The 60,948-nt window shown below is 34.4% G+C and overlaps 2 protein-coding genes across 3 annotated transcripts; one reads left to right on the top strand and one right to left on the bottom strand.

Annotated features, from left to right (window-relative positions):
* The first annotated feature begins 45,700 nt into the window (after nt 1–45,700).
* Nucleotides 45,701–48,605, top strand: LOC127073513 (probable galactinol--sucrose galactosyltransferase 6). The gene is made up of 3 exons (XM_051014675.1): nt 45,701–45,902; nt 45,988–46,040; nt 46,120–48,605. The coding sequence occupies exons 1-3, from the start codon at nt 45,722–45,724 to the stop codon at nt 48,352–48,354; spliced, it is 2,469 nt and encodes an 822-aa protein (XP_050870632.1). The 5' UTR covers nt 45,701–45,721; the 3' UTR covers nt 48,355–48,605.
* A 1,299-nt stretch (nt 48,606–49,904) lies between these two features.
* On the bottom strand, nt 49,905–56,234 carry LOC127073514 (uncharacterized). Of its 2 annotated transcripts, none has more exons than XM_051014677.1 (8): nt 56,069–56,234; nt 55,311–55,389; nt 52,472–52,598; nt 52,060–52,176; nt 51,590–51,788; nt 51,433–51,478; nt 50,891–50,966; nt 49,905–50,282 (listed from the first exon to the last, which is right to left on the bottom strand). In XM_051014677.1, exons 2-8 carry the CDS (start codon nt 55,365–55,367, stop codon nt 50,098–50,100), a joined length of 807 nt encoding a protein of 268 aa, XP_050870634.1. In that variant the 5' UTR covers nt 55,368–55,389; nt 56,069–56,234; the 3' UTR covers nt 49,905–50,097. The 2 variants fall into 2 exon arrangements, with proteins under 2 accessions (XP_050870634.1, XP_050870633.1); XM_051014676.1 differs by having other exon boundaries at nt 55,899–56,228.
* Nucleotides 56,235–60,948: the final 4,714 nt, after the last annotated feature.

Here is a 60,948-nt window from a genome sequence, read left to right on the forward strand (position 1 = left end):
AGTCATTTGGGCTTTGGCCGTTCCATAACAAAAAATCATTTTTTAAATTAGAGTTTGAAAATGTTTTATCAAAAGCATTTGAATAAGCTACATAATTTTAAGGTAAAGAAATTAAGTGGAAAATAAATGAGATCAGGGAAAGGAGAATGACACCAAAAATTATCGAGGTTCGGTCTTAAGGAAATGACCTACTCTTCTCTCTAAGAACTAATCTTGTGAGTATCCACTATTGTTTGAGAGATATTAGAAAGTCAAATACACGCCCCCTTATACAAGGAAATAAATTTCCCGACTAACTTCCAACCAAACAACAAACTGATTAAATCAGTTAGTTTCTAAACCCAACAACGAACAAAGCTTTAAGCGGTTAGCCTCTAAGCCAAATTGAGATTTTGCTCAGGCTGATCTCGAACCAAGATGGAGTTTTGAGTTAGATATTCTATGAACCAAACTTAGGTTTTACATAGGCTAACCATAAATCAAACCGAGATTTTTATCGGGCTAATCTCGAACCTACTGAGCATTTACACAGGCTGAACTCTGAAATCGTGTAAAATTATACTAAGTTAATTTCGAACCAATAGAGATTTTGTTCGGGCTAAGATCAAGAATCGTTGTATACATATTTTCACTGGTTATTCTTCATGAACCCAAAAAAGAGTTTTTCTTCAATGGCAGAGCTAATGAACCAAACAAAGACTTATTTCAATCCCCAAAAACCAAACAAAGAGATTTTATAATGGTATAGATTCCAACCAAAATAATCAATTCCTAAGGAAGAATTATTTACTCAAGATAAAACCACTCTTTGTAAATTTAAATTTAAGCCCTCATCCAGAATAAATTCCTCACTAAACTCAAGAACACTCTCAAAGCACTATGGCTAAAATATATGAGAAAAGTGGAAATGATTTAGAGAGATTATGAGAGAAGTGAAAAGTAAGGTTTTTCATGTTTTTTAGATGATTTTAAATTATAGATAGACTATCAATTTATAGGCCAAAAAATGGTGTATTTTTCGAAACAATCAATGGGTCAAGTAAATGACCTAATTGATTAGCTAATCAATTTTTGTGCCTAAATTGGAAGGTTTTGATAGATTTGTTATCAATCATTAAGAGACTATTATAATCGATTATGGATTTAATTAGGCATCATTTAATCAATGAGTAATAAAATCTAATAGATTAGATAATTCAAAATTTGTCTTAATCAAGGAGACAATCATTTGATCAACCGGCTAGGCTCCATAAACATTTTTGGTTGTTTTAATCCAAAAGTGAGAGGCTTCTCTATGTTTTACATGTGTGTGTGTGTATGTGTGTGTGTGATTTAGTCATACTACTTCTAGAAACTCCCTTGTGTCTTTACAATACACCGGTCACTCATACAAACACGATCAGGCGAGCTTTCATACTTCCTCTCTTTCATACTCTGAAGCTTTCAAGTTCCTTTTGATAGATATACCAACCAAATAAGCACTTCGTTAGAACCTTGAATCTTCTATTGGATGAGGCTTGAGATGTGTTCAAGATAATCACCATCATCATGGAGTTGTAAAGATATCACGAGTGATATAAACCCTAATTCTTCTTCTGGGCTAACTTTAGTTTGATTTGGAAGGATAACTTGATCTTGATCAACCATCTTATGCATCTTTTATTGCTTGAGATAGATTTAGTAATTTCTTGACTTCATGTGTGGTTATCATCAAAGTGTTGTTGCTTCTTTAGGTGTTGTCACTATTAAAACTATGTTATCATCAAACCTAATTGTTCTTGCTATCCATGAGCTTTATCACCTTGGATCAATTCTTGATTACACCTGCAAGCACATGAATCCACATTCCCTCTTTTTTTTTATGATGACCACTAATACAAATAATACATTTCATGACGATGATTTCACCTCACATATTGAAAAACCGAGGTATAATTCTTTTTAATATATATATATATATATATATATATATATATATATATATATATATATATATATATATATATATATATATATATATATATATATATATATATATATATATATATATATATATATATATATATATATATATATATATATATATATATATATATATAGTATTCCGTTGGTTTATTCAATGTACATGCTTTGAATCCCATCAGCCTCAGTTTATGTTTTTATCTTATTAAAAGTGGCGTCTTCTTGAATATTTGATTTTTAATCTAAAATTATGCTACTTTTCACCCCAGTTTTATTTCCAACGGAGGTGAATATGTTTCTCTGATATATATATATATATATATATATATATATATATATATATATATATATATATATATATATATATATATATATATATATATATATATATATATATAATATATATATATATATATATATATATATATATATATATATATATATATATATATATATATATATATATATATATCTTTACCTTGTGGCATCCAGATTCATTTATCTAAACAACACAAACAGAATCCTAACGAAGAGCCCTAAATAATGAGAGCCATAAACATATACAATCTTCAATACGAAGATGTTATGTGTTTAGTGCTCTCATTTCTTCTTTATATATCCAAATTATTGTCTTTTACTTCTTCTTCAGAGATCTAGTACATCAAATATCACTACTAATATTGTTGTCATATTATCGTTATTGTTGTTCCTGTTGTTTTGGTGGTGTTGTTGTTGTTGTTTTGGTGTGGTTGAAATCCAAAACTCTAAAGTTTTTCTTGTTGTTTTATTGTTGTTGTTATTGATGTTTTTTTGTCGATGTTGTTGTTTTTGTTGTTGAGACCCAAAACCCTAGAGGTTGTTTATTGACGTTGTTGTTATTAATTTTTTTTTGTTTATTGAAGCTGTTGTTCTTGATATTGTTATTGATGTTGTTGTTATTTTCTTGTTCTTTTTGTTATTGATATTGATATTGAGATTATATTTTTTTGTGATTCTTTGTACAACTCTCATCTTATTCAGTCGAGTTGAGTTTATTATATCTAATGTCGATTGTTTATTTCATTAACCTCTTTTGAACATATAACCTAGTAAACTGATTTTGGAAATAATCATATGAAAAATTATGTTCTGTCTGAAACTTATCTTACACTGATTAATGATTTTCTAGCATTCTGCAACTCATCATTCGTCTCATGTTGTTTTATCGTTAAAATCTCTCCAATACTTCTAGTTTCCGTTCAACTTTCTTCCATATTTGTTCATTTTTTAAAGCATCAAATTTTATTCTTTCAAGAATGAATTAGTAGAAAAGGGAGTGTTGAATGAAGAACTTGAAAATTGGAGAGATTTTAACCGTAAAATAACGTGAGATGAATGATGAGTTGGAGGATGCTTCAAAATCACTAATAAATGCAAGTTGTTCTTCAAATATAACACAATTGTTCATATAATTATTTTCCTAACCAATTTTGAGAAGTTCTATGTTCAGTATATGATTTAATGAAACAAGCAATCCACATTTGATTTAATAAACTCAAAATTGGTTTACCCCTCGGTTTTCCCTGAGGATCGAACCCATGACCTTTCACATACCCGTTGGTTATTTTAAAACCAAGAGATAAAGTGTGCATTTTTCATGACGCCCTTCGTTACCTCGTCTATATAGCCGAGTTGAAATCCATTTCGCGTCTAATATATTACATGTGTTATTTGTAGTAGTGGATAAATCATCTATATAAAAGGTGGTAAAATAAAAATCAAGTAGATGGAATTTAGAGTGGTTAAACTTCCCCTCACATGAGTAGAGAGTATACTCCACTCCCTCTTAGAGTATATTGTTCCCCCTTTGTTATAATAAAAAAGAAGGGTAAATGTGCCAGACAAAACTTGTAAACATGCAAGCATATTATTCACATAGTCAAACATATTACTAAGAAAAGGGAAATCATTATCTTATTAAATCAAAAGACTAGAATTTAAATTACATAAAACATGAAATTGTGGGAATTAAAAAATGCAGGAAAGACGGCAAATTAAAAACACTTAAAAGCTAAGAGACGCATAAGTGATACTACTCTTCACTATCCTCGTCATATGGTAAGCTTATTCATTTCATTTTTCTCCCCAAAATGTATTGGATCACTTTGCTTGCCTAGTTTATTTCAATTTTTTTGCAATCAACCACACAGTAGCAACATCAGACCTAGTTAAGTGACCGAAGTTATTTTTTTCTTGAAAAAGTATATGATTTTCCACATAATGAATCAGATGAATGTTCGGACACACATACCCTAAAGTGAATGGAGAAAGTACAAGATACTTTGGATTTATCAAAAACAAGGAGGCATTAGTCTTATGGTGGTTATGGTAGATATCTAGTTTTGGATCAAGAATAATTTGTTTGTGAAGTTTGATCATGGAATTTTACGGGAATTTAATGTTGATTCCCATATATGATGCCACTATTTCGTATTGGAACCAAATTTGGTGTTGATTTATGATGTAGGATTCTGAAATTGGTGATACTGATCTCTGGTACGGTGGCGCAGGATGAACCTGCAAGGTTAGCACTACACCCAAGTCAATTACATAGTCCTAGAGGAGTATAATGAAAAATGCATCTCAGAAAAATGTACTTTGGATCTTACATGTTCTTTCTATATTCCTTGGATCATCTCTATTGGGCTTGTGCATGTTTGAGCCTTCATACTGAGCCTTTGGCTGACGTTGAACAGTATCTAAAGAATATTACACAATACAACTACAAACTCTCACGAACATCAACATTATTGGAAGTTTTACACAAGGTTGAATCAAGGAGATAATGCGTTTGTGAATGAAGAAACTATAATATTTTTTCAAATTTTCTGAAAGTATGGGTATAAATCTCAAAAGATCTCACTCTAGAAGAATCTCATTATGAGACTTCTCTTTCTTGATGAATATATCCTGATGTCAATCGACAAGATTAATGAACTACGTGCCTTTTTTTGACTAACTATCTAACTATCTAGCAAGTTGACTGTTTTTTGTACAAAAAACATCCTAAAAAGGTCTTTAACTAAGTACTAGAGAAAAAGTAAAAGGAAAAAAGATAAAGAAATACAAGTTTTTTCGAGTAAAATCATGAGGTTATGATTTGAATCAAAGAAATAATGATTTGAATAAAAGGTAGTAAAGTTGGGAATTTGTCATTTGATTTGAATCATGATCTAAGTCTATGATGCAAGTCACGCTAAAGCATGACTCAAATCACAATTATTTTTGAAAATAATTGTTTATCACATGATTCGAATAAAAGGTTTTGTAATTTGAGTGAAGGAGTGTTGTGATTAGAATCACACACATCCATGGTTCAAATCAAGTTAACACAACCAAAATCCAAAATTCATGCTGATATTCGAATCATCAAAGATTTGGTTCAAATCAAGCTTCATAAAAACATTGATTTAAGTATTCTAACTTATGAGTCAAGCTACACTCAATATATTGACTTAGATCAAATTGCTTAGCCTAAAAACACATTTCCATGTGTCAACAACTACATCATTGAATGTACACGTATCTCAAAGGTACACAACTAATAAAAAAAAGAAAAAAAAATACAAACAAAATACAAATAAGTGACAAATCCAATTACACACACATATCAAATTTAAACAAAAATTAAAACAAAATAATATTGATTTCAATTTGACATTCCCCAAAGCTACTATAGATCCTTTTACAAGGTTCCGCATGAAAAATCAACCAATCATAAGGGCAACCCACTTTTATGTTAGCCTCTTCCACAACCAAGGAGTTACCTAAAAAGGAGGGATTCTCAAAAATCTCAGAATCTACCTAGCCAAACCTGCTCGTGTCGGCTGCACGACAAGACAGATACTTATTCAGGGTACCTCGTCATCCTAAACGACAAATGGTGTCTTGAGCCAATCGATATTAGCAGATTGAATCCTCAACTTGTGGTGGGCCTAAATCCTTGGCCCGCCCCGCACAAAAGTGCGGGCAAAACGGGCATGCCCCGCAGGCCGAGCCCGTTTTGCCACCCCTACTAATCTCCATGTTGCTTGGATCTCGACCAAAGGAAGACCGATAAGTTCTTATGAAAAGGCGAGCTTCTTCCCTATTCAAAGCAGTAACCTTAACCTTTAGTAGAGCAAAGATAAGAAGAGGAGAACTCTCGGCGGCTATGGAAGGAGCAGACATATAACTGAATACACAATCGCCTTTAGCGCCTCTTCCAGAAAGAAGCACATAGAAAGAAGATTCGTCGAGAGAAGTTTCCCTATCGAGAGAATCGTTATAAAACTTCTTTAACTTAGAGCTATCAGGCACATTTATATTATCTGAAGCAAAATGACTAGTAACTGAAAGGTTGAAGTTTTAACTAGCGGAGGTTTCTGATTAAACGAGGGAGAGGGACCAGTATCCCAGAATATCTAGATAGGCTTATAGGGTGATCATTTATATGAGGCATAGAGAAAATAAAGACAATAAATGAAAAAGTGATCTCAATGTAAGAATGGTACTTATAGAGGATGAGAGCAAGCAAAGAGAGAAGAGGTTAATTGTGTAACACCCTAAACCCCAACACATAATTTATAAAGCAAGCAGAATAAAATAATACTAAGGGTGTCACATTTATCAACACATCACCATAAATTGTCTCATAATTAGAAAATCAACTTTAATTAATCATAAAATAGTTAATTCAACATCTTGCATAAAAAACAAAATAAAGTGTTCCCAACCCAGTGCTACATTATCAGAGCGACCCACGTAAAACTAAACAACGCGAAAAGATAAACAACGAAGAAGGTCAACTAGGACATCCTCCAATACAAGCACCAGCTAAAGCTCCTTAGTCTATACCTGAGTATCTGCACCACAAGCGTAAATAGTAACACTGAAAAAAATAGAAAATAGGTCAGAAAAACATTCCATATATTAGCGGTGTATAAACAACAAGGGTAGTATATTATCACAGTTAAATCAATCATAAGAATCCAACAATAGAAAAATTAATCAACAAATGCAATTAGGTATGAAATGCATTCATCTCATATACTTCCATGCATGTGGTACCAATATTTCAGATATTTAGAGGTGTGTTATTGAAGCATCCAACTCGTCACTTGGACCGAAGTCCTACTCGTCATTGGACCGAAGTCTTACTCGTCACTAGACTGAAGTCCTACTCCACACTGGAACAAAGTCCTGCCTATCTTTGATATACATGATGCATGAATTCACTAAACAATACAAATCGTCATCCATAATCCTCCAACTCCAATCCTCATCACTGGACATAAGTCGTACATACCACTAGTTCCTTCGAACCTAAACACATCATCATCAATTATTGCAAGTGTAAGGCCACATCACTGGTTCTCCTGAACCTAAACATCTCAACATTGGTTCTTTCGAATATAAACGTACAACACACAAACTCTAACAATTGGTTCGTCTAAAAAACAATCCTCAACATTCAACAATACATATTCAATATTCATCAATAATTAAAAAACACTTAACAGAACTCATACTAACAGCTTGTTATTCATAAGCTTAAGGGTTACAAGCATATCCTTTAAGACTTTAAAACAACCCTAATTTAACTCAATTACTTACCGACTCAACTCTAAATATATTAATAAATAAAATTCAATTTATTTATAAATGTATTCAAACTCCTTAAATTGCTCCAAGGGTTTCCCAAAACCCTTGCCCCTTTAAGTTTAACCTTAGGGTTCGTAAACCCTTGATTTAACTCTAAAATAGAATTCTTAAATTTACAATTGCGCCAAATATTATATAATTATGATAAAATTATGAAACTCTACAATTTAAAAGTTCTTTAAACCCTCTTTCAAACTCAATTGATTGCATCTCGAGCAGAGTATTCTAACTCTAGTTCTATTCGTTTCAGTTCAACCATATCACAATATTTACTCCATAAAATCTAAACCAGAATATCTAACTTCACAATAGCACCAAATATTATAGACTTATGATAAAAAATTATTAAACTCACAAGTATAAAGTTTCTTTAAACCCTCTTTCAAACACAATTAATTACATCTCGACTGGAGTTACAAAACTCCAGTTACGCGTGAAATAAGATGACCAACGCATGACTGAAATTGACTCCGCTTATTGTATAAAAATCAGAGAACTTCTACTGTTATAGCGCTCTTCGACCCAATTTCCATACTTCAAATAAATATTATCACGTTAGCTTTCTAACACAACTGACCGCACCTGAAATGAACTTACGAAACTTAAGTTACGTATGAAACAAGACGATCAATCCCTTTCTATGTCTATCTGCGATTTTTCTCTCTGCAACAGTTTCAGACTTTTATATTTTCATTCTTATGGCCGTTCAAATTCATAAATCAACATTTTATCATTAACAACAACATTGCTCATTATAACTCAGAACTCATCAATCATAAAATTTCAACAAATATCATGTCAATTAATAACAGCCATATCAACAGAGAACTATATGGCATCAATTTAACATATATCATATCAATTAATAACATCCATATAAACATAGAAATCTATGGCATCAATCGTAACATTTTACCACATGTGATACAATTTTAGCAATGATTAGAGCACGAAAGTTATGATTAACAACAACAACCCAAAGAGGTTTTGCAAACCCCTTCAAGGTTCAATTTATTCACCAATAGGGGAAATATAAAATATAAAAATGAAAAGAGTATAAGGACTTCCCCACTTCTCCTCATTCTTAACACCCATATATTGAATAATTCTCCACCATACCCGACTTTGCAGAAAAGCTTTAAACTTGGCCTGTGGAGGTTCTCTTCTTCACTTGCTCTCTTAGGGTTGCCTACACTCTCTTCTAACTTCTTATTTCCCAAAACTTCTACGTACTTTAATTTTTATATTCTCCCTTCTACTTAAATAGAAAACCCTATTTATTTTTATTTCATTAATCACCTTAATTCCCTTGCTTCTTCATAATTTTGAAGGTGAGAAAAATACACAAGAGACCGGGGGGGGTGTTAATTGTGTATGCCAAAAATATTTTTTCACATAGGATTCTGGATCATGAGATTCTGAACCACGTTTAGATTCTGATACCAGAGTGCGTATTAGTAGTGAGAAGTTTACTTCCCTTTATTCAACTCTATTTCTCAACCTAAGGTTTCATGCTCAGATTCTGATACGAGTAAGAGGCTGAATCAGAACTGAGTATGACTTCCGAGATCGTTTGCATTGTGAAATATAAATGCAAAAATAAATAGACACACAATATATTCAAGTTCCTATCAAATCGAGAGTAGTCCAGTCCCCTGGAAACACAAGAGCTTTTAACTATAATCAGACTGATTACAATTGCTTAAGCCAACAACTCAAGATTTCCTGCTAAACCATACATGATTGAGACTTTCTTGCCTAAACACCTTGTTCATGACTTCCTTGCCTTAAGCTCATGTTAAGGACTTCATGCTCAGTCACCCCCGACCGATACTTCCTGGTCTTCCCGCAAGCATGATACTTCAAGGCCTAAGCACCCAGCTCGAGACTTTCTACTTTACCCGCAAGCACGAGACTTCAATGCCTAAACAACCCATTCATGACTTTCCTACCTTAACCTCATGTTTTGGAGTTTTTCTTAATCACATAGAAAGAGACTTCTTTGCCTAATTAATCAGATTAAGACTTTACCCTGAGCACAACGGCTAGAGTATTCAGAATCTCTTAATCAAAGAGTCAGGTATTAACCTTATGTTCATTTGAGTGCTACTTGGATAAGCAGATACACAAAGGTTTAAACTCTTGAGCATAATGTGAGTTTTTTTCTCCTGGGTGTAGAAGAATGAAGTGGTCATTCTTCTTCTCTCCTTGCACAAATTTTATGTTGTTGTGCCTTTATGTTCTGATGATCTTCCTTGATCGTTTTCGGTATGCTCTCACACACTTAACCTTTATGGTTATATTTTCTATTTAGTGTGTGTTTCTTAGATCTGTGTTTTCTGAATCAAACATAGTCTCTCTCTCAACCAATATTATGAACTGGTATCACATCTTTGTGAACACAACCACATATTCTTCAACTCACATTCATCTTGATCAGAACAACCATTTTAATGTTTTTAATCTTCATCTATAAATAGATCCATTGAAGATTGAAACTACCAAAGGTACAAGTAGCCATTGAAGGTCTTTAGCTGTTGTACAATAGAGTGAGCCAAAACTCAGCTAGCATAAAGACGTTGGGAGAAGAGAGTAAAGCTCAGAGCAATTGGAGAGATAAGATCCTGAAAACATAACTTAATGTTGATTAGACATAAAACATTATACCGCTGTCACGTGATCTTCTATGGATAACTTCATATTTGATATCTTCTTGTAGACGTTCCTTGAAGCTTGTTCAGAGTCACTGTTATCCTTAACTTCTTGATTTAGAGGCTTTTTATAGAATTATTTAAAGCTTGATAACAAGTTTAAGTATGTCTTCAGAACCTAGTTGGAGTGAGACTTCAGAGTCTAGAGTTCACAGGTTCTAAGCTTGTCTTCACCAGAGTCTTGAACATAACTAGTCTGGATAAATACTTGCAGAGTTGATGACTTAATATAGACAAATTCCGTTAAAGTAGATCCTTCAGAAGTGTTTATTAAGCATGTTCAGAAGTTGCAGGGTTATTCTTTATGACAGTGACTGCTTGCTTCAAATGTTTCCAGTCTTCAGAGCTTTGTTGATATTTGTATTCAACGTAAGCTTAGGTTCAACATCTGAAAGACTTGAGTTGACTCATCAAATTCTAGAAGCTTGGTTTTGATCCTTCATATTCATTACAATTTTGCTTCCTTTAATGGTTCTTCTGAGTGATTAACTTTATTTATATCAAGGTTAATGTCTTTTGATCATTCACATTAGAATAACCATTAGTAAACCATATTATTCTTTAAATACTTTGTTATCGTCAACCTTTTAGGAGCTTGAACACATCTTGTTCTAACAATCTCCCCCTTTTTATGATGACAAAAGTGTATTTAAGAACCATGGTTAATAATTTAATTAACACAATCTAACATCAGAGGTTAAGGTTTTTAAGCTCGCCCTAAGTTAGTCAGTCCATTAAGGTGAGGTTTGTAAGTTCCCCCTGAGTCTGATAGTCCATTAAGACAAGGTTTCTATGCATTTTTTAACTCCTTATTTGTGTTAAATTAATCATATAATTATAATTAACAAAGTCTAACATATGAATCTGAGGTTTGTAAGCTCCCCCTGAGTTTGACAGACCTTAGGTTGAGGTTCGTAAGCTTTTCCTTTAGTCTTGACATTTCATTAAGGTAAGGTTTGTAAGCTTTTCCATAAATGCTTGTCTTTGTTAGATTAAAATTAGTCTTTTAAGCTCAATATAATAAATTACAACAAAATAAAAATAACATAAAGCTTATAAGTCAGAAGTTGTTTTGGCAGAAACTACTTTGTTCAAGCTCTTATGCTTTATTTTCTTCTAAAATACTCTATGCATTTTCTCCCCCTTTATCATTAAAAAAGATGCATAGACTAATGTCAGGTAAGCATGCGAACCACATTTTTCAAGATGGTCAAACATAGATTCCAAGAAACAGGAGGTTCATAGGCACAATACTCAAAGATCAATTACAGTCTTCAAGATGTAGGAGATTGGAAACAAACCACTATAAAAGTAGAAGTAGAACCAACACCAAAGAACATAGAGCTAGACACTCGAAAATAATGGGAAGAGAAAATTACTCAATTAAGGAAACGGGATTCCAAGAAGGAAACCTGTAAGGAGATGAGGAAAGAGACAATAATTGAAAAGAAGAAGAAGGAGAAGACTAAGGAATTAGAAAAAGCTTAGAAGATAACTCCCGCATAAAGCACATCTGGTGGAGTTACTAAAAAAATCAAAGAGCTCCCATCAGATGAGGAATGTAATGAGGAGTATATGTCTTTTCTGGAAACTTACAAAGGAACAGAAGACCAGGAAGATTCAGCCTGAAGACTATTGTAATAGTGTTTAGGAACTGGTCTTTGTAAGGTCTTAATAATGAAATTTCCAATCCCCCCCCCCCTTTTTAAAAGAGAAAAATGAATCATGCTTAAGAGACAGTCAATAAAATAACACTTTATTAAAGATATTGAGATGTAAAAATTTAAACAGACAACAACAATTAAGCTGGAGAAGAAGATCCATCAACAAGGACCACTTTGACCTTAAATGGGCCAACAGTTTTCAAACCTTCTATAAGCTCCAGCTTATCTCCCCCAACCTTTGATTTAACCTTGGTCATAATTATGTTAGATTTTTGTTGAATAAAGAGCCCAAAAAGAATTCTTCCTTAAGGAATATAACATGACTTGTTCATTAATATCCAAAGAAGTCATATCCTTGTTCTTTGGCAGGAAGTCTGAGATTAGAAGTTGATACCAGACTAATGCCTTGGAATTGAGATTAGAAACTTTGGATAGGTCTGAGAGATCTTCAAAGATAAGATGAGGAGACAAAAACATCCCAAACAAGTATATCCATAACTACACCTTCTTCCTCATAATTTATTGCATTAACAATAGTTGTAGGAGTGATGGTGATAGGAACAACTAATATTGTAGAGAAAATAGCAGATTCTAAACTTAGATTCTGGATTTAAGTATTTACCCAAAAATCCTTAATTAAATTAGGGTAAATGGGTCCATAAAGTATATCAAATAAACTATCCTAACCATTTTGGGAGAAAGTGCTTCGAAGATCAAAGCCAAGAGCAATTATTTCTTCAAAAACAACTTGTCCTTCAATGATAACAATGAATTGATTATCCATTCCAGAGTTAGATCTAGATGTCATTTTAGAGAGGGAATAATGCAAGAAAGAGAAGAAGAATGCAAAACAAAAGAAATTTCTAAAGATACAGAAAACGATTTATCAGAAAGATTCAAGACATCAGTCTTTGCTTTAAGACTGTTCAAATTTTATCTTTAGAAAAGAAAAAGATAAACAAGTACGAAGAAAAATTAAGATATGACAAGGAAGAGAGGCCATAGAGAATCCAAGGAGTAAAGCATTAAAACTCTACATATTATGCCTAAATAGCTTCACAACTAGCATAGCAAATTTCAGACAAGTGGGTTTTTATAAAAAGTTATAAATAATCCTTATTCTTTTTCTGAGTTTTAGAGCCTGATGTTTTTCAGAGGCTACATATAATCAAAGTATGTTTAAGACTTTAATGAAGCTGCTTCTAATTAGCATTAGTCTTTGATACTCTATTCTTCATAATCAAGCCTTGTTAAATAAGATTAAAAACCCTTTCTTAAATAACAATTAAGCCTTTAAAAGACACGGGATAAAACAAGCAAAACAACTCATTAAAGAGTTTACTTGAATAACAACACTTTTCAGATCACAACTTTTGAGGTCGCAATACTTGGTTCTGAACAAAGAATATGAGCAAGGATACAAAAGGACATTTTCCACTTATTCTAAAAATTCTTATGCATGCATATTATCTAGGATAGTTATGCATCAAGAAGATAGATACATAGACTAAAGTAAATAATATCTCTTTCATAAAAGTTGTCTAAATAAAAAGAAGGAGTTTAGACAAACCTTGGATGTTGCTTCTAAACATATTTTGATTCCAAAAATATTCTTACTGGTGTGAATCGGTCTTAAACACTCTTATTGATGAACCGGGTCCTCGCTTAGCACAGTCTTAGAGTAGTACTCGTGACCATAGTACTTTTATAGCTTCCCTTCAGACTTCAACTATCCTTCCTCTTTCAGAGTTTGGATAAGAAACTATGTTTTCCTCTTAAATAGGTGTCATACCCTAATTTTTTAACCTTTAGATTCCACATACCATTGACATCCTTGCATACAAACAAAATCACTTCTTGGTCCCTCTCCCTCTCATCTTTGGGTTTTGCTTTTGCATAGATCATCAAGCACATCTTTGTTAATGCTTTACCTTTGTGTTTATATGTTTATTGCTTAACCACTAATCAAATATAAAAAATATGTTTTGTTTTCTTTAAGTTTATTGTGCAAGGTAGAGCTTGCATCAAGAGTATCAAACATGATTCCTCAACTAGGTTTTCTTTGATTCCTCAGCAAAGTGTGGACAACCATTGATTCTCAAGGGGGTTATATTTCAATGCATGATCTCAAAGGTTCTAAATCACCTTTGAATCTCATTTTGATCAAGAGTACATCAAAGTTTTGTGGTTTACTTCTCAAGAAAGTCAAAGGTTCACGTGTTTATTTCCATGCCTTCTTCACCAAGTTACCTCAAGCTTTGAGCAATCTAATTAAGAGACATTAAAGGAAACCTTATTTTGAGTTCATATGATCATCCATGTACCTTTAAAAATTAAATAAAAGTCCAAGTACACAAGTTTGTTCCAAGTGGTTTGACGAAAAAAGTAAACATTTGAAGTCAAAGTTCCAAGGATCACAACTCCTTCAATTCTCAACATTTTTGAATTATTCTTTTTGCATATGACTCTTTTTAACATTCTCTACAACTTATCTTTACATGAAAAGAGCCAATTATGCTTATAGGATCATCAAAAGTTTGGAGACATTATATGTCATTTATGGACTTGCTGAAATTTGACCTATTTCCAAGTGACTTTTTCTCAACTTTCAAAGATCATAACTTCCTCAATTTTCAATGTTTGAGTCTGATTCTTTTTTAAAATGTCATTTGTGATACCCTCTATGGGTTTTTTTCAATGATAAAGGTCAAATTATGCTTGGACATCCATGGAATTCATTGAGACATTACAAGTCATTTTCGGCCATTGGATACTTAAACTTTTCTAAGTTATATGACCAATTTTTTTTTGCCAACTTCAATATGCCATAACTTCGTGCTCAAGCATCCAAATGCAACCTTTCTTGGAACATTGTAATCTTTGTTATGCTTTCAACATATTGCAAAAAGAATGGAATCAAAAAGCCTTATAAGTAAGATGCCCCATTGAGTTGAACATGGTGACTTATAACTAAAGAAATCACCATTGCCCGAAATTTGAACTTCACTAATCTCAATTCCAATCCAAAATAGCATGTGTTTTGGACCTAAACATGTTTAACCAAGTCTCCAGAAGTTAATTGACCCTTGAAACACATCATTTGGTTGAGTTTTGATTAATTGCAAGTCACATTTTTCTCACATTTGGATCAATTTTGTTTTGCACGAATTAAACTTGATTTCACACGTATTTGGATTCAAACACATTCCCTATAAATATAGGAAGCTATTGTATCCATTTCCAAGCTTTTGAGAGTCAAGAAACCCCTGCTGCAATCTGATGTTTTCTAGAAAAATTCAACTATCGTGTTTTAAATTCCAGCTTATTTCAATCCAATTTCTTGATTCCATTAGCATCTTCAGCATCCTCTAAATCTTTTACAACAATTCCCAAGCTCTGAGACCTTCTGAAGTGTTCTAACCAGATTGATCTTCATCAACTTCCGATTACCATTTGGACAAGGTAGTTATGAGCACCATTTGAACTCAAACAAGTTACCACAATGTAGTCCTCCACTCTCTGATGTTTTCCCTTAACTTATCTGGTGTTGATTGATCGTGTTCATCATTTAATTTAATTTTTTGTGGCTTGCTTGCTTCTGAAACTTTTCTGAAATTCCCCGTGCTTAATTTAGATAAATGAATTTAGAGCATGAGGTTGAATTCGTGATGAGGAGGTGATCACATTGGTGGTGGTCTCGTGTTTTGAATTTACCAAATGATGAAACTCCGGTGGAGGACCATCGGAGAAGACGACCGAAGTTTATCTCAGGTCATCTGAGTTTGAGACACGCTGGACAAATAGAATATTCTGATTGGTTCAATTTAAATGCAATCTCGTGTTTCATTTCAGCTAAACTTCGTCGTGCGCCCTAGCCTTGTGAGTGCTGGATCTGTCACGTCAATTAATGAGGCTTGATCTAATGCTCCATGTTTTTTCTGATTTTAATTCTTTTTCTATTTTTAATTTTAATTTCATTTTCTTTTAAAATTCATAGAAAATTCATTTTACATCCAAAAAATCCCAAAATAATTTCTAAAACTCTCTTTTATTTCTCTCCTTTTGATTTTTATTTTTCCATATTTTATTTTATTGATTTTCTATTTTTTGTGGAATTTCTCTTTTCTCCTTTGTTTTAATTGGTTTAAAAATATTTTTCTGCATTTTAAAATTCTGAAAGTTTTATTATATGTTTCTTATTTATTTCCAACCTTCCATAATTTTCTCGACCATTTATTTGGTGTTTTGAAGGACCTTATGGACTTTTTAAATTTTATTTCCATTTAAAAATACTTTTGATGCATTTTTATTTTGTTTAATATTTATGTGACCTTTGTGAACTTCTGTTGGCCTTGGATCATGATGATTTTGACCATGAGTCTCATCAAACTCAATGGATCTTGGGTGTTGATGGGGTGAAAACCCTAATCCACCAAAATGGACGATTGATTTTGATGATGACCTGATCAAGCCTTTGATCCAATTTGGGTGTGATCTCTCATGTCTCCTTCTTTTTCATCTCTTTCTTTCCCCTTGATCAAATGGATGGCTTGTGTCTATCTTGTTCATGATGTATGGATTGGTACTTGATGAACTTTCATCATTTCAAACCTACCTCATAATTGATCATAGATCATTTAAGATAATTTAGATTGATACATAAGTTTGTCCTAAGCACTATGAAGTATGGATTGAAGTAATGATCCATCCTCTTAGCCTTTGTGTTTGATCATCTTTTTTTTTGTGGCATGGCTTTAGGAGAATGATTTACATATCATTTCTATAGCATATATTAACACAAAACATTATTATTGACCGGCCTCAGATAGTTGTGACTTCTACATAAGTCTAATTACGATTGCTTAACATAATGTTAAATTTGTCCTGAAAGTAAGGCATTTTTATAAGTGAGATAGTAAGTCTCCTACTCCTCATGGTATTGTGTGAAAATATTGCTCTTTTTTCACTTATGAGAGCTAGAGGCATACTTGTTGATTTTATCCAAGTTGGAGCCTTTCTCATGGTGATGTATAGGTTCATATTTTCATGCTTGTGAGTGAATAGTTGAGTTTTCTCCAAAAAAATGATCAAACCTGTTAGACGGTGTGGCTAGTGATCGAGAGGGGGGGGTGAATAGATCACCTCTTTGAAATTTAACGGATTTAAAGTTTTATCAGAGTTTTTAAAGTTGGCGGAAAAATTCAGTCCCGAATCGACTTCCGTCTATTCTGAACCGCTACTAGAAAACCGGACACACGAGTTTAATGCTGGATTTGAATAAGAATGACAGAAATAATCCACACCAGAATTTTAGCTAATTGAATGCACTTATCATTAAAGTCTATTTCCAATGAATAAAACCTAGCTAACAATTTTGTCAAACAGTTGGTGTGTATGTGATCAATGATGAACAGCAGTAGGGTTTAATTAAAAAGTTTTCTTGCCCCTGCTTTCTTGCAAAAAGAACAATCACTACACACTAACTGAAATTGCGAAAACTGTTTTAAACGTAAAGAGGAGTAAGGTAAGAATACGATACGCAGAGATTTGGTAAGGAAGTTCCCCACGTCGTCCTCGCGTGTGGGTACGTCTCCCTCTCAATTTCAAATGAAATTGAGAACTTTGATTATCAATTATTGCCGAATTCGTTGATACAAGGTTATGATACAAAGACAGAATTCTAACTTCCAAGAACTTCTTCTTGTATGAACCTTCACTTGATCTGAGCAAGATCAAGAATTTCCTGCACGAAAATGCAAACAATTCACCGGTTCCACGACCTGCTTGCGAAATCCCCCGATCTCCAAACGCAACGCTGCGGCTGAATCTGTTCTGCAAACGTGACTCACAAACCCTCAAGAACACTCCAGTTCTTGAAGGATAAACCAGTAGGTTTTTCTTCGAAACCCCCTTCAATCTTCCACTCAGCTAGATCCTTGATCGTTCCACTGAAAACCACAGCTAGATCCTTGATCGTACCACTGAATGTTATCTCGATAATCCTTTAATTCATAGAACAAGAATGGTTATTTGTTGATGTTCTTGAAGAAAAGTGATTGAGAAGATGAAGAAGATGAAGTCTCTTTCAGGTTTCTATTTACTCTCAAACAATTGCTACAACACTGCTTTTGATCTTGTGTTCAATTGTTTTTCCCTCAAAGAATTCGTTACTACCACTGCTGTCATAACATGTCTTTTATATGCAGCAAAAAACCAGAAACTGTTAGAGCACGAAACAGCTTTATGCATTGATACATAAGAGTATGCATCGATGCATACTGTAAGATAAGTGAGTTTATGGTGAAATGGATTAATCATGTATCGATGCATATTTCGTATGTATTGATGCATATGACCTTTCTACTAACATGTATCGATGCCTAAAGCGTATGCATTGATACACAGGCTGTTTCAATTGGTCATGTATCGATGCAGGGATCGTATGGATCGATCCATAGAGCCTTTTGCCTTTCATGTGTTGATGCAGGGATCGTATGCATCGATGCATACTGAACAAAAAGAGTTTTATGATATACCACATGCTGTATGTATCGATGCATAGGCTTATGTGTTGATGCATACTGACACAAAATGGATTTTATGTGTTATTTTAAGATATGTATCAATGTAGGTCTTTATGTACAGTTATGCAACAATAGAATGGGATAAAACCACAATAAAAACACAAATGTATCATGTAATGTAATGCACAGCTAACATTTGGATGATGATCACACAATTTGCTATCATTCCAAATTAATTCAAAGTAAAGAATTTTCTCACAAACTCCCCCTTTTTGATGATGGCAAATTCTTGGCAAGATGTGTGATACTCCCCCTGAGTTTGTGTATATCTGCATTTTCTCCCCCTTTGTCAACATCAAAAAGAGGAAGAAACAGGTTTATCAGGGTAGCATGGCAAAAATATTGATGAAAAGACTATCATTCACAAAGTAAAGAATCATTCACAAAGAATGACGAATAAGGGCAATAACCATAGAGATAAACAGAAAGTGAAAAGCATTTAAGTATTCAAACGAGTTTAAGAATTACAAAAGCTAAACCATATATTGTGCAACAGAAATATAAACTTGAGCAATATGAGATGAAATGTAGTGATATGAAATGATGGTGGGTTAATTTGGATTGTTGCCACCACAGGACTCTTCATCATCTCTGGTAGGATCTCTGTAGCTTGGTGGAGGCGGAGGAGGAGGCATTGTGTCTGGATTTTGGCCCATGAAGGAGTATTGCCTAAATCGGTTCTGAACTTCAATGCTTCTAAAGCTGTCCATAATACCAGGATTTTCACGGCAGTCGTCCATAAAGCCAGACATTTCGTTGTAGAAAACTTGATGCCATTTAACCAAGTCTTGGTGCCAAGCGTGTTGATTCGGATACATCCGTGTATGCACGATGCTCCTTGTGCCACTCAGATTGTTGTACATTCCAACACCGTGCTTCTTCATGGCGTTCTTTGTTAGCAATTTCCATCTGTTGAAGCATATGAGTGATGTCCGCAGTAGGTATTGAGGATGAAGTACCACCTGAGAATGGAGGGGCTGTAGGTTCAGGTACGTAGTTGGTAGGAGACCACCTTCGTGGCACCCAATCGCCCCAACCAGCATTGGCCTCAGCTTGAGGCACATCTGTTTCAGGCGCATCCTGCATTTCTTCATCAGGCTGTTCTTCAGCAACCTGGATTCGTTCCGAAGGCACGTCAAAGTTGTAGATTCTGGTTTTGGATTTTCTTTCAAAGAAGTAGAAACATTTGCGGTCCTTGTCCCACCGATATCCCATATGCGATAGACTGGAAGAGTCAAACTCTTGAGCAGCAGATGGAGATAGGAGAGGGACAATAGGAATTGCAACTTTCCAAAACTTAAGAATTTTCATAATTTGAGAAGTATACCCTAGAGCCACATTCTTGGAGTTGTCTCGCACAAAAAATAGACGTTTTACAAAGTAGTTTGCCCAATTTAAGAGAACCTTATTTTGCAGAACGTAGAGAAGATGTATGCTTGGCCTATCCAACCGAGAATGTCCACTGTTTGTTGGACGCAGAATGTGTGTGATAATCCAGTGAAGAATACGCGGAGTTTGCTTGATCATACCTGACGTGACGTGTTCATCCTCACTCAGCGGTCTGTCTATCTTCAGGATAGATGGAGTAAAGTCCTTCATGTCAAATTCAGGATCAAAATTCAGGTCATGCCAGGACTTGACATTCATTGACGGAAGCGGAATTTGAAACACCGGTTCCCAATCAGAGGCTTCAAAGGTATATGTTCTGACACCGATAGAGCACCAGAACATATAGCCTCTACCGGTTTGTAAGCCAGCATAAAAGGCCCGGATGAAATCCTCATGGTAGTCATCCTTCGTAGACAGAAATGACCCGAGTCTTTGTGCATGTAGTAGTTCAACCACCTCATTTAGGTGCAGGTGAATAGCATCTGTTTTATCAAAGACATGGGGTTTCATGACTAACCTTGTCTTGAAGGATTTCTCAAATTCAGCAGCAATAGCAGGATGAAGTAAGTTTAAGGCATTTGAAGGAACATCTGGTGGTGGCTGAGAAGTACCGGCTGTTTCCTTTCCCTTTCCTTTTCCTTTTGCTCTGGCTGGAATAGTGCGTGGAGGCATGGTGATGTGAGATTTAGGGTTTTAGAGAGAGTGAAGATGAGGAGGATTAGGGTTAGCCACTGGTTTTGGGGTTTTGAGGACAGATGATATGAAGTCTTGAGATAGGAAGTGATAGGGTTGGCTGATGTGTCGATGCATGAGAGAGAAAAAGTGTATTTAAAGTAAATAGCATCAGTATGTGTCGATGCAAATGGCCATGAATCGATGCCTATCATTCACATTTGTCTATAACAGGCTTGTGTATCGATACATGCGATGGATGCATCGATGCATCCTGAACCAGTTTGTTAAAATAAATTGAAATCCAGAATATAGGGATCGATGCATACATGTTTTGTGTCGATGCATATTGATGCTAAACCAGATTTTAATGAATTTGATGCAGTATGGATATGCATTATGCACTATGTCATGATGGTTATGCCCAAGAAAGATGCATAAGTCAGATTTTTAATGTGCAAGCAATATAGGCAAACAATATATGCAATCAAATTTATATCAACAAGAGTAAGAACATTTGTTCTAACATACACAACCACTTAGCCGTAAGAGAATTGTAGAAAGGATTGATATTACCTCTGTTGTTGTAATCTTGTGATGGATAAGTGTCATCTAAAACGAATCTTATTAACCAAGGTGAGGCATAATATAATTAAGAAGCAACATGCTTAAGACATCAAATGAGAAAGATCTAAGATCCCTAATTCACGACGAATGTTGAAGAAAGGTTCCGTTGCCAAAGGTTTAGTGAAAATATCAGCAAGCTGATTTTTGGAGTCAACGTGCTCAAATACAACGTCTTCTTTTTCAACATGGTCGCGAAGAAAGTGATGTCTAATCTCTATGTGTTTAGTGCGTGAGTGTAAAACAGGGTTTTTAGTAAGGTTTATGGCACTAGTGTTGTCACATTTTATAGGAATACATTTGAGTTGAATGTTGAAGTCTTGTAGTTGCTGCTTCAGCCATAAAATATGTGCGCAACAACTACCGGCTGCAACGTATTCTGCCTCTGCAGTTGACAAAGCCACAGAAACTTGCTTTTTGCTATGCCAACTTACCAAGGAATTTGAAAACAGGTGACATGTACCACTTATGCTTTTCCTATCTGATTTGCAACCAGCAAAATCAGAATCGGAGTACCCTACTAAACTACAATCACTTCCTTTGGAATACCAAAGCCCATATTTAGGTGTTCCGTGAAGATACCTAAATATGCGCTTCACCGCTTTTAGGTGCGATTCCTTAGGATTTGATTGATAGCGTGCACACATACAAACACTAAACATGATGTCAGGTCTAGAAGCAGAAAGATACAAGAGAGATCCGATCATACCTCTGAACTTTTTGACATCTACACACTTACCATGCTCATCCTTATCTAGATTTCCGTTAGTAGGCATTGGGGTGTCAATTGATTTTGAGTCATTCATTCCAAAGCGCTTGAGTAGTTCTCTGCAGTATTTTGTTTGACATACTGTTGTGCCCTCATCAAGTTGCTTTATTTGCAGTCCTAGGAAGTAGTTCAGCTCCCCCATTAGACTCATCTCAAATTCACCCTGCATAACCTTAGAAAATTCTTCGACCAAGTGTATGTTAGTTGAACCAAATATTATATCGTCGACATAAACTTGAACTAAAAGAATGTACTTCCCTTTGTGTTTAATAAAGAGAGTATTGTCCACCTTACCTCTTGAATATCCATGATCAATTAGGAATTTGCTAAGCCTTTCATACCAAACCCGAGGGGCTTGTTTAAGACCATACAAAGCTCGTTTTAATTTGTAAACATGATCTGGATTTTCAGCATTTTCAAAACCAGGAGGTTGTGAAACATATACTTCTTCATTTATGACACCATTAAGAAAAGCACTCTTTACGTCCATTTGGTAAAGCTTAAAATCCTTAGAACACGCATAGGCAAGCAAAAGACGTATAGCTTCAAGGCGAGCAACTGGAGCATAAGTTTCCTCATAGTCTATACCCTCCTCTTGGTTATACCCTTGTGCTACTAAACGTGCCTTGTTCCTAGTAATCACTCCGTTTTCATCAAGCTTATTTCTAAAAACCCACTTAGTGCCTATGATATGATGATCTCGCGGACGAGGGACAAGTTCCCAAACGTCATTTCTTTTAAATTGATTAAGCTCTTCTTGCATGGCCATTAGCCAAAATTCATCAATCAAGGCCTCTTTGGCATTTTTAGGTTCTACTTGTGAAACAAACGCGAAGTGAGAACAAAATTTACTTATCTTAGACCGGGTCATTACTCCCTTTGAAATGTCTCCCAAGATGTTGTCAATGGAATGGTCTTTTGAGGATTTCCAAGCTGTTGGAAGATCCTTCACTTCAGCTGTCTTTTCTTCCTCATTTTCTTCATGACTAGTATCTTCCTCCTTCTCATGGGCAGCTGTTTTGGACTGATCAGTTTCCTCAACAGCTTCCTTGAGTATGTCTTCTGTAGATACACCTGCGTCATCAAAAGAAATACCTTTTCCGACATTTTTCGGATAAGACTCATCAAAAGAAACATGAACAGATTCTTCAACAGTAAGTAAACGCTTGTTATACACTCTATATGCTTTACTTGACAGTGAGTAACCAAGAAAGATACCTTCATCCGCTTTTGCATCAAACTTCCCAATATTTTCCTTACCGTTATTCAAAACAAAACATTTACAACCGAATACGTGAAGATGTGACAAGTTTGGTTTTCTTCCTTTCAAAAGTTCATAAGGAGTTTTATTTAAAATAGGGCGAATTAAGATTCTGTTTAAAACATAACAGGCTGTGCTTACAGCATCAGCCCAAAAGTATTTTGGTAATCCGCCCTCATTAAGCATTGTTCTTGCCAACTCCTCTAAAACATGATTTTTACGCTCCACAATGCCATTTTGTTGTGGAGTTCGAGGAGCTGAAAAATTATGCTCAATGCCATACTTGTCACAGAACTTCTCAAAGTGATAATTTTGAAACTCACCACCATGATCGCTACGAATTGTAACTATTTTCAAAGTTTTTAAAAGCAGAAAAAGTTTCATCTTTGCTATGAAGGAATATAGTCCAAGTAAATCTAGAGTAGTCATCAACTATTACAAAGCCATAGTAATTTCCACCTAGGCTCTTTGTCCTAGAAGGTCCAAAGAGATCCATATGGAGAAGCTCAAGGGGTCGTGAAGTTGAAATTACGTTTTTAGATTTAAAAGAGACCCTCGTTTGCTTTCCCATTTGGCACGCATCACATAGGTGGTCTTTTGAAAAATTTATTTTTGGTAGACCGACTACTAGATCCTTAGATACAACCTTATTAAGCAAATCGAAATTAACATGCGCTAAACGTCTATGCCAAAGCCAAGAATCATCATTCAAGGTGACTAGACATTTAGTACTTGTTAAAGGTACATCAAACAGGTCAAGCATATAGATATTGTTTACTCTTACACCCTTAAACACAATGTTCTGTTCAGCATGTTCAATTATGCAGCAAGTTTTTGTGAACGAAACTTTATAGCCCATGTCGCATAGTTGACTTATGCTTAACAAATTGTGTTTAAGTCCCTCTACTAGATGGACATTTGAAATAGTAGTGGTGGAGGGATTACCTACACTACCTTTGCCGAGTATAGCTCCTTTGTTATTGTCTCCGTAAGTAACATATCCCTTCTTCTTTGCCTTGAAGTCTATGAAAAGCGATATGTCACCGGTCATGTGCCTCGAGCAGCCGCTGTCAAGAAACCACCTTCTATCTGCGGAGGCAAGGCACTCATCCTACAATATCAAAAGAGAGAAGTTGGTACCCAATTTTCATTGGGTCCAAGTGGGTAAGTGCTAACATGGTTGCCTTTTGGCTTCCATTGATAAATACCTTTAGGGACAAGAAATCTCCTAAACTTGCATTTCTCAATGGTATGGCCAGCATGACAACAATAATGACATAAACCATGATGATGTGTTTGTTGTTTCTTGTTCATTGAATCCTTTAGAATAAAAGAGTATTTTGCATATGGAGGATTTAATGACTTCTTAAACAACCTAGAGTCAACGGCATAAGTAACTTTAGGTTGTAGCGCCTTCTTTAATTTGACCTTAAGAGTGTTTACCTCTTTTTGCCAAATATAACAAGCGTCACAATACTTAACTCTACTACATCCATCAATGTCAATAGTTTTTGAATTTTCTGCAATACTAGCTTTCAACGCTTCTAAATCAATTTCAGCTTTGTTTACTTTACCTTCCAAAAATGAGAAAATATGTTTGTCGGAAGATAGTCTTTTAAAAGCATCTACAGCTTCGTTATGCAGTTTTTCAAAAGCTATTTTTAGTTCCGAAAAAGACATAGATGAGAAATTATTGTAATAGGCTTGTTTTACCTTTTTGTCATTGTTTTTCTTCTTGTGGTAGGACAGATTTTTTGTGTGAGCCATAAGGCACAGATTTGCAGCTTCATCACCATCACTTGAGCTTTGTGTGCTTGATGAATCACTATCACTTTCCCATGCAATGTACGCTCTTCTTTGTTTGCTGTACCCTTTTGGTGAATCTTTTCTTTGATCCTTATACTTCATAGGGCAGTCCGTTTTATAATGTCCAGATTTACCACAGTTAAAACAGGATCCTCTTCCTCTACTCTTCTTGTTCTCTTCTTGTTTCGAATTTATAGATTGTCTTCGAAACTTCATGAGATTTTTGTCGGAATGCTTGACTCCATTCTTTCGAATGAATCTATTATATTTCCTTACAAACAATCCCATTTCCTCATCATCCGAGTCTTTGTCACTACTTGAATCATTGTCGCTTTGCTCTTTTCGTGAGGACTTAGAGCTAGAGGCCACAAGAGCTATTGGCTTCTTCTCTCCCTCTTTGTCTCTTTTCTTCTCCTTTTCCTTCTTACTTTTGTTCTCATATTTTTCAAGACTTTCCAATGCTTGCTGATGTTCTGCCAGCTTTCCAAACAGAGTTATAATCGTAAGTCTTGTGAGATCATTGGCTTCCTTAATTGCTGTTACTTTAGGTTGCCACTCCCTGCTAAGACACCTGAGAATTTTATTAGTAGCAATTTCATTGGAAATAGGTTTTCCAAGCGCATTCAATCGGTTAGTTAGATGAGTGAATCTCTTTTGCATGTCGGAGATAGATTCTCCTTGTTTCATGCGAAAGAGCTCGAACTCTTGATTGAGTGTGTTAATGCGGGACTGTTTTACTTCAGTAGTACCCTCATGGGCAACTTCTAAAGCATCCCACATTTCTTTAGCTGTCGTGCAATGAGATACTCGATAATACTCATCAACACCAAGTGCTGAAATTAGCATGTTTCGAGCTTTCCAATCACACGACCACTTTTTCTCATCTTTCTCATTCCAATCATCTTCTGGTTTAGGTACTATGGCGCCAGCCGCATTTGTCATAGTAATTTCAAACGGACCATTTTCAATGGCAGCCCATACTAGCCTATCCACAGAATTTATGTGAACTCGCATGCAGTCTTTCCAGTAGCCGTAATTTTCACCGTTGAAAATAGGCGCTCTATTATACGCCCCCTTTGGTTCAGAATCCATACTGTTACAGGCAGCCACAGAGCACCAGCGAATCGGCGCTCTGATACCACTTGTTAGACGGTGTGGCTAGTGATCGAGAGGGGGGGTGAATAGATCACCTCTTTGAAATTTAACGGATTTAAAGTTTTATCAGAGTTTTTAAAGTTGGCGGAAAAATTCAGTCCCGAATCGACTTCCGTCTATTCTGAACCGCTACTAGAAAACCGGACACACGAGTTTATGCTGGATTTGAATAAGAATGACAGAAATAATCCACACCAGAATTTTAGCTAATTGAATGCACTTATCATTAAAGTCTATTTCCAATGAATAAAACCTAGCTAACAATTTTGTCAAACAGTTGGTGTGTATGTGATCAATGATGAACAACAGTAGGGTTTAATTAAAAAGTTTTCTTGCCCCTGCTTTCTTGCAAAAAGAACAATCACTACACACTAACTGAAACTGCGAAAACTGTTTTAAACGTAAAGAGGAGTAAGGTAAGAATACGATACGCAGAGATTTGGTAAGGAAGTTCCCCACGTCGTCCTCGCGTGTGGGTACGTCTCCCTCTCAATTTCAAATGAAATTGAGAACTTTGATTATCAATTATTGCCGAATTCGTTGATACAAGGTTATGATACAAAGACAGAATTCTAACTTCCAAGAACTTCTTCTTGTATGAACCTTCACTTGATCTGAGCAAGATCAAGAATTTCCTGCATGAAAATGCAAACAATTCACCGGTTCCACGACCTGCTTGCGAAATCCCCCGATCTCCAAACGCAACGCTGCGGCTGAATCTGTTCTGCAAACGTGACTCACAAACCCTCAAGAACACTCCAGTTCTTGAAGGATAAACTAGTAGGTTTTTCTTCGAAACCCCCTTCAATCTTCCACTCAGCTAGATCCTTGATCGTTCCACTGAAAACCACAGCTAGATCCTTGATCGTACCACTGAACGTTATCTCGATAATCCTTTAATTCATAGAACAAGAATGGTTATTTGTTGATGTTCTTGAAGAAAAGTGATTGAGAAGATGAAGAAGATGAAGTCTCTTTCAGGTTTCTATTTGCTCTCAAACAATTGCTACAACACTGCTTTTGATCTTGTGTTCAATTGTTTTTCCCTCAAAGAATTTGTTACTACCACTGCTGTCATAACATGTCTTTTATATGCAGCAAAAAACCAGAAACTGTTAGAGCACAAAACAGCTTTATGCATTGATACATGAGAGTATGCATCGATGCATACTGTAAGATAAGTGAGTTTATGGTGAAATGGATTAATCATGTATCGATGCATATTTCGTATGTATTGATGCATATGACCTTTCTACTAACATGTATCGATGCCTAAAGCGTATGCATTGATACACAGGCTGTTTCAATTGGTCATGTATCGATGCAGGGATCGTATGGATCGATCCATAGAGCCTTTTGCCTTTCATGTGTTGATGCAGGGATCGTATGCATCGATGCATACTGAACAAAAAGAGTTTTATGATATACCACATGCTGTATGTATCGATGCATAGGCTTATGTGTTGATGCATACTGACACAAAATGGATTTTATGTGTTATTTTAAGATATGTATCAATGTAGGTCTTTATGTACAGTTATGCAACAATAGAATGGGATAAAACCACAATAAAAACACAAATGTATCATGTAATGTAATGCACAGCTAACATTTGGATGATGATCACATAATTTGCTATCATTCAAAATTAATTCAAAGTAAAGAATTTTCTCACAAAACCATCTTTCATTTTTGATCACTAACATTTACTAACATCTTATTATATTAATTGTATTTTAATGTTATTTATTTTATATTTTTATTTCTTGTTATTTACTTTATGCCTTTATTTTAGCATCTCATATCATATTTGCTTTTTGTCCACTTGGACATTTTTTTATGTTTATACTATTTTTTCCTTTGTCCATTTGGACTTATTTTTCTTTTAAAACATTAATAAAGGAGAAAACCCTAAAAAGTTTTTGTTCTCTTGATTTATGGACTTGAGGTTACTATCCTTAGCATTGTTATGGAGTTATGGACTTAGAACTAGGACATTGGCCCTTGCTTTGGGAGATTGTGATTTGAGACCTTGGGATGCATCTGATACCTTTGACTTTGGACTTCTTTTGGAGACTTGTTTGGGTTACTTTGGTTTAATTTGGTACATGGATTATTATTTGGTTATTTGGCTTGCTTGAGGCTTAATCCAAAGGAGAGAATTCTTACTTGACTTATGTCATAAAACTTGCTATCTCTTGGTTATATCTTTCCTCCCTAGCTTTTACTTTATGCTCTAGGATAGTCTCTTCTTCTCCTCTCCTTTAATTTTCAAAATCTCCTCTCTCTTTTTTAAAACATTCTTGTTTTCTAACTTGAACCAATTTCTCAATAAACTTTGACTTTTTATCAAGTGATTTTCAAAACCTTTTCCCAATAAATACTAATCCATCTTAAGCATATCAAACCAATTTCAAAATACTAAAAAATGTATAACTCACTCAAATCATTTTGTGCCCTTTGTGCACTTTTCCTTTTAAAACTTTTCTCAAAGTTAGACATGAGTCATTTCAATAGTTGAGATATAATTCTCCTATCTCCATAGTATTGATGAGAATTCTTTTCCATCTAAGAAATCTAGTGGCATACTTATAGATTTGTATCCAAGTTGGAGCTCTTCTCATGATGATGCAAAGTTCTCATACTTATGGGTGACTAGTTGAGTATTCTCCTTAAAATGACAAAATGTCTTTCATTAAAAATAAATCAAAACAAACATCTTTGATACTTTTACCACGAACTACGAGGTTTTGATCCTCCATTGCATTTTGTTGGTACGTAGGCATGAGACTCCAAAAGTCTAGGCAAACACAAAATTATAAAAAAAACATTTCTCTTCTCATCTCTCCAATCTTTTGCAAAAAACACCTTTTTCAAACTAAAATGTACATATTTTCAAAGAGGTTCTCATGGAGTACCAAAGTAATGCCTTAATCTAGACTTTCTTCTTAAAGAAATTTTTTCATGGATAAGTTTTGACATTAGCTTCTGATCATTTCAGAAGCTTGGATCCATAAGTCTTGGGTGTTGAATTCCTTTGAATTTTTGAATTTTGGATCACGGTGTCTGGTTTCATCAAAACCACTAACTTTGAGATCTTAGGTTCTAACAATTCTGTAAAACTTTTGACCTTGAGTTCTCTGGTTCTACCAGAACCTTTTACTTCTTTGTGTATTGACTCTGGTGAATTAATAACTTTGATTCCTCCAGTATCATACACCAATAAGTCATAAGCATGACTTAAAGAAGATGGTTCTTAAGGGTAATTTCATTTCAAGGTTCTGAAAACCACACATTTTATAAAACCCCATACCATTTATTTTTCTCTTACTTACTTCATAGATCATGGGTGCAAGTAGAGTTCTGTTGATATCTAATGTTAAGAAATATTTAAAAGCTATATCATGCTCAAGAAGCAGCTAGATTTCTTTCCAATGTCTCAATTGTTTCTTTAGAAGGTTCCAATTCTTCTTCTAAGAAACTCAAGTTATTTCTTAACATCCTTCACGCGCCTTGCATAATCTTGACAAAGGCTCATGAAATCATGAATAAGATCAGACTAAGATAGGTTAGAGGACACCATATATTTTTTAATTAGATTCAGAGCTAGAACCTGACTAAAACTCTAAATCAAAGAGTGTAAGAGCCATTAATGCAATATTGGCTTTTTTTAGCTTCTTTGTCTGAATTTTCTTCATCAACAAGTTCATCCCATGCTGCCATGAGACCTTTCTTGAACTTGCTCAGAAACTTTCCTTCATAAGGCTTTCCTTAAATGATTTGTCTTTTAGAGATTAGGACAATCATTTCAGAAGTGATCAAACTAATTGCAATTGTAAAAGATCTTCTAATCAACTTCTCTATTCTTGGAACAGAAGCCTTTAAAGTTAGAGCTTATACGAGAGAGTATCTTGTTACTCTTGGTTAGTTGTAGAAGTCTCTTGCAAAAGGAAGGTCGTTTCCTCACTATCAGAATCCTCATTAGAATCTTCTCAAACATAAGCTTCTTCTGGTTTGTCTGACTTTTGAGAATTTGGAAATTTGATCAGTAAGATTAAACCTGATTCCCACAACAAGCATATTTACCCCACGAGTCAGTCTTAAGGATTAAAAAATCCTTTCATATTCACAAGGAAAATGACTCAATGCAGAAAAAGTTTCTTTATTTCTTCAACAAGCACACTAGTCCCATGAGTTAGTCTTAAAGATTAAAAATCCTTTCATACTCACAAAACAAGTGACTTAGAGTAGAAACAAGTTTATTGATCTCCTTCAGCTCAACTTTTCTTTCCTTATATAGTTTCCATTTTGCAATTGGTGGAGGAAACTTCAAGGAAAGTTGAGTTGCCACTTGAGTAGATTTTTCTCACCGGATCTTTTATGTTTCACTACTAAGTGAAATAAGCATATTCAGACTCTGATGCCAATTGAAGGTAAGAAAAATATGCAAGAGAGGGGGGGGGGGGTTGAATCGTGTATGCCAAAAATCTCTTTTCACTTATGATTCTAGATTATCATATTTTGAACCATGTTCAGAGCCTGATACCAGAGTGTGTATCAGTAGTGAGAAGTTTACTTCCTTTTATTCAACTTTGTTTCAGAACCTAAGGTTTTACGCTCAGATTCTGATACGAGTAAGAGGCTGGATCAGAACTGAGTCTGACTTCAGAGATAGTTTTCACAACGGAATATAAATGCAGAAGTAAATAAATAGACACACAAGTTATCCTGGTTCCTCTTAAACCGAGAGTAGTTTAGTCCCCTTGCATCACACAAGTTTTTAACTATAATCAGACTGATTACAATTTCTTAAGCCAAGCTCAAGACTACCTTCTCAATAACACCTGATCAAGACTTCCTTGCCTAAACACCATGCTCAGGACTTCCTTGCCTTAAGCTCATGTTAAGTACTTCCTGCTTAATCACCCCCGACTGATACTTCCTGCTCTTCCTGCAAGCATGAGACTTCAATGCTCAAGCACCCAGTTAGAGACTTCCAGCTCTGCCCGCAAGCATGGGACTTCAATGCCTAAACAACCCTTTCATGGCTTTCCTACCTTAAGCTCATGTTAAGGATTTTTTTCTCAATCACATAGAAAGAGACTTCTTTTCCTAATTAATCAAATTATGACTTTACTCTAAGCACAGCGACTGAAGTCTTTAGAATCTCTTAATCAAAGAGTCCGGTATTAACCTTGTGTTCATATAAGTGCTACTTAGATAAGAAGATACACAATGCTTTACACTCTTGAGCATAATGTGAGTTGTTTGCTCCTGAGTGTGGAAGAATGAAGTGGTCATTCTTCTTCTCTCATTGCACAAAAGATTCTCTTGATGTGCCTGTAAGACCCTAATTTTGACCCTAAGATCCCTCATGATATCTCATCATATGCATTGGCATTGGGATCATACCTAGGCACCCTCCTTACCCCTTAATCATTGGGTTTGTTTTGGGAGAGATCACCAAGTACCATGTGATTGTATCATACTTCTTATTTTATCATTTACTAACCAAAATACCAAAAATATTTCTTTGCATTTGTCTACTTCTTTTGTAGATAAGGCACATGATCACCTTTGATCCATCAAGTTCACATCTAGGGTTTAAGACCCTCATTGCTAATAGCTCAACCAAGTAATGCTCCAAAACGTCTCTAGGCCTCATATATGAGTCCCCATGATCTTTACATGTTATTTTGATCAAGATTTCTTCAAGAGTTTGGAATTGGTCTGCCTTGGAAACCCTAGTTCATCTGGGTATCTTGTGTAACTTCTTCAACAAGCTTCTTCACCAATTGATCAAATATTTTAAGGGGCATCTCAAATTTCATCATCCTATGCATAAATGATATCCCAAGAATCCAAAAAGTCAAGATAATTGCAAGTTAGCAAGGTGGTTCATAGTAGTTGACCAGAGAAAGTTAACTGGTCAAAACTGGGTTCCCCTAGACCTTATCTCCTACAATTTTCATCATATGAAAATGATTCCAAGAGACACTTTGCTCTAAATTACATTCCAAACAACTTTCATGTTTAGGTCTAGATCTAGTTTTGCTTGGAAAGTCATTTTTATGTTGAAAGATTATAGGTCATTTTGTCTAAACCCTAATTTGAAAGTCAACTTCCCAAGGCCATAACTTGCTCAATTTTTATGATATAAAATATTTACAAGTTGCACAACCAAATTAAAGGTGTCTACTTCAACTTTTATCTTTGGAGTAAGAGCTAATTCAACTTTTATGAGCATGTTATATGAGGATACATTATAGGTCATTTTGGACCAATACCATTGAATAAGTGATTTTCCTCAACTTCAAAAATGCATAACTCATTCATCCCAAATCCAAATGAGGTCCAATTTGTAACCATTTTGAAGCTTTTTGAAAGAGCTACAACTTTAATGAAGACACTTTTCTCATTTGGAGCTCACATAAGAAGTTAACCAAGGTGGAATAATTGAACATATGGTTTAACACTTAGAAAAAAATTTGACATGTTAAAATTTCCAAGTTTCCACCTCAAAATTCATCATTATACAAGCTCCAAATGGAAAAGTGTTCAATATAAGAGTTGTTCCTCTTGATCTAACCTTTCCAAAGAGTCCAAATTCATTCATTTTGGACAAGGTTTGAGGGGTCTGCGCATGGTCTAAACATGTTTGAATCAATTGGCAAGGATCAATCTTCAAACATCAATACACTTTTGCCTTGCATCACAATCCACATTCAGACTCAATTACACTTGCATATGGACTGAATTGAGTAGCTTCATGGGCCTGTACACGCCCATGCAAGCATGCACTTCACTTTGCCAAATTTGGAAATATTTTGAAAAGTGAAAATAACACTTGCTTGAGCTATAAATAAGAGGCCTTTGGCATCAGAAATTGGACCCTTGCGCACCAGTTTTGCCTCCCACACTTGAAACCCTCACATTTGAAAGAAAAACCTGAGAAATTTCATTTGAAATTTGAGTTTGAATCTCACTGTTTGGAGATTTAAAAACTCCAGGATCCAAAGCCTTGTACCAATCCTAAGCTACTTCTACAAGCTTCTTGAGCAAGATCAAACACGAATTGAAGCAAAAGAGATCAAGTTCTGCACAACATTGAAGATATTTTTCCAGATTTTTCTTCTCTTCCATTCTCTCTCAATTCTCATAAATTCTCTTGGATCCTTGGTTGTCTGAAGTCCTACCAATGTAGGCAAGAAGATTGAGTTTCTTTGAGGTCAAATCGAAGCAACTCAGTTCATACACCTCAAAATTCAACTCCATGTATCTCTCAATATACTTGCAGTTAGTTTGAATTGAGGTCAGATTCGTGATCAGTGTCATTTTCTCTTTAAGATCATGTCCTTCTTTTTCATTTTTGTGATGGTAATGAAAGAACCAGTCCGGCCAGGGTCATCGGAGAAGATGACTGGTGGTTTGCTCCGGCGATGTGCTGGACGTGTTCTAAGCCACATGATCAAGCCTTGGCGTTTTAATCTTGAGTGTTGCTTTTGAATACCATTGATGTAGCGCTGACTCGTGTGTTTGGTGGAACGCGTGTTTCAGACCACTTGATTTGCCACCTCAATTAATGAGGGAGATCAAGTGGTCCGCATTTTTCTGATTAATTGAATTTTCATTTTATTTGTCTTATTTTCATTAATTCATATTAAATTTAATATTGATCCAAAAAATATGAGAGTTTCACCAAAAATTTTTTAAATAAAATCCTCTTTCATTTTCTGAATTAAAATTATTTTTGGATCATTATTAATATTTTTCACAATTTAATTGATTTTGTGAATATTTTTAATTGTTTAAAAATACTTTTAAGTTTCCAAAAATTCTGAATTTTTTTCTCCAAGGTCCTTTGACCTTGTTTGACCTATGATAAATCTCATGGCCATTTCTTTGGTGTTTTGATGAGGTTTTAGGAAATTGACCAATCATAATTTAATTTAATGCATATTTTTATTATTTTTAATTGTTTAAATGCCAAATTAACTGTATAGAGCCATTTTAATTGGCTTTGTGAGTTTGACTTGTGTTGTTAGGCCTTGGTCAAGGTTTATTTGACTTTGCTAGGTTAAGATAATTGGATTTAGGGGATTGATGGAATGTACATTCCATCTCCCAAAATGAATGAATGATCTTAATTTGGTAAAAGTCCTCCTTTGACCAATTTGTGTTTGATCCATTCACCCTCCATCTTCATCTCATTCCCCTTCTTTATCCATTCATGTCATGGACCTATGATATCTCTATATCCTAAGGTTAGTTGATTGCAAAATCAACATAAGTATGGATGAGGCTAGGTCCCCCACTTTGCATATCCTTTTTGCGTGTGGTATGTTTCATGAGCATAGTCCATTATACTATGTCTCTAACATGCATTAACACCAAAATTCTATTGCCCGACCTCAAATAGTTGTGACTTCTACATAATTCCAATTACGATTGCTTAACATAACGCTAAATTTTGACATAAAAGGCATAGCATTCTAGTTAGTGAGATTGTAAGTCTCCCCTCTTTCATGGTATTGTGTGGAAACTTGGACTTTTTTCCTTCCTTTGAAAGATGTCTTGGTTCAAGGATCCATGCTTGTGATAAGTGGGTTGAGTGTTCTCCAAAGAATGACTTAAACAAAAGCAAAGCAAAAATAATACTAACCTCTAATTCACTAACAACTAACATTTAATTTCAAGTCATTTATTTTTAATGCACTTTAATTTTTTAAGCCTTATCCATTTGCCATTATTCATATCATTCAAGTTGTTTACTTTTATGTCATTTTCACTTTGTCCACTTGGACCATATTTTGTGATATATTGTGTTTGTATATACTTGTTTGATTGTGTGGTGTTTTGACCTTAATGTACATAATAAGAACAAAAACCCTAAAAAACATCTTGTGTGGACTGTTGGTTTGATCTGAGACTATTGGACTTAGAATCTAGGCAACACTCCTTATGCAAAGGACTTGGCCAATGCCAACTTTCATGAAACCAAGTACTTGTGAAGTGAACATTCATCTGATACAATATGGAAGATCCATTTGAAATCATCTGCAACATGAAGTCATATGACACATGAGAAATTATGAAGAAGATCATGGAGTTGCTAAGCTTGGATGTGGCTATCTTTATTTGATGCCTTGCTCTTCAACTTGCTATTTGTGTATTGTTTGTTGCTTGATTCAAAAGTCCAAGGGAAATTTGGGTTTCAATATGACATTCTTGTCTATTGGATTGCAACCCATTGGTCAGATCTTTTCAACTCTCAACTTTTAAATTTATGCTTAGGATTAGCCTCTTCATCTCTTCTCCACTTCTTTAATTTTAAATCTCTCCCCCCTTTCAAAATCTTCTTTGATTGTATCTGTTTTCTAAACTTTGACCGTATTGCAAATTAGAAACTTTGGCCTTATGCCATTCCATTTTCACACTTTTTCTTAAATCAAACTTGTAAATAAATTTAACTATACTTGACTTAAAATTTCAAAATACAATAAGAACTAACACTCATTCAAATCATTTTAGGCATTTTCTGCCTTTGTTAAACTTAAAGTTTTGTTAAAAGCAATACACTCACTTTGAAATTGATACCACGAACTACGAGGTTTTGATCCCTCATTTTTATGTTGGTACGTAGGCACAAGTCCGAAGGTCTTGTCAAACACAAAAATATAATTAATGTATTATTTTCTCATCCCCACACTCTTTTTATTTGCAAACATCATTTGTACAAAAACACATATGCACACAAGAAAGGGCTCCCTAGAAGTACCTAAGACACTTTGGATGCTAACACCTTCCCTCTGTGTAACCAACCCCTTACTTGTAATCTCTGGCATTTTATTAGTTTTGATTTGAAAACTTCTTATCTTTGTGTTTTGTTCGTCCTTTTCCCTTTTCCCTTGGAAACAATAAAAGTGCGGTGACGATTCTGGTTTTATTGACGTCTAGCTTTTCTATAGCTTGATGGTCATGAATTTACCGCTACAGTGCCTTTCTGTTTTGATGATCTTCTTTGATCATTTTCACTCTGCTCTCACACACTTAACCATTTTGGTTATATTTTATATTTTGTGTGTGTTTCTTAGATCTTTGTTTTATGAATAAAAAATAATCTCTCTCAACCAATATTGTGAACTAGTATCACATCTTTGTGAACACAGTCACATATTCTTCAACTCACATTCATCTTGATCAGAATAACCATTTTAATGTTTTCAATCTTCATCTATAAATAGATTCCGATAATAGATCCTTTGAAGATTGAAACTACCAAAGGTACAAGTAGCTGTTGAAGGTCTTTAGTCGTTGTATAATAGAGTGAGCCAAAACTCAGCTAGCATAAAGACGTTAGGAGAAGAGAGTAGAGTTCAGAGAAGTTGGAGAGATAAGATCCTAACAACATAACTTAATGTTGATTATACATAAAGTATTGTATCGTTGTCACGTGATCTTCTATGGATAACTTCAGACTTGAAATCTTCTTGTAGACGTTTGTTGAAGCTTGTTCAGAGTCGCTACTATCCTTATACTTAACTTCTTGATTCAGAGGCTTATTATAGAATTAGTTAAAGCTTGATCACAAGTTGAAGTATGTCTTTAGAACCTGGTTAGAGTGAGACTTCAGAGTCTAGAGTCCATGGGTTCTGAGCTTATCTTCATCAGAGTCTAGAGTTCACAGGTTCTGAGCTTATTTTCATCAGAGTCTTGATCAGAACTAGTCTGGATAAATACTTATAAAGTTGATGACTTTATGTAGACAAATTTCGTTGAAGCAGATCCTTCAAAAGTATTGATTAAACACGCTCAGAAGTTGCAGGGTCATTCCTTGTGACAGTGACTGCTTGCTTCAAACATTTCCAGTCTTCAGAGCTTTGCTGATCTTTGCATTCAACGTAAGCTTATGTTCAACATCTGAAAGACTTGAATAGATTCATCAGTCTGGAAGCTTGGTTCTGATCCTTCAGAATCAGAACAATTTTGCTTCCTTTAATGGTTCTTCTGTGTTATTAACTTGATTTATATCAAGGTTAATGTCTTTTGATCATGCACACTAGAATAACCATTAGTAAACTCCATTGTTTTTTAAATATTTTGTTATCATCAAAATCTATTTAAATACTAAAATCAATATTCTCTACTACAGAATTTAATTATTAAAAATATAAGTAAATCCTTCCCAACAACTCCTTAATGCATATAATATTAATTAACCACTCAAACACATTGTAAAATTAAATATAAGTTATTATAATAATTAATAAAAATATTATAATAAAAATCAGGATGTTACAAAATGCAAAGTGAAAAACGCTATGTTCGAAAAGAAAGAAAACGCTCATGCAGAGGCTTCTGAAAAGGAAAGGAAAATTGCTCACAAGATGGAAAACTGACTCTCAAAAGTGACGAAAAAATTGACCAAAAGAACCAGTAAACCCTTATATAGAGAAAGCAAACATCGAGTCAGATAAAAAAGAAGATGTAAAGTTAAAAATCAACGGTTAGATTTTACCTTGAGAATACAAGTGAACTCAAGTGCACTTGAATCCCCTAGAGAAGAGTACCACAACCTAACATGCGTGCCTAAGGCAACATGCCTGAAAATCCTCGAAACATCGTGATGGGAAATGCATTTGATCCACTTGTTCCCACTACTTATGCAACTGCCTCACAACCTTCCCGCTTCTTCTTAGGAATGACTTTGATGATAGAAAACTGACCTCGACTTCAAAACACCTTCTGACTGACGAAACACTCGACAAGCCTTAGGGGCAACTGTTTTTGGACGACCAAAGACCGAATGCAGGCGAGACCTAAGTGTTAAGCACAACGATGCAAAACCCATTAAAATTATCCTTCATATATAATAGACAGACGTGAGACATAAAATACATTCTCTCATTTCAAATTCACACTTTTACAAACTTTAAACTTTTAATTGACTTATACGTTAGAGTGCTAACTTTGCATGTTCACCTCACGCCACTATTATGGAAGTCCGCACCACCGTAATAGGAGTCCATTATAATCAATTAATCACAATTCTGATTTCATTTCTAGAACAAATGATATGTTGAATTATAAATATCATTTTTAAACTAAACTTGTATCATTTAAAAATTATAAATATTTTCTATAATATTTATAAATAAATAATAATAAATAAAATTCTTTTGCTTGTCATATTATTGCTCAAAGTTGATTATTTAATTTTAAATTCAACAATTAAAAATCACACACTAAAAAACTTCCCTTAATTTTTCTACTATTTAAGTCCAACATTAAAAAAAATATTGTACTCTCATTTTCTCATATATATATATATATATATATATATATATATATATATATATATATATATATATATATATATATATATATATATATATATATATATATATATATATATATATATATATATATATATAATATATATATATATATATATATATATATATATATATATATATTTTACAGGTATCTAAAAATTATGAGATATTTTATTTTATTTTTAAAATTGAACATTTGTGCCGTAAAAGTATATGACATTAGTTTAACTTTTTTTTTTTTCCGTCTATATGATTTGAGTTATAGAAAGAGATTGAATTTGAACCAAACTGTTTCTAAACTTTAAAAGAAACAATTTCAAATAAATAAAAGTATCTGAAAAAAATTTGAATCAAATTTTCGGCCTTACATCTAAATTATCTGTTAAAATAATATTCATAAGTTGTTATGTTGTGACAAATTAACGATAAAGATGCGATGGGTATTATATTTGAATAAGTTATCTTGCTATTTTCAGCATGGCATTCTGACATCCATCGAATTGTTTTAATTTGAAACATCATCAGGTTGATTGAACCTATTTTGATCAACTTGGCTCAAAGTCTTATCCTCTCTCACATGCGTAAACCATTTTCCTCCAATAATTAAATTCCTTAAAATTTTAATGCAAAGAAACAAAAAATATATTATCCAATCCACTTGATACAAGTCTAAAACTAGTAGTATCAATCAATCTCGAACTTTATACCCAATTGGCCAACTAGATGGACCACGTTCATAGTCTCATCTCATGTCATTCCCAAGATTTTTCCTACTTGTCTCTGCAAAATATGTACAAGTCCCAACTCACTTCATAATACCATTTTTTATATCAGTTTCATAGAATAGGTTACAACTAGGGATGGCAAACGGGCATGCCCGCCCCGTTTAGGCCCGCCCCGCAAAAGTCCACAAAAAAACGGGGCGGGACGGTCATAGTTGAGGATGTGTGTCTAAAATTTAGATCTGGCCCGCAAAAAAGTGAGGGTGGGGCGGGGAAAGCTCGCGGGCACTGCACTATTTAAGCCTAAAAATGCAAAAATTTATGTAAATACACGTGCCCGCAAAAGCCCGCGAAAAAAACGGGGCGGGGCGGGGCGGACACATGTGAGGGTGGGGGCCTAAATCCTTGGCCCGTCCCGCACAAAAGTGTGGGCAAAACGGGCATGCTCCGCGGGCCGAGCCTGTTTTGCCACCCCTAGTTACAACTGAGGGTGAATAACTGAGTATGGAGAGTGAGAGTAAGATGAGGTATAATTATTAAACAAATAAAATTGAAAAAATTTAGGTGTAATTGATTAATATATTATGTCAATCGGTTGCATTTAACAATTGGCTCAATTTTTACCAAAAGTTTTGGTGAAACCGATTAGCATAAAAATGCAATCGGTTACATGCACATGAGTTAACTTTTATCTCTTAACACACCACCTTAATGCATCTGCTTCAAGTCTTTCATGTCAATTAGCTTCTTCAATCTCTTGAACACTTCAATTGTGACTCATTTGGTCAGTAAATCGACCGCTTCGTCTTCACTTCTACAATACTTCAATCTCAACATTCCTTCACTGATAAGTTCTCTTAAGTAGTGAAACCTCATTTCAATATACATGCTTCTCGTGCAATGGGATTCTTAGCAAGATTTATAGTGGAATCGTTATCAACCATGAGCGTTACATTGTCGCCATCTTCGATATCCAGCTCCTTCAATAGATTCTTCAACCACATGGCTTGGCACACACACAACGAAGCTGCAATGTACTTGGTCTCACAAGAAGAGATCGTCACTACCGGTTCCTTCTTCGAACACCAAGAGATTTATCCAACTATAGCTTTCTATTATATTTATCTCTGCACCAGTTGGAAACGGTATATTCGAGTAAATTGCATTTTTTTGCCCTTGTCCTTTGCGGGAAACAAAATTTTGCAGACAACAGAACCTTTAATGAATCTTAGAATCCTCTTGACAGCTGGAAGTGAGATACCTGCGGTTTCTTCATGAATCTGCTCATAATACTGACACTAAACGCCAAATTCGATCGCGTATTGCACATGTAACGCAAGGATCCAATCAACCTCTGATGCTGAGTTGGATTAACATCTTACTCATCCTCATTCTTCGACAACTGCAATCTCGGTTCATCCAGAGTAATTGCAGCATTACAATGCTCCATTTCAAACTTCTTCAAAATCTCAAGCGCATACCTTTTTTAGTGTATGAGCAGTCCCTTCTTAGACTTGCAAAACTCAATGGATTTCATCTTCTCCTTCATAGAACAAATCCATTTTGGATAGCTCAAAGCCTCCCCCATTTTAACGGGTTCAGATTCAGCCATAGGTGAAAAATGGACGAAATAACCATTGTCACTGATCTCGTTATCTCGGAACAACTCACAATCTTGGAGTCTTGCAGGCAAACCTCTTTTCCTTATTGATATTCTCACATTATCTTCCATTTAGGCTTCAATGGGGGCTGGTTTTGTATCTTCCAACATTGTAAGAATGAACTTTTCACTAGTGTAATTGGTTGACATATTATGACAATCAGTTGCACTCTGTTACAACTGCTTAATTTCGTCAAAAACGATGTCCCTAATGATAATGGTTCTTATATTTGATGCATTGTACATCTTGTAACCACCGGTAGAGTGATACCCGACAAGGATTATCTGCTCTCCTTTATTATCTAGCTTTTTTCTAATTTGATCGAGAACATGTTGATACACCACCAAGCCAAACACTCTCAAGTGACTCATGTTCAATTTCAATTCAGACCAATCTTCTTTCGCTGTGATCTTTTCTAGCTTCTTTGTTGGACACCTATTCAACAAATATGAAGTTGTGGACATCCATTATCTCCATATTTCTTTTGGCAAGTTCTTCCCTTTCAACATGCTTCTCGCCATGTTATCGATTCTTTCTTTCGGCAATATCGTTTTCCTGCGGTGTATAAGGCGGTAGTACCTCATGTATTATGCCCTATTGATCATAAAACCTCGAAAAGTCATTTGAGACATATGAGTTGTATAAGGCGGTACTACTGCATGATTGATTGTAACAAACCAATCTTTTCTCCCTGTCATATGCGTTGAACACTAGGAGTCTAAATACTTTTGATCGATGCACTGCACTACTTATTTTAAAGTCAACATTGCATTTTCTTTAACACGTAACTGGTTGGCTAAAGAAGAAGAAGAAGAAGAAGAAGAAGAAGAAGAAGAAGAAGAAGAAGAAGAAGAAGAAGAAGAAGAAGAAGAAGAGAAGAAGAAGAAGAAGAAGAAGAAGAAGAAGAAGAAGAAGAAGAAGAAGAAGAAGAAGAAGAAGAAGAAGAAGAAGAAGAAGAAGAAGAAGAAGAAGAAGAAGAAGAAGAAGAAGAAGAAGAAGAAGAAGAAGAAGAAGAAGAAGAAGAAGAAGAAGAAGAAGAAGAAGAAGAAGAAGAAGAAGAAGAAGAAGAAGAAAAGAAGAAGAAGAAGAAGAAGAAGAAGAAGAAGAAGAAGAAAGAAGAAGAAGAAGAAGAAGAAGAAGAAGAAGAAGAAGAAGAAGAAGAAGAAGAAGAAGAAGAAGAAGAAGAAGAAGAAGAAGAAGAAGAAGAAGAGAAGAAGAAGAAGAAGAAGAAGAAGAAGAAGAAGAGAAGAAGAAGAGAAGAAGAAGAAGAAGAAGAAGAAGAAGAAGAAGAAGAAGAAGAAGAAGAAGAAGAAGAAGAAGAAGAGAAGAAGAAGAAGAAGAAGAAGAAGAAGAAGAAGAGAAGAAGAAGAAGAAGAAGAAGAAAGAAGAAGAAGAAGAAGAAGAAGAAAGAAGAAGAAGAAGAAGAAGAAGAAGAAGAAGAAGAAGAAGAAGAAGAAGAAGAAGAAGAAAGATCCTTCTGAAGATGAGGTTCTGGAGGAACAAGATCTGCAAGTAAAAGATATTGTAGAAGCCATTATGAAGAGTGTAAATGAAAATGCTAAAGAGTCTCAGGCTCCAGAATCGAATCATGTGTTTTGGAAGAAATTATATATTGAAGAGCATGAGGTCACTCATGAAGATAATGGGACACAGTTGGATTAAGAAGAAGAGTGTGAAGAGTTAAAGAGGTATTTCAGTATACTGAATATTGTATGCCATAGGGTGATGAATAAAAAAGTTCAGAAACTAACACATCCATCTACGTCTTCCATGTGTCCACTACCGGTGAAATTCAAGCCAAAGAGGGAAAATAAGAAGAGTAAAAAGGTGAAGAGAGATGTGCATTATGATCCTTCATAGTGAGAGTATAATGATGGCTCGCAAGGAAGTCAGTCTACGAAGAGATTATTTACAAGACCAATTGAAAGTCAACTAGTTAGCCATTCTTCAAGACTTTTTTACTTGTCTCAGTTTCATGATTTCTTACATCAAGACATTAATGACATTGTTGATGTGGGTAAAGATGACAATTGTGGTTTATGTGCTATTGCATATTTATTTGGATGAGACGAAGAGTCTTGGCCTTTGGTTCGGACGCAGTTAGATGGTGAAGTTCATGAACACCATTAGTTGTATTCCAATGACATGGTACCAGAAGTTAGGAGTGCATTACAGGTAGCTAGCTTGGGAGTTCAGTGTCGTGAGAAGTGGATGAAGATTCCTGATATGGGTTATCTTATTGTTTCTAGATACAATACCATATTGTCTCGTTGTCCAGGAACCTTAATATCGCATTCTTCACATTAGTGACAACTCCATGCATAGCTTCAAGTTGATACAAAATTATTGCAATTGGTTTTGTTGACAACATACATTAGGTTCAGGTGAAGTTGAAACCCAATTATCATTTGCCTCCCGTCACAGACCAATAGAGACATAATTATAGTGAAGGTGCAAGAACATGGGAATCAGCATATGTGAGACGTATTAGACACTATGAAGAAATTAGGAAGTCGACATAATTTGTTTTTATTGAAATTGCATTTTTTACATTATATGTATATACTTGTCATAGTATAGTTTATTTAAAATGTCAAAAAATTATGTTTTTTCTCTAAATCTCACAACTGCCTAATATATTTTTCAAAACTTCCAGAAAAATTAGTTAACCGGATTTTTCACATATATTGTATAAATGCACCAATTTTTTTAAATATCTGAAATAAATGCATCATATTTTTCAAATATCAGACATAAATACATCAGATTTTTCAAATATCCAATATTTCTTCAACAATTTTGCAGAATCCAATAAATTTTTATCGTCAATTTAGAAAATATTAAGTAATTTTTTATAATTTTTCAAAATATTCAGTATTTTTTATCCGAACCAAAAAAAAGACAAAACATCTAATACTTCAACTAAAAATCCAGTAATTGCATATTCTTTTAAAAGATCCGATTTTTTTTATTAACGGCATAAATGTAATTGCATCTCGTATGAGAATGCTAGGCCAAGGTGGAGGATGAGACAACCATGAACGAACTCACATGTAACAAATTGTGGGCACTTGCCTCCACTAGTATATACTAATTTGTTATATTTATTTAATTAATTAATATTTATTTTTATTAAAAACTCATTATTGTCTCTATTAAAAATATTAATTTATTTCATTTGTGTAAAATTAAATATACAATAATATGATAAATAAATTATATATGATTATGTGAGGTATAAACATGAAAAGAAATATATTCGGTAGTTTGAAAATAAAAATAAACCATACAACTATAAAATGATATAAACAAATTTAAATAGCAAACATCAAAACATCTTCATAAATAATATGTTGTTTCTATTCTTCAACTATTAAATAAACTATTATTATTATTTATTTATTTTAGTTGTTGATTTATAAATATTATGCCGAAAAAAATGAACCTATCCAAATTACGCGTAGTCATGACAACGGGACGGGTCGGTGACGGTTTTTATCTCCCCAAAATCCAAATCTGAATCCTTAAACAGTTCTCGTTCTCCGTCCTAAATCCAGACCAAAATGGAAAATTAAAATTCAAATCCATTCCAAACGGATTGAGTTCGGATATTCCCGTCCTGCCACCGTAAAATCATTTTTTAATAAAACTATTTTTTTTTAAAATTGAATTACGTTACAAATGATAAAATAAAACAATCTAAAAAAATCTCATATATACATTTCAAATATTTTAAATAATTAACACAAATCAAAATATCAAAATATTGATCACTTATTTAATATTCTAAATTATCAAAAATAAATAATAAGGTAAATAATGAAATAAACGGAGCGGGTTCGGGGTGGGTACTAGTATCTTTATTATCCGACCCGTTCTCATATTTTATAATCAAGAAAAACACAAATTCAAATCCAGTCAAAATGGATTTTCTTCCTCAGTTTCGAGACAGATTCAGGTGGTTACCCGCGAATACGGGTTATGTTGACATACCTAATTACACATATTTAATTCAATTAACACTACAAGTAATTAGCACATATAAGCCGGCTCACCTTAATTTTTTTATTTTAATAATATTATTATTATTATTATTTCACTTATGTGTTAATATAATATTTTGCCCCAAAAGAAATTTTTGATCCGTCACTCGGCAGAACCGAATAAAATCTCCCACATTTGTGGCAAAAGGCATGGGCCCTATGTCGTCTTCAAACCCCAATTATTGTTCCAAAATTTCAACAAGCCACGGAATTATCGTCATTAACCATTAAATTAATTAAATATTTTAAATTAAGCCTCAATAGCTTATACGTAATAGTATTACACTACTTATTACTTAACCCTAACCATATAAGTAACAACTTGTATATTTAAGCTTCGCAAAGCAAGCAAGCAAGCTCGTAATATAAGACTATACGGTATTTCTTCAAAAGATACACGTATACAACGGACTATACGGTATTTCCTCTCCAGATACACGTATACAACAGTCAACAGGTCCATTACTGTAACATCTTCAACTACGACACATTTTCCTACGTGGCGACACATCTTCAACTACGACACATTTTCTTAAGTTAATCTAGTTGAATTTAATTTGCGTGGATCCAACGTGGCGATAGATCAACTTGGACCGGCGATAGATCAACTTGGACCAAAAGCAAAAAATTAAACATTTATTTATTTATTTATTTAATAACTTTCAATGATGGAATCAGAGTATGATAGTTCTTGTCACTAGTTTGACGAGAAAGATAACAAGAAGGAACATGTTAACAATGGTGTTTAATTCATCCTATATTTTTCCTTCCTCTCTTCCTATAAATACCAAACTTCCATTTCTTTCCCTACACCAACGCATTCACAATAATCTCAAGAACAATAATCAGTTCTCGATTTCTGGTTCATACTCTTCTCAATCTAAATCTTAACCTAATTTTTCTTTCATTTTGCATTTTATTCATCCATTTCTTCTTCCATGTTTCAGGATTTACAAAACACGGTTCAAATCCTGCATTTCCATTAATTTGTTTTTTTAAGGTACTGTAGATATATTTCATCACAATTTCAATCTCTATTTTTTTTTGTGACTAATTTGAAAATTTGTTATTGGTTACAGAGTAGAGAGGTTGAGTTTGAAGAAATGACGATCAAAGCAGCGGTTAGGGTTTCCGAGGGGAAACTGATGGTGAAGGATCGGACTATTCTTACCGGAGTGTCTGACAACGTGACGGAGACATCGGCGGAGAGAACTGGACCGGTGGACGGAGTTTTTTTAGGAGTGGAAATGGAGAAAGAAGAAAGCAGGCACGTGGTTTCTCTTGGAAAATTAACGGACGTTAGATTCATGGCGTGTTTCCGTTTCAAGTTATGGTGGATGGCGCAAAAAATGGGAGATAAAGGAAGTGAAATTCCGTTAGAGACTCAGTTTTTATTGGTTGAAACGAAAACTGGGTCCCACCTTGATTCTGATATCATCTACACTATTTTTCTTCCTCTGATCGAAGGATCATTCAGAGCGTGTCTTCAAGGAAACGCTTATAACGATAATCTTGAACTCTGTTTAGAAAGTGGTGACGTAGACACCAAAACGTCGTCGCTTTCTCATGCTTTGTTCATCAGCGCCGGTACTGATCCGTTTGCCACCATTCACAATGCTTTCGCAGCGGTGAGAAAGCATCTCAACACTTTCCGTCTCCGTCACGAGAAGAAACTCCCCGGAATCGTTGATTACTTCGGGTGGTGTACGTGGGATGCATTTTACCAGGACGTTACGCAAGAAGGTGTGGAGGATGGTTTACAGTCGCTCGTCGCCGGCGGAACGCCGCCTAAGTTTGTCATCATTGACGATGGATGGCAGTCGGTTGCCGGCGATGGTGATGATTCTTCATCGTTGCAGAGGCTTACGGGGATAAAAGAAAACGCTAAATTTCAAAACAAAGAGGATCCAGAATTAGGAATAAAGAGCATTGTAAACATCGCAAAAGAAAAACACGGTGTGAAATTCGTTTACGTTTGGCACGCTATAACAGGTTACTGGGGAGGGGTTCGACCGGGTTTGGAAATGGAAGAATACGGTTCAGTGATGAGTTACCCTGAGATTTCGAAGGGAGTTAAAGAGAACGAACCAACATGGAAAACCGATCCATTAGCGGTTCAGGGTTTGGGTTTAGTGAACCCAAAGAAGGTTTTCGGTTTCTATGATAATTTACATAAGTATCTCTCGTGGGCCGGTGTTGACGGTGTTAAAGTTGACGTGCAGTGTGTTTTGGAGACACTCGGTGCGGGCCTGGGTGGTAGAGTTGAAATTACCAAACAGTACCATCAGGCTTTAGATGCTTCTATTTCTAGAAACTTCTCTGATAACGGTTGCATTGCCTGCATGAGCCATAATACTGATGCGTTATACTATTCAAAACAAACGGCTGTTGTTAGAGCTTCCGACGATTTCTATCCGCGCGATCCAGTTTCGCATACTATCCACATTGCTTCTGTTGCGTACAATAGTGTTTTCCTTGGAGAGATTATGCAGCCAGATTGGGATATGTTTCACTCGCTGCATCCCAAGGCTGAGTATCACGCGTCGGCCCGGGCTATAAGTGGCGGGCCTGTCTATGTTAGTGATAAGCCTGGGAATCATGACTATGATTTGTTGAAAAAGATGGTGTTGCCTGATGGGTCCGTGTTACGGGCTCGTTTGCCCGGAAGACCTACTGCGGATTGTTTGTTTAGTGATCCGGCACGTGATGGGGTGAGTTTGCTTAAGATATGGAACATGAATACTTATGGCGGGGTGCTTGGAGTGTATAACTGCCAAGGTGCTGCTTGGAGTGATACTGAGAAGAAGAATGCTTTTCACCGACTGGATTCTGCTGCTGCTACTGGCTATGTTAGAGGCCGTGATGTTCACCTCCTATCGGAAGCTGTTGCTGGAGACGGTGATTGGAATGGCGACTGTGCCTTTTATGCTCACTATTCCGGTGAACTTGTGATTCTTCCTCATAATGTTGCTATGCCTTTGACCCTCAAGGTATTGGAACATGAGATATTTGCTGTTGCACCTATTAAGGTTTTGGGTGGTGATGGACACAGGTTTGCTCCTATTGGACTTGTGAACATGTTCAATGCTGGTGGAGCGGTTGAGAGGCTCGTGTACGATGATGGTGTTGTTCGTTTGGAGATTAAAGGGTGTGGCAAATTTGGCGCTTATTGCTCGATTAGACCAACAAGGTGTTTGTTGAAAGACAATGTTGTAGATTTTGAGTATGATAATGATTCTGCATTGCTGAGTTTCGCTATAGATTATTTACCACAAGAGGGACACAGTGTTCACCACGTTCAGATTGAGCTATGAGTTAGTTAATCGTCTTGTTAGTTATTATAAAATAGCTTTATTGCAAATAGTGCTTATGTTTTTTTTGTTGTATACGAAGAGATTGTGAGGGGGGATTTTCATTTGGTTAATTTCTTACTTATTTGTTTCACATCCATTGTTTGTACTGGCTTTGATTTATTATTGTCAATTGTGTATCATTATTGGTGAAGCCTCATTTTATGAAATTCCACAAGAGATTAGTACTTATTTGAAGTTAATAAGTGCTTTAACTCCAAGGGTGTTTATTCTTACAGTAACAAGATACTAAATTTGATTGATCCAAGTTTGCAACTCTATTATATATATTCATTCACAAAAGATATGAAGTATTTTCTTCCTCCAAATATCAAGACTTCAAAGGGACCACGTATATCATATGAAACTGCATGTAATACATGTTTAGCTCTCAGAAAAATTATGCACAAATTAATGGAAAGCCTATATTGTTTTCCAACTAATCAAATTGCACTTTATTTATATCGTGTAGGAACTCCTGGTTGTGTAACATTGTAATTCACAAGTCTTTATGCTAGCCTTTAAAATTTTATTCTTTTACAAGAGTGACTTCAAGAAAAGTCTTTGATTATGATGACAAAATTCAAAGACCATTCCTCCATAGACACAGAAAAAACCTTCTCTACTTGTGTAATGCTCATGAGGTTACACTTCATACCAAACACAAAGCACACATCCCCGATCCATGTTTTCCCTGGCCTTTTGTCTTTTTTCCTACACAAGATTCAGAGAGACATTCCTTATGTCATGTGAGATATGGTTTGAGCATCCTGAATCAAGATGACATACATCATATAATTGGAGTCATTCAAATGTTGTCACCATGAGCGTAATTTCCGAGTCATCTTGTACTATGTTTTCTTCTTGCCATCTAAGATTGGCACATTTGCTAGGAATCTATATTTTCCAGCCATGACTTGATTCACTAAAATCTTCTTGATTTTGGATGAATATTTACCTACTTTCTTCCCTTAGGTCGGAAAATATGCTCTAATTGCAAATTTGTTAGAACAATTGAGAGATAGGTAATTGATGAAAGTGATTTTGTATTAATTGTGTGCGATACAAGATGTTCTATATCACATACTCTTAATCAATACTAACTGAAATACAACAAACATATAATTACTTTAACTAACTAACAGTTAATTATAGACTTATTTCAATTAGTTAGAGAGAGCTAGAGGGAGAAAGAGAGAACTAGAGGTCTTTGTTTCCTTATTCTAACGACTACTTTAACTATATTTAGTTGATTGATTCTTCGTTGACGCAAAACCTTTGAACATGCTAACACGTTTCCGAACTTCTTCAACTAAAAGGAACTATAGGGTTAGGATCCCAGCTCAACAACTATAGGTATAAACCCTTTTCAATTTGACAGAATTTCAATTAATTGTGGAACTTTTTTTATTCTGTTCCTGCTCCCTTGTTTGTTTTTGCAACGTTTGGTTTAAATGTAGCTAACTTGCATTGAATGGCACATGTAATAAGCCAAGAGTATTTTTTTACCCAGCTATAATAAAATTCGGCTTCCTCTTGGATTGCATGTGAGATATTTACAAAATAATCCTAAAAAAAATGCATGCTTCTTTGAAATGATACGCAATTTTAACCAGGCTTAATAATATTATGAAATTCCCTATAAGCTAGAAACTATAGCTCAATTTTTAGTCCTCAGTTTTCATTATGCTCATCATCATCTGAAAACTACTCTAGAAGAAATTGCTCCAGCTCCTGATCATATCCGTCATCCTCCTCCAATCCTGTTTGTTTATAAAATGTTTGTTTCTGGACATTCCAATCATCAGCGATCTTCTCCACAACATCTCCTATCAATTCCTTATCTTCTGATATGTGTTTTATGTTTTGGACATCCAATATACCGCTTGCTTCTTTAAGAAGAAAAAAAGACAGAAACATCAATTGAAATAGACAATGATCAAAACTAATGTATTGTGAATTAGACCAAATTGTAACTAGATAGAACATTAGAAATAGATCCCAAAGAAAGGTTCAAAAGTTTCAAATGTGAAAGATTAAGACTGGGACATTGTCATTTGTTAGTGTGAAAACAATAGCATCAACTCAATTTGGAAACGTTGTCATTTGTTAAAGTGAAAAAAATAGCATCAACTCAATTTGGAGACATTGTCATTTGTTAAAGAGAGAAAAAAAATAGCATCAACTCAAAAATAGCATAAACATAAGTTGTCTAGGTTCAGATTAGTTCAGCAAGTCAGAAAAATAAACATTAGTTTAGATCTGAACAAGTTAAGAAAAATATTTCTTTGTAGCAAATGTGTAGCATGAATTTACAGGTATTTATATAAAGCAGTTCCCCGGGGAGAAGACAAAGAAAAAAAAAACTTATCGGAAGTGTATGGTTTCAGATGACAGGGAAAACACAGACTTGGCTTCACACAAAAAAAAAACTTCCAAGATAGTATAGAAAATGTTCCTGTCTCAAGCACCTGTGATAGAGTACAAAAGGAACAAATACCTTTAATTGCTACATTCTTGGCCTCAGCATATTCAGCTGACATTTCCTTCAGCAAATTGAGGTCTATTTCCATTCCCTGGTGTGGAAAGGAGAAAGGAAGTTATGTGAAAATAAATCACACTAATATAAAGACAGTTTATAGTATGAGATGAATGATATACACTTACAGACATACTGATTAATTTCTTAAAAGACTCAGACCCATTAGCATGCACGCTAAAGCCTAAAATCATGTACTTTAAACTCATCAAGTTCAGTTACCAACCAATAAATTTTTAACCACCCCCAACAATCAAGCTCTCATGATCAGTTCTTATTGAATAACGCTCGATTAAGTTGCGTATCTAAACACTCACATAAATGGTAATACTGACACAAATGGTAATACTGATTATGGACTATTATTTTTGTCCCCGCATAGTAGGGAAATGCTTGATTGTTGTTGTCGTCTGCTAATGTTAATCTGACTGTATAATAATACCATGTGTGAAAAAGATTAACAATTAAATCCTTGTGCAAGTAAAAAAGCAACGAAAAATTACAAGGTCCATGCGAACATATGTTTCAATTGGCGTGCTATCGAACAACCTGTCATACACAGGAAACACATTCAAACAAATAAGTTGTTTGGTTAAAACATTGTAGGATAACATACAAGAAAAGAAGGATATTGAACATAAGTTCAATATGGTGATTTACTTTTTGTATGCAACTTGAATACGAGCCTTCTGTAAATTTTGGAGTTGATTTACTGTTTCTGTGGCAGAACTTTCCACTAAGTCGACAGCACCAAAAAGGAATGTGTTTCTTTCCAGCATTCTTTTGACTAAAGCAGGCACCACACTGATATCATTTGCCTTTGCATCAACAACAAGGGTTCTAAGATTCTTTAACTCTCCTGTAGAAACACGCAAATTTGAGTCTTAAAACACAAAATCATCTCCTTCTCATAAAAGCACATAGTCTTCATGTTATGATGCATTCAAAGTTTTCATTCATATTAAATTAATTATTATTAATTTCATGTTAACTAATTACCTTCTCCTTCATGTTACGATGTTACGAGCAAATTGAATAATATATTCCTTCCAACAAGCACAATTGTATGGCACTTAAGAAACTACAGTCACAGCTAAATGAGATTATGATTTAAGTAAAAATTGGCATACCAAGGGATATGTAGACCTTAAAAGGAGGTTTGAATGATTGAGTCTCATAAAGACAATAGAGGCAATAAAGGCCACCCAATCTGTGTGATAAAGAACCGGCGGTGCTAACGATGTAACCTGCATAAGAATATAAAGGAGTTTCTACATTGAAATAATAGATAAGGCCAAAAGTAACACCTCTAAAATATCACAGTTATCGAATACTGCTGAATTTTCACCAATACATTGTGCTTTTTAATTATTTTTGCTTCAATGCCTTGTACTTATAGAGATACTTTGCAGCACAAAATAAAGCAACTCAACACCCAAATTACACAGAAAAAATCAGAAAACTCAAGCTTGCGTTTATTATTTTAAGATATATAAATAGCTAAGTAAAGATCAGAACTGCATATCCCAGGGAAACACATACCTATACAATGAGCATACAGAGACTGCATAAAGAAGGCCAAGTTGGTAGAAGGACTAGCTTCATAAATGTAGGAAAACTTCTTAGAAATCCATACTCTCTTCATATCAGCCAAAGTTTTTGACTCATCCTGATACTCACCAAAATTGAACAGCAAAAACTGATTGTTACCAATCAAATACAAGGAAACAAGTAGGACTAGTAGAAAAATGGATTTGAATCAAACCAAAATAAATTAGAACACACCTAAAAGAAAAACAAAATAAGAAAGTTCTTGAACCAAACTGGTTTAGTTTCCAAATTTCCAAATTTCCAAATTCTTGAACAAAAAGTTCTTGTGGTTGGGCCTAGCTCAACCCTACAAAACCGGTTGGTAGAGTGAGGACTGCCCCCACTTATAAACACATGTTCAGGCCATATATTGTCCGATGTGGGACTCTTAACACACACCCTCACGCCCAGGACTGGACATCTGGAGCGTGGAAATAAATGGTGGGTGGCCCGATAGCGGAAACCATAGTAGGTGGCCCACCGGATCTTAAACGAGGCTCTGATACCATGTTAAGAATGTGTGGTTTGGGCCTAACTCAACCCTACAAAACCAGTTGGTAGAGTGAGGACTGCCCCCACTTATAAACACATGTTCAGGCCATATATTGTGCGATGTGGGACTCTTAACAAAAACTTTAAAAATCAAAACCTACTCCCACAAGCATGGTAGTCAAAATCGCGATCCTACTCGTAGGATCGTACGATTTTACGATCTTGCAACTCCCCACCGTGCCAGAGAATGATCAGAATCGGTTTTTGGTAGGCACGGCCAGAATCGCCGTGATATCACATAAATACAGTAGAATTGCCGTTTCTGTTGAAAACCCTAAAAAAAAAAATTTAAGTTGAAAAAATTCTTTTCTGCCTAATAACTAGGATAAATGATAATAACTAGGACTAATCAATACTCAGCCACCCAATAATTAAGGATTTATTCAACTTCCCAAAATACATCATGATTAGTGTAACTTCCCAAAATGTATTTATTCGAATTCATTCACTTTAAACTCTTTCACCTCTCTCATGTTAAATAGTCACTATCTCACTCAATATTTCATTGAGTGATTATGACCAACTCCAACCTGAATTGTTTGGAAATTGAGTGAACTTTCATTAAGTTTTTCTTAGAAGTTTTCAATTGTTATTTGCTACTGTTTTGAATGTTGTGTTGTTTTGAATTGTCTTGCATTAGTTTCAATGAATATTATCCTATGAAATTTCAATTTTTAAAAGTAATTTTAGTGTTATTTGAATTTTATTTTTATATTATGTTGTGTCATATGCATATTATTAATCTATATGCAAAATATATATGAATTTGTAAATTTGGTGGGATCTTACTATCCGTGTTACGATCCCCCGATTCACGATCTAATTACCCCAACCCGATCTTACGTAGGATCTCGAGTCTGACTACCTTGCCCACAAGCCCTAATCTTCTTTCACACCTTCAAATCCCATCACCGTTCCCTTGACTTTCAGAGAAGGAAAGTACAGAAGGAGGAGGTATCACCTCTCATATACTTTATGTGATGACTTTAAATTCATGGTAACAAGAGAAGTGGTTTTCTAAAAAATTATTATACTAATAAGTATGTCGGGAGGGAACAAGGGCTCGGCTAGCCCATGAAGACATTGTGACAATGGTAATCAAGGAATGAATTTCATGGCCTCCTTCTGATTGTAATATTGAAATTTAAACTTTTCTCAGAATACTTTACCAGTAGTATTCTTATTATTAGCTATTTTGAGAGTTTAAAGTATGATGCTCTAAATAGCATCTTGGCCCGAATGAGCATTCATAGAATTTCAATGCAAATTTTAAATTTTTTAAATGGTTTTTTAACTTCAAATAAATTAGTTAATAGTTTTGATTGTGGTGGTTATAGAACCCAAGAATTAGTTACTAATACTGCCTAGTAGGTAACCCTAATATTCTGTTTACTTTAGAGGCTGATTTTTGTGCTTCTTTTGTCTGTATTTTTTAGTTCACGAGGAGATGGGTCTTTTTTTCAAACAAATCAGGGATATAAATATTTTGGTTATCTACAACTACAAGCACACCCTTGCAAGACAAAGACAACACGGGAAAAAGAAATGCTCAGATAGAGCGCCTAAAGCTTTTACACATCTCAGCTTGTCTAAATATATATATTTTACAATTAATATAATCAACTCTTTTGTAAGAAAGAAAATGCTGTCAAAACTCTAGTTACATCTAGCATCACCTCTGATTTCAGCATTTGAATTAAAAAGTACAAGGTGGTGATAGTGGATATCATTCAGGCTCTTGATATGTAACTTGTGAAAGTATAACAGGAGTTTCTTTGCCAGTTTGTTATCATCACAAACTTCCACATCAAACTGTTAGTGAGCAGAAGAAAGTTTCATGGAACATATTACAAGCTGTAGTAAATAAATTATATTCATCTAGACAGTAATATATGTCAAGTGTCAACAAAAACACATGACGTTTCTCTTCTAGAACTCACTGACAGGACTATAACATAACTATAAACCAGGCAATACTAGCTAGGTTCTCTCTTCCGTATAGGAATGGACAGATTGATTGACACTTGACACTATTGACTACTGTTGGTAAAACTATGAGATATATGCAAACCGAAAACTTTCATATAATGGAAGGTATACAAACCAGTGCCAATGCAACTCTAAAGTTATATTAGTTGTGAACCAAAAACAAAAAATAAACCATGTCCACCCCTATGAACATACTCGTTGAATTTACAAAGAAACCAGCACAATGATGATAGATAGATTTTAACAATACCTGTGAGAATTGAGCGATAAGTTCATCAATGTCCTGCTTGAATTTATCAATATTCATGGTAGAGAACCCCGATTTGCACCTGATAAATTATGAACTAGCAAGTTGTCAAACAAGATCAAAACTTGCACGGTTAAAAGATACAAACTACATACACAAACCTTCAAAAGCAACCAAAAAAAACTACTAAAATAATATAGAAGACATAACAAGTTTTTTTCATGTGGCTACAACTACACCTATTAACTCATAAAACAGTATAATTTGAGCATGCATGCATCATGCAACTTGATCACAAAATCACGATTCAGAGCAAAGTATATAGAAAAAGAGGTATGGCCTAACTGAAACAGAAGAATGACACTTATGAAAGGTGGAATTTAATCAAACAGTTTGTGTGCAACCCAAGACTGGTAACTTCTTCCAATCTCTTCTCTAAATTCTAGATAAAAGAACAACCAGGCTTGCAAACAACAACAAAAAATGCACAAAATACAATCAAATTTTAATTGGAAACATATTGCAGCAAAAGCACTGCATCCTCGGGTTTTACTTCTCTTATCATTCACACACATTGAAAATTCAAATTACCAGTTTCCTGAGAAATTTGCATAAATTCAGTGAGAAGAAGGCATAGAATATGAGGAAGAGGGGTTAAACGTTTGTGTCGCCATCCCCGGTGCCGTATCGGCCCACCACACCACCGCTCAGTATAAAAGTAATAAAAATAATATATCAAACATTTGTTTCAAGATGCTGACCATAAGTTGAAGACGACGTTGGTTTGTGGAACCTTTATTTGATGAAATTGAATTGGAGAAAATATAGTATAATTGTAAAGAGCATTTGCAGGTTGAAGAAATAATAGAAAAGGCAAGTAAGGCAGAAGAGTTTAGTCTCAGATGGTGTGGGTTTATAACGGTTAAGTTGGGCTACGACATTAAAACTATTTTTTATTTAATTCCACGTGTTATTATCTGATAGAAAACAGTGCCAAATGCACATACGGTACTGCACCTAAGTCTTGCTCAAAAATAAATAGGATTTCTAATGCACTTTTTTTCGCTCTATTTTAGTTGTTCATGTTTTAAAACTCAAATTTTCTTTTATTATTATTTAACAACTTCGGAAATGTTTTTTTGGTCTTTTTAAATGACATATTCATTTAATATTTGATAACAATGATGTATTAAAAAATATTATAATATAACATAATATATTTAATATAAAAAATTTATTTTATAAAATATGTTACTCTTTTATTCTTTATTTAAATATTCATGCTCATTATTCTTCTATTTTAGTTTCGTTTCATCTAAACCTAGATTAGCAATATATAGCAATGATCAAACTTCGACGTCGTTCGACTCTCTTTGTAGTCTTCGTTCCCCATATTTTATTTTAATTTAAATTTCATAGTCTTCGTTCCCCATACTTTATCTTCATCTAAATTTCATGTTTCATTATTAGAGTTTTAGTAGGTGAACCATATCTCGTTTTTCCGATATGAATGTAAATATGATCTTGAATCTTCATTCTTGAAAGCTTGGGCAGATGACAACCTAAGTTGTTGTATTATGGGTGTGAGATGTACAACATATTTTTGATGTGTTTTAGTTTCTTCTTAGTTTGATTTTGCGGATTCATATCATTATTAACTTATGAACTTCTTTCATATTTAGATATGTTTCTAGATGCATGGGCACAAGAAATATGATCACTTTGTTTGATTTGATGAAGAAATGAATATTAAAATATATATATATATATATATATATATATATATATATATATATATATATATATATATATATATATATATATAATTGTTACTCCAAAAATTAAACGAAGAAAAAAAGGATTAATAAAGCCCATACCAAAGGTGGTGAAATGAAAATGAAAATGAAGTTCTAGATGATGTTGACTTGGTTCATGAGATTCATTATATTATTTGCATTAGTTGCTTTACATTAATGAAATATAAATATATCAATTATTGAATCATTGGACATCAGAGGTATGTTATTGATATTCCCTGCTCGCTCCTGGTCTCACCAATGAACTAGAACACTTCAAATCGCTATTGATTCCACCACTGAATCAACAATGCTTCACCACTCCCTTTATATGAAAGTCGACTACTCGCTCTCGATCCTACCAATGGATCAGAGCGCATCAAAATCTTTACTGATTCCACCACTGAATCAGCAACGATTCACTAATCTCACCATAGACATCAACTACTCGCTCCCGATCCCACCATTGGATCAAAGTTTGTACATCATGATGCATGACACATGCAACTATACGTCGAATAAGATCATCAACATAACATACATGATAATAATCAATTATAATTCACCATTGTATAATTTATACACGCATGACAACCACAATATACATCCATAACTCATAACATCAATTTGTCTTCACATAACACCATTTATGCATAATATTAATTTATCAACAACGTTCATCAACATTAATTCACTGATGAATATCAACATTTATGCAAGCTCAAAATTTATCAACAATTAATCATATATTCATTCGATAATATTCAGAGTATATCGATTCATGCCCCGATACAGCAACCATCATAAAACAACATCAAATAATTAGTGGGTTCAAAAACAACACTGAAATTTGAATCGACTACCCGTCATTCAGTTGACGGGCGTCAGCCTTCTCAAATGCGCTGACGGGTTTCCCATCACACAGGTGACGGTCGTCACCCCTGGCCAGAATGCAAAATGAATTTTTTTATCGTTAAAACACCTTTAGAGCTCCAATTTCACTTCCAATTCATCCAAATTCAATCAGAAACAATCAATACATAGTTATATCATATTAACAAGTTGATTTCACATAGATTAAAGATTAATTTCATCATTTGATCATTGTTCAAGATTATGTTTATGAATTCCAAAACACATCAATAACAACAACATCATAGATATTCATACTCCTTTATCATGAGTAATTTCCAGCACAACATAAAACACGAATTTCATTATAACAACATCAATCACAACAGATTATGCATATTTTCATGATCAACAATCTAGCTACGAGTTCCTCTTTTTCTTTTTGATACCCTTGTTCTTGCCCTCCAAAAACTATTTTCTCAAATTCTTATTATAACGGTAAATTCATGATCATCAAGTTATGGATAAGCTAGAGATCAAATAACAAGAGTCGCCACCGCGCTTTTATTGTTTCCAAGGGAAAAGAGAAAAAAATACGAACAAAACCCAAAAGTAAGAAGTTTTCAAATCAAAACTAATAAAATATCAGAGATTACAGGTAAGGGGGTTGGTTACACAGAGGGAAGGTGTTAGCACCCAAAGTGTCCTAGGTACTCCTAGGGAGCCCTTTTTGTGTGCATATGTATTTTGTACAAAAATGATGTTTACAAACAAATAGAATGGGGGGATGAGAAAAGAATTCATTAATTATATTTTTGTGTTTGGCAAGATCTTCGGTCTTGTGCCTACGTACCAACATAAAAATGAGGGATCAAAACCTCGTAGTTCGTGATACAAATTTCAAAGTGGATGCATTGCTTTTAACAAAAGTTAAGTTTGAAAGGCACAAAGGCCTAAAAATGGTTTGAATGAGTTAGTTTTTTTTTGCTTTTTTGAAAGTTTAGGTTAAGTATAGTTAAGTTTATTTACAAATTTGATTTAAGAAAAGAAGTTTGAAAATGCAATGGCATAAGGCCAAAGTTTCTATCTTTTCGCAAAGTGGTCAAAGTTAAAACAAAATAAGTTCAACCAAAGAAGATTTTAAAAAAGGGAGGGAGAGATTTTGAAATTAAAGAAATGGGGAGAAGATGAAGAGACTAATCCTATGCACAAAATTAAAAGTTAAGAGTTGAAAAGATCTGACCAAATGGGTAGCAATCCAATAGACAAGAATGTCAATAGAAACCCAGAATTCCCTTGGACTTTTTAGAATCAAGCAACACATAAATGCATAATTATATTATCTTGAAGAGCAAAGGCATCAAATAAAGATAGTCACATCCAAGCTTTAGCCATTCCATGATCTTCTTCAAGATAGCCCATGTAACAGATGAATTTCACAAGTCACAAGTTCAAAATAACAGCTTCACAATGATCATGTTGCAGATGAACTCAGGGGGGTCTTGAATGATGTATCAGATGAAGTTTCAAATTGCAAGCACTAGATTTCTCAACAAGTTGGTGTTGGCCAAGTCCTTTAGCATAAGAATGTTGCCTAAATTCTAAGTCCATTTGTCCAAGATCAAGCTAACTTTCCGCACAAAAGTTTTTTAAGGTTTTTGTTGTTATTATGTACATTAATGGTCAAAGACCACACAAACAAGCAAAGTATACACAAATAAAATATATCACACAATATGGTCCAAGTGGACAAAGTGAAAATTGCATTAACATAAACAATTAGAATGATATGAACAATGGCAAATGTATAAAAGCTAGAATTAAATGACATTAAAGTAAATGGCTTGAAATTAAAAGTTAGTTGTTAATAGGTTAGAAGTTAGTATTGTTTTGCTTTTGCCTTTTCATTCTTAGACATTCTTTGGAGAACACTCAGCCCACTTATCACAAGCATGGATCCTTGAACCAAGACGTCTTCCAAAGGAAGGAAAAAATGCCAAGTTTCCACATAATACCATGAAAGAGGGGAGACTTACAATCTCACTAACTAGAATGTTGTGCCTTTTATGTCACAAATTTAGCGATATGTTAAGCAATCGTAATTGGACTTATGTAGAAGTCACAACTATTTGAGGTCGGGCAATAGAATTTTGGTGTTAATGCATGTTAGAGACATAGTATTATGGACTATGCTCATGAAACATACCACACACAAAAAGAATATGCAAAAGGTGTGGCCTAATCTCATCCATACTCATGTTAATTTTTCAATCAACTAACTTTAGGACTTTGAGATATCATAGACCAAATGGAATGAATGAATAAAGAAGTGGAATGAGATGAAGTGAGAGGGGAATAGATGAAAACTCAAATTGATCAAATGAGGACTTTTACCAAATTAATATCATCCATTCATTTTGGGAGATGGAATGTACATTCCATCAATCCCCTAAATCGAATGATATTAATTTGACAAAGTCAAATCAACCTTGATCAAGGCCCAACAACAAGAGTCAAACACAAACAAGTCATCATAATTGGTCAACAAAATTATTTGACATTTATTCAAATTAAAAATACTAAAATAATACATTTAAATTAAATATGGTTTGTCAAATTCCTAAAACCTCATCAAAACACCAAATAAATGGCCATGAGATTTATCATAGGTCAAACAAGGTCAAAGGACCTTGGAGAAAAAATTTCAAAATTTTTAAAGACTTAAAAGTATTTTTAAACAATTAAAAACAAATGAAAAATCAATTAAATCATGAAAAATATTAATAATGATCCAAAAAATAATTTTAATTCAGAATATGAAAGAGGAAATTATTTGAAATTTTTTGGTGAAACTCTCATATTTTTTGGATCAATATTAAAATTAATATGAATTAATGAAAATAAAGCAATTAAAATGAAATTCAAATAATCAGAAAAATAGTGGACCACTTGATCTCCCTCATTAATTGAGGTGGCCGATCAAGTGGCCACCA

The sequence above is a fragment of the Lathyrus oleraceus genome, chromosome 4 (genome assembly GCF_024323335.1).
Source record: "Lathyrus oleraceus cultivar Zhongwan6 chromosome 4, CAAS_Psat_ZW6_1.0, whole genome shotgun sequence".
Taxonomy (NCBI): domain Eukaryota; kingdom Viridiplantae; phylum Streptophyta; class Magnoliopsida; order Fabales; family Fabaceae; genus Lathyrus; species Lathyrus oleraceus.

Coding starts and splice junctions, on each gene's coding strand:
- LOC127073513 (XM_051014675.1), top strand. CDS start 45,722: ATGATAGTTCTTGTCACTAGTTTGACGAGAAAGATAACAAGAAGGAAC. Junction 45,903..45,987: donor TAATCAGTTCTCGATTTCTG/GTTCATACTCTT, acceptor TCCATGTTTCAG/GATTTACAAAACACGGTTCA. Junction 46,041..46,119: donor CATTAATTTGTTTTTTTAAG/GTACTGTAGATA, acceptor TATTGGTTACAG/AGTAGAGAGGTTGAGTTTGA.
- LOC127073514 (XM_051014677.1), bottom strand. CDS start 55,367: ATGAATATTGATAAATTCAAGCAGGACATTGATGAACTTATCGCTCAA. Junction 51,479..51,589: donor ATTCAAGTTGCATACAAAAA/GTAAATCACCAT, acceptor TGTGTATGACAG/GTTGTTCGATAGCACGCCAA. Junction 50,967..51,432: donor CATATGTTCGCATGGACCTT/GTAATTTTTCGT, acceptor TTTCCACACCAG/GGAATGGAAATAGACCTCAA.